Here is a 72,089-nt window from a genome sequence, read left to right as displayed (position 1 = left end):
AATACATAAAAAGTCCAACCAGCCAACAAAGTCACGGTCTCATTCACCCTTCAGCGTGGCTGCAGCTTTAGACATCTGTTAAAAATCTGGGTGGAAGTAGAAACATTAAAGAAATCGTTTTGAAGACTGAGTGCTCCTCTAGGAGAGGTGGAATTACCACCGGGCAAAGAAAGGGAAATCAGTGGCTTTGGAGCACGATGGCTTCTGCCCCTCTATAAACCTGAGACGTTACTTTGGAAACATCCTAAGGGGAGGCTCTGTTGGTTGGCGGGGCGGGGGGAAACCGAGATTGATTTGCTAAGTCCCTTTTCGACAATTCACGGGATTGATAGGTTTCGGGCATCCCCCCTGAGAGCCGCAGACACGCTCCTTTCAACCCTTCTGCTTCCCAGCTACGTGCTTAGCCCAGCTGCCTGGCAATGTGAATTGCAGTGGAAATCTTTATATTAGAATGTTAAAGGAGCTAGGAAAACTCTCCATGCCTCCTTATTTAATAAGTTCTGTCGCCAAACTTCCCTTGTTTTTAATAATGATCATCTACATGTGCAAGCCACACTTCTGTCTCTTCTTTCTCAACAGCTCACCACAAGCTTTTGCTATGGAGCAGTTGAGTTCAAGACTGACGCAAAATTTATTTTTTTTATTCTTTACAGCTTTTGTTCTACTAATTAAGGGGAAACTAAACCAGCCAGAGACCTATTGTTCTTAGAATTAGTTAAATCAAGGTAACATTTGACAAGATTATGAAGATTTTTCTCACTACTTTTCAGATCTCCTCTGTACAATTTGATTTAGCTTTTACCTCAATTTTTTATATCTTGGAATCACGGTTTTCTGATTCTGAAACAAGCTGGAATCACTGGCAATACACAATAAATACTTAACCGAGAGTAATGAGCAACAGTAGCCACTGCTCTGCTGTATTGACTATTTTTAAAAAAAACAAGCTAACTCGGAGCAATGTATTTCAGTCAAGAGCACAGTTGCAGGAAAGATTCATGGTGGAGAATTTGGCTAAGATAGTAGAAAGCCCAAAGGAATAAACGCTGGAAATCACAAAGTGACCCCTAGGTTGTTACAGTAATAAAAGTCAAGGAGAATTTTATCAGCTTTCAGCAGAGCTATCCCTTATGCTACAATATTGATGAAAAATGAAAAGAAATTGCATTCAAGCACAGAAAGAAATCAACCATCTGCTTAGAAACTGCTGTACCAGACAGTCCACAGTCTGCACCTGAGGCAGGCAGAGGGCAGTGCTGTTCACATCAAAGCTCAAAAAAATGAAGCTATGACTCAAAAAAAGTGAAGAGAGATCTGAAGAATCCACCCCATACTGATCTATCGGGTACATGACGTGAGGGACCATCCCACTTGATCGAGCAGATGTTAATATTCCTGTGTGCTCTGAAGCATTCGTTTCTGTTTCACACTGAAGATTAAACATACTGAAGAGAAAGCTAAATTTAATGACAGATGTAGAGGTCACTCAGGGCAAGGAGTCACCAGGGACAACTGTATCCAGGGGCACTTTTAGCAGGGTGTGAATTAAGTTTAGTGCTGTAAAAGGCAACGATGTGTACAGATGGGGCCCCTCAGAACACGAGGAAGCGCAGCTAAAGCAGGAAATCTTTCCAGAGCATGTCAAACATCATTTCTTTCTAACAATCAGTATCTAGCTCCCAGGCTCACTCCTGTGCTCCTGTACCACTAGCAGCCCACTCCAAATCTCCGACACAGAGGAATCCAACTGAAGATTGGCGGAGAAATAGTCCACGTTCTGAATCCAGCCCCACAAGAATCATTAAAAACACCTCATTTTAGCCATCGCTGGGCTGCCTGGCCCTACTAGTCCTGAATTTGCATCACGCCAGCTCCTGTGGCTGTAGAGACCAAGTGCTGATTAAAAATAATGTTTTATTTAGTGTAGTAGAGGACAGATGGCAGCAGCAGCTGGACCCTTTGCAAAATATACATTTTGTAATTATCAGAAAAAAAAAAAAAAATCCAAAAAACCCCACCCACAACCAAAACCCTCAAGCATACACAGGAAAATAGAGCCGAATGACCAGCCTGGAGAGCATAAAATGTTCAAGGACACCCTCCAAAGCCTGTCAGGGGTCTGTGAGTAAAATTGTTTCTCTGCAGAACACAGGACCTGGCGTTGGTCACACAGAAGGGTTGTTTAAAGCCAGCAACATACTTGTTCTGAAGGCAACAAGACATATCTGGGTACTTTAAATAACCAAGAGTATCGTCTCTTTGGCAGGGATAATGAGCAGTTTATAAATGTAAGCATACAAACAGCTCGAGGTTCGGTTTTTTTTGTAATTCCATGCCTCCTTCCAACCTAATTTTACAATAAAAAAAACCTGGGTCAACTTTTATGAAGGACTAAATGCTTTCCCAGTTCTCACACATACTCACAATGCTCCTCAAAATTTAAAGTCTAAACTACCTCATCATACAGCTGCAGGCTTCTCTTTTCACTTTTCCTCTCCTTTCAAAGCACTTCTCAATCTCACTAACCTACTTGGCTTGATTGCTTGTGGGAGAAAACACACACCCCAGATCCATTAGAGGTTCCGTAAAGGAGCATCACAACCTTTCGTGGCATATTTTTATTAGGAAGCATTTCCTAACGAGAGGGATAGGAGTTGGACTGTCATCTGCAGACACAACTAAGAATAGCAAAGGTTAAATTTATATGGAAGATTATGCCAAAAATTGGTGATAGAGTCACCAAGGGGTTTAGAACTGTTATGTCAAAATATCAGTTTCTCTTCTTCTGTGCCTCAAGATGAGCAGAACAGAAACCAACCTCTGATTCCGCCGGGTACAAGGCCAGGCCCACGGTTCCCACGGTTCTTGACATACACACAAGCTCTACAAATATTTTGGCAGGCATATAGTTTCTTTTCTAGAGTTTTCTTGCTGTGCTGATTACTGACTTTCCACAAGCACCAAGTCTCCCTCTGAGACCAAAACCAGAGGAATCAGCAATTTAATGACTCCGTTATCTGCATTTCAACATATATTTAAAATTAAAAAGCCCCCTAAACTAGTTGGTTACAACACAGAGTGCATGAGTATTCAGTAAAGCACATATACTGGATTTTTGAACAAATAGCAAGCAAGGCCTGACCAAACTGACTGCTGTTCAATCTCCTTTCCCACACTGATTTTCTTAAATGTGGCAACTAACACGTTTCAGGCAGTGTAGCACAACCTCAGCTGGCCATAAGGAGTCTGTCCTTGCACAACAAATTCCAACCATGACTAGGCTGTCACTTCCAAGAAATCATACTTCCAAGACGGTGCTGAACACAGAAGTGATGGGGAATGCCTTAAGGGAACGGTGCAGGGTAAATTCCATCTTCCCCCACCAGCTGAGATGCACGGGGGTCTTCACAACTTGACTGCCCTACCTTAAGACGAACAAGGTGTGCAAGCATGCAAACTAATCCCTGTTAAACAGTACTTCTACTGCTAAGGAGATCAGTTTGGGTTTTCTGCTAAGAATTTGCAATTGTAAAAGCCATCACGTCGGAAAACACGCACCAGCTTCAGGCTGGGAATTTGGGATCTCTTAGGGAGGAAATTCATGGTGTTTGCTTCAGATGGCTTTGAGCCATACTTTCCAATATTCATACTCCTCCAGCTTCTCAAACCTGAAAACTAATACAATATTTCCTGCAAATAGCTCAGAGATCTCAGGCACTTAGATTAAGGTGTGAACTTCATGTTCTCCTGCAACCAAATTACAGTGACACAATTTATCCGCATGTGTTAAGTACCTACAGGATCGGAACCTGGTCCACAACTACTTTACTCTCACAGCCAGAGTGCAAAACATGACTGATGCAGCATCAATTCATTCCTAACTTTCATTTCTGAAGTCTTCCAGAGAGCACCAGAAACCTAATTCTGTAATAGAGAAAGAAAAATTATGCACAGTATTCTGGAAATTAACATATTACCAAAACCTCATGAGTATGACTTTCAGCTACCCTCAGATAATCGTTCCTACCTTAGATGAAAAGAGTAATGAGAGGGAGATGGAAGAAATGAAGGAAGGAGAAATTTTAAAAAAATTATCAGCATTTTCCACCACCTTCAACTCTTGTTGACTTGGCCCCTTTTTCTTACAGTACTCTGTTCCTTTGAATTATAATTATCGGGTCTGTAGGAGTTTGTTATTTACTTAAGCGTTGCCATGCTCAGCCTTACAATGCACGGGGCTGGTAAACTCTTTCATTTATGGTTGTAAATGGATAAAATAGAACCCAACCACCACATTGTTAAGTGCAACTTTAATAGAGGGAGGTTTGCTTAATTCACTTCAGTATTCACCTCAAAGTAAACATTCATTTTCTGGTACCAGAAAACATTTGTAGTAAGGAGTGCCTACTTATTGCTTCTCTATTTTGTACCAGTTGTACAGTGCTCTCAGGAGCTCTTGAATTTTTATACCTGGTTTGATTTACAATGTTATTTGACAGCGAAGAGAGTGCCTGCTTGAGGTAAGAGCGGAGCCATCATTCAAATCCATTCATAGAATTTAGTCAGGAATGTGGTACAAAAATAAACACGTCGCCTCTTACCCAAGAACAAATACCCAGCCTCCACTTGACAGCTCGAGCAAAGGACACCAGTTCTTTGGATGTCACCCCCGCAGTGCTGCGCCACCGTGTTGCAACCGAGTGAGGGACTCGTGCAGATTGTGCGCTAAACCCTCTGGCAGGTAGGCAGATTGCTGCTAACAGCCAACGCGCTTTTTGGGGATGTGAGGAAAGTGGCTTTTTGCTGAGGTTGATAAAGCTCACGTGGCTTGTGACGCTGCTACAGCTGAAGAACGTCCCTGAATTTTAAATACCGAAGCAGATTTCTCTGCATCACAGGAGCCTCTTGAGCTACACGCAATGACATCGGGAGGGGGATTGCTGAGGACTGTGTCAAGGACTGCCTAGAAAGGAACTGTAATTTCACTGCCTCAAGAACTCTTGTAATTCCCCTCACAGTAACATCTAAGCACCACAAAGCCTTTATTTTGTTCACTTATATTCAGAACCTCCTTGGAATAACTGGGAAAGATGGGGAAGCAAAGTAGAATAAGGCTGCTCTTAATTTGCTCATGTGCTTAGAAGTACCTGTGGACATCTGAGATGTATTTCACTCAAGGTCACACTAAAGACCTTTGGTAGAATGAGAAATTGAAGCTGGGTAGTATAAATCCAGCTTTGCCTTCTAGCAGTCACCCATCTCTCTGAAAAGAAAAACCACCATAAACCAGAGATTCAAATAATGGTCCAGATGCAAAAACAGAAAAAAAAAAGAGTGGCAATAACGGACTTATACAGAAACACAGGATCACACCGGCTTTCTACCTCAACTTCTTCCACCAAATTGTGTTCATGAAGAAACCACACAGGGCAAACTACACAAAAAGAACTGAAAAATGCATCAGAATTTTGCTTTGTCGTATATGAGGCTTTAATGTGACAAGCAAAGTAAATATATTTAGCTCTCAACACAAAAAATGTAAAAAATCCCCTGCCTTTAAACTCATAAAATACACTACCGCAGATTCAAATGGAGCCCACGCCTCAGGAACGCGTGGCAGGCTTTTGGCAAAAGCACTGTGCCCCCAAACCTAGGCCACTAAGGATCCGGTCCAGGTGTCACGCGAGTTGGCAAGAAATTCCTATCAACACGAATGGCACAACAGGAATCTTTAAAATTGCAAAGGCTCAACCTCAGGCTGCGGTCAAATATTTAAATGTGAGAATGGAAGGTACAACTAAAAACAGGATCTAGACCTAAATACTGCTTCTTGGAACTATCCTGCAACGTGTTTTAATCTTATTTCCCACTTAGCTACAAACTACTTAACTACAACGACCATCTTGCTCTGTGGTCCTTCCACATGGGTCAGACAATACAATAACTATCTAATGTTGGCATTTTAATCTGGGCTATGTGAAAGAGGTCATAATTTAAACAACTTCTGTTGATTCAAGAGGAGTCTAGAGGACTCAAACTGAGCAGATGCCTCTATTCTGGAGAGCCAAAGCGAGGCCGTCGTTCATACTGGTGGGGATATTTCAGTTTTTCACAAACACTCTCACACTAACAAGGCAAAGAGCTTCAACACATTTTCACAAAAAACATTCAGGGTCGGTTTGTGAAGGACTGGAACAACACATAAATAGATGAATAAGGGCTCCATTATACAGAGATATACATTCCACCTATAAAAGGTTAACACAACAATCTGCTATTTCATACTGCCACTGCTGTTTCCCTCCTTGTACTGAATATTTATTCCACAGGCACACTATGAACAGCACAACTCATAAATTATTTGAATACCAATAGATTTAGAGTAAGACAAGAGGGTTACTAAATCTGCATTTAATTTTGTATATATCCATATACCAGTTGGCACAGCCATTAACAAACAGTAGCCTAAATTATTTAAAGCAATCGCTCTCTGAGTCACGAACGTTTAAAACTTATTAGCATGTATTAGAACTTTAAATTAATGCAAAGTTTGCCTATTTGCATAGCCTTTAAGAAATGTTTTGTTCTGTGCTCTCTTATACGAAATTCACTTCAATTTGCTTCTGAGAGCAGTGCTGCCAGCTCTCATTCATTTTAAATGCCAAAGATTTTACTTGAATAAATGATAAGCGAGGAATAGAAATTAACTTAAACCTGCCTATGTTAGAGTTCTTGGTCTCTCCTTGTCTTACTGTTACAGCTATAAAATCAAAAGAACATGGACGTGCTCCGTTGTTCATTAAACACCCTGTTCAGGCACAGAGATCTGTGTCCTATAATACCAGGGAAATACCACTCAAAATTCAGGCTACGATGCCCAAAAGCAGAACGTTGCTCTTCACAAAACACTGGAGCAAACGATTTCAAAAGAACGACGATGACAGTGGTATCATTGGTTTTCACCGACTGAAATAACTCCCTGTCAAAGCAAATCGCAGGGAACAGTTCTCACAAAGCACTCCACCTCTTTTCCAGAGGGATAAGCTGTAAGCACCAAGCACCGCTTAGAAATGGCAGCAGTGGGGTTAAAGGATTCCTGCCTAGTTCCTTGCAGACAAGTTTTAATTCATCCTACTGAGCATCTGAGTAATAGCAGCAATGCACTTTAATAATTTATGTGCTTGCGTGTGGCTCCATGCAACCCTGTTTTAGCTCAGTTCCTTGCTCCTAAAAATACGCAGTTGTCTCCTGTTTAGTATTCGACTTATCCCCTGAATGATTATGTTTATTTTTGTCCTGAAAAATTAGAATGTGCTCTTCTTTTCTTTTTTTTTTTTTTTTTGGACGAATTCTTTTAAACTTTGCTCTTCCAGAAACATAATCCAACAAGAGAGTTTTGTACATCTGTATCATGCTCATCTTTTAGTTCTCCAGACTCAGTGTTTGACAGCTGGATCACTCTTATCCAGAGAAACACTCTGAAAATGCAGGCGCTGTCTGGCGCCAGGTGCACTGCGGTTACTGAATCCCGGAATCACTGGGGTGGCACGCAGGACGTTTAATTATTCTAATGTCATCTCGTGCTGCTCTTGGATTCCAACTGGAAAAGTCCTGCAGGCTTGTTTGAGCAAAGCTCACACGCTGCGTTCTTACTTAAAGCATCTTTCTTTTTCCTGGTCCTTGAAAAAGCTGGAAAAATCCATCACGTGCAATTATTAACAATTAATTAAGCCAGGAACTGTGGGCTTACGGTCTGTATTGCGAAAAAAAAATTAAAGATGTTTCTAGTTTGAAGATCTTTTAAATTAATTACAGTACAGAATAACAGACCATGTCACTGGCAGGTGATCACCCAGTTTTTGTTCTTTTTATCTTGCCAGCACCTTAACTCTTTATTTACAGGTAACACCCAAAAAGTGGTTGTCTAGGAAGAGCCAACCAGTTCTTAATTGGAGCTGCTGTGCTTTCTGGTTCATCACATACTTAGAATTCAGCCTTTTAAAGAGAAAGCGTAAGTAAAATATGTCCCACTGAATGTTTGCTCATTCTGCTGATCGCTGAACTGCTAGCTCATACCTCTTGAAAATTCAGTGTACTTCAGGAGATGGCCTTTATGAATATATTCCAAAAGGAATATGCTTCCATGAAATAAACATCAGAATTCATGAAGGTAGAAAGCTCAAATGTCTGAAAAGTTTGACGTACCCCTATCATCTCCACTTAGGGATGCACCACAACCATCACCAGTTTCTCAGGCAAAACAAAACAAAACAAAACCAAAAGCAAGCTGCTCATCTTTACTGCTGTAGAATTCAGTAGAGTAGGTTGCCAAGCGGTGACCTCTCGTGCATCTTCAGAGATGAGCTGTCTGCAAAAGGATAAATTCTTCCAGTCTAAGTTAACTGCATCCTCAGCCTCGCCTCCTACTGCTTAGTTCTGGAGTCCTTCCCACAAAACCAGTGGCACATGGAAGCTCAGAATTAGGAGCAGAAGTAATGAATTCTCCGGGTTTTAAATGGAAACTATACGTGGTGCTAACAGACAGGCAGACATCACTGACTTGCTGTAAAAATGCTTCCACAGAGCAAAGGCCGTTGCTTTATCAAAGAGACCTTTCTTTCCACGGCAGCGCCTTCTGCACAGAGCTCAGCATTCTTACTGACTAATATTGCTACTACTGCTACCGCTACAGCTGGGGGAAAAGCTCACAGAGGACTCTCGTCCTGGAGTAGCTGTGGTGAAGCCAGAGGGTAATTTGGACCAGGGAATTTCTGCAAACAGATTATTTCCTTCTGTCATAAACTGTTTAGTTGCTTCCCTTTACTTAAAGAAAACAAAAACAGATGAAAAAATAAAATAAATTGCAACTTCTGTTATTTTTGGCATATGAATAAACTTAGAAATACTCAATTGGAGTTGAGTACTCAACAGGAGAGAGACAGCAGACCTGTTAAATTCATGCCTTTGATAGAAGGTAAGTAGCGACGACGTATTGCTTCTTCCACAACCCCACAAAATTACACTCTGGGTCTCTTCAGGGACCCCTTCAGTCCTCACACGCTTCAGACGTGGGGTTGCCACTGAGCACGACACAGTTGGAGATGCCAACTGCCCTAGAAACACCTAATTCCACATGAGGACTGAGCAGTCCCCAGTGATGGGGCTGGATTCCCACGCTCAAAAGGGTCATCATTTAGCGGCTTGTTGCCAGAGATTTTGTTCGTTAACTAACAGTCGATTTGTTTGTTGCCGCTTTTTAATAGGAACAGGCTTTTCACCTGAGAAAGTGAAGTGTATGCAAAGGTCTGGAAAAATCAGCTTTTGCCCAGAGAACAATTTAAGCCTATGCAGCTGTTCTCCTGGACCAATTTCAAATGTGTTCAACGAACCTTACAGACCTGCTACAGAGTGGTGACAGAATTATTTTGCAGAGAAGGTAAAGCAAAAAAGATGAATGAATACATTTTCTTGATACCACAATCCTTTTCAGCTTAGTTTAAACCCATCTTCCTGACTTTCCGTCATGTTCCTCCCAAAACAGTTTCTAGATGTTTTCAATTAATTTATCGTACGTTGTTGCTGAATAAGGTTGGATTTGGAGATGGTTTTGAAAAGCTTTTGGTGAATTGCAGCCTTAATTTCATTTATTCCAGTATAGAAATATGTAGTCCAAGCTTTCTATTTAATTGTGGCTCTCACATTTCTATTAGTAACCACCACCAGCCATTGGATTCTACCTGCTTCGTCGCCTCCTTCCAAAACATAAACCTTCAGTTTACTCCTGAAGAATATCACCTAGCAGGAGATTTACAAAAAAAATCAAACAGAAGCATTTATTTTAAACATTTTTTTAACTTGATGCCTTGGGTCTCATCTGAACTCTTGAACATCTCGGCCGCTCACAGTGAAGGGCGTGCGGTGACAAAGGAGCTTCCAAAACCACCCCTTTAACTCTGGAGAGAACAGTTTTGACATTCCTGTGCCTTTTACCATAAAGAAATGAAACCTTCTCATCTTCAAGTATCTATAAGCTTTCTCAACTGGAAAATAGCAGCAAAATTTATGTCCTAGCACAATTGACTGGTGGCAATACAGGCTGAACGCCCTACTTTTGGACTAGTCTGATGGCAAGTGCTGATTTTCACAAGCATCCTTAACTGCAGGAACATTTCACTAATGATAGTTTGATATCCAAGTTATCTACCTGGTAATTCCTACACTGGAAGATGCCGCTATTCCACAATCGGAGACTGGAGAATGGTTTCACAAGACGTCGATAACCAAAGAGCAGGAATTCCAATGATAAAATGCAGCTGGTCTCAATAAGCTTAGAGCTCAAAAAATAATCACAGCAAAGTACTAGGGAACACAGAGGTATGTTCAGCTCAAAAACTGACCACAGATAAGCCCCACTAATCTCTTCGCTCATTCCCAGAAAAGAACAGTGCCTCTCTTGTGATTTTTCCCTTAAAAGAGAATCGTTGCGTCTGTTTTGCAGCATCCTCTGAAAGAGTCCACTCCACACCAAATGCACATGGAAGATGAAACGGTTCTGGCAAACAAAGAGGAGCAAAATTTTCCAGATGGTGACTTGATCAAAGCCGTTCACCACTTTGCAATGTGTTTAATCAAAAAAATAAAAACAATTAAGAAAGCATTCCGACTGAAATAACTAGATTACTTGTAAAACAGTACTTTGCATTTAAAGGTATTCAGTTCTCTACATGTATTTGGAATACTTCTAAATTTTAAACCACATCACAATTCTAAATTACGTGACCACACTTCTGGACATGAAAAATGTTTTAATCTCCCCTCCCAAACACCCTTCTTTTTCATTTCACTGGAACGACTTTGGGTTAGGATGAGTTGCCCTCTAGATGTTCCCCTTTCTTTACTGCCCTTTGGAGGGATGAATCATCCAAGTTAGACATGATCTCAAGACACATATACAACATCAATAGGAAGAGAATTAAAAGAAAAAAAAAAGCATTTCTTTTCTCTTACACGATTCTCATTTCTCTAAACGGAATTACAATCTTGTTTCTCTACAGCAGAACAGTGAGTTCTTGGCACAGGATTCAATCGCATCGCTTGAAAACTTTGCGGTTAAACAAGATTTCATCCGGCGATACAGGAAGGCTTACTCTGAACGCTGAGCTCTGCTTCTAGCGTGTTCCGACCGAAAGAAGAACTCCCAAAACAAAGAGCTGAACACTGGGGAGAGCAATTTTTCAGCCATCAGAAGCTGGAATCTACTGATGACACAACATCACTGACCACTGAGTGGCACTGTAAGGAAAACAAAGCCAAAAATAAACATAGAGAAAAAAATCCGCGTGGTCTTTCTCTGAATCCGTATCACCACAGAAACTACCTGAACATTCCAAGAAAATATTCCCATTAGCAGAAAAACATTTTATCAGAGAACCCTCACCAATGTAGCATAACCTGGCTATGTCATCTCTTCACAGCATTTCATACATGAAGCGTTTAGTAAGGATTCTGCCTCTGTATGTCAAATATGTCCTGTGTTTAAGAGAGGATCAGAAAATCCTTAGGCTTCTTTAAAAAAATGCAGAGAAAGATTGTGGTTTTCTGTTAGATTATATAAGGCTGTGCCCTAAAAGCAGAAGTACTATAAATCAGTTTGTCAGTAAGATGGATACTGTTAAAACAAAATGAAAACAAACCCCATTGCATTCAATTTCAAGTGAATATTCAGAAAACAATGAAAATAGAACCTTCCTGAGGAAGGGTCTGGAACTGAGGAAAACCTACAAAATATATTGTGACCTACACAGCTCTAATTAGAATTAAAAAAACCCACAAACAAACAAAAAATTAAACCAACAAGCTTTCCGAAACAGACAACTCTATAAATACCTGAAACCCAGAGTGAACCTCAAATGAAAATTTCAAAAGAAAGCTTCAACCAAGCTAATATGTAAGAACTTGCCCTAAAATTGACTTTTGAGACGTCAAACTAGACATAAGGGGCTACCACTCATAATCTAGTATCAGTTGTCTACCTACCTGATGAGATCAAGAGAAGTCAAAAAAGAAAACCAAACCAGGCTGGGAGGAAATACTGGTGTTACCAAAAGGATTTCACATGCAATCTCCTGCTCCCTCAGCTAGTGCACTTCCCTCCGCTCAGTCAATACTCCACTGTTTTGAGGAATATAGAATAAGCAGCACGAGAGGAAGCTTTAAGAATTGCACATGAAAACTGAGAAACCTTTCCTTATTTGCAGATAGCTACCTCAGGAGAAAAGAACTAAATACAAGTAAGCAAAATGGGAAAGGGAGAAGGAGAAGTTGCGCTGCATTGCTCTGCCTGCAGGAAGGCGGAAAGGGACCTGAGGGTGTTGGTGGACAACCGGCTGAACATGAGCCAGCAGTGTGCCCAGGTGGCCAAGAAGGCCAACGGCATCCTGGCCCGTATCAGAAATGGTGTGACCAGCAGGAGGAGGGAGGTGATCATGGCTCTGTACTCGGCACTCGTGAGACCTCACCTCGAGTCCTGTGTCCAGTTTTGGTCACCACAGTACAAGAAGGACATCGAGGTGCTGGAGCGGGTGCAGAGAAGGGCAACAAGGCTTGTGAGAGGTCTGGAAAACATGACCTGTGAAGAGCGGCCGAGGGAACTGGGTTTGTTTAGTCTGGAGAAGAGGAGGCTGAGAGGAGACCTTATTGCCCTCTACAACTACCTAAAAGGAGGCTGGAGTGAGGCTGGTGCTGGTCTCTTCTCTCTAATTACTAACGACAGGACAAGGGGAAATGGCCTCAAGTTGCGTCAGGGTAAGTTTAGATTGGGAAGTTCTTTCCTGAACGAGTGGTGAGGCACTGGAACAGGCTGCCCGGGGAGGTGGTGGAGTCACCAACCCTGGAGGTGTTTAAAAAAAAAGCAGATCTAGCACTTGAGGCTCTGGTGTAGTGGTTGGGTGTGCTGGGATGAAGGTTGGACTAGATGATCTTCAGAGGTCCCTTCCAACCCCTGACATTCTGTGATTCTGGTACCAGATGGGTGGCTGCAGCAGTCCATAGGCTCAGAAGATGAAAGCAACACAGAAGTCCCTTTCAGGATGCAGTATATCTGCACAAAAGCTGAATGCTTCCTCCAGTTATGTTGCCGCTTAACATGTGGTTTCATCTTCAATTTAAACCCATCTGAAGCCATGCTCGTGTCCGTATGCTCCTGCCTTTTTTTGTGTCACCGCCAGCAATCATCCATATACAGCAAGTCAGACCAACTTGCTGATACAGCTGAAAGTTAATTTGTTTTCTTCTTCTTCTGTTGCCTGCATGGCCACACAACCGCTAGCACCAACGCAGGGAAGGCAGGGCACCACCCCTTTTCTGTGGTCAAGAGGGAAAGATTGGATTGTCCTTTTCAGCAGCAGCTGCAGGCTCTTTGAGTGATTCATGACAGAAAACCTCGGAAAGGAAGATGATGAAATAACCACGTTTTTCTAGTCTTTCCTATTACTCCAAATTATAAGAAACCTGAAACACCCAGCTAGAAGAGCTGCAGCAAAGCACACCACAAGCCACCTCACATCGGGAGGCAATCTCCCCAGACAGGCAGCTCAGCGCAGAGAAACTTGCTGCGCAGAGCGCCGAATACATGCTGTACTTGACACTTTGCGGTTCATTAAGCCACAGACATAACAGGACATGAATCATGAGGTCATCATTTATGAATAGGGTGTTGTAAAACGTGAAGCCAAATGCAGAATATTGACGCAATTAGGCAAAAGTTAGTAACACGCAATTACCATAGCAAAGCCTCTTAAGTGATGTTGGAAAACGACACCATGAGGAAAAGCAAAAAATAAAACACAAGAAGAAAAACCAAAATATTTGTCAGTCTGCCCGAGTGGGCTGTGCTATTAGAATTGCTGACAGCTGATGCAGAGCATCTCCCCTCTGCAGTAACCCAAAAGCCTGTGGCCTCCTGCCATATCATGCGATCTCTTCGGGTCTTACACACTAAAATGGATCAATCTGAATAAGGGTTGAATTATTTAACAGCAACTCATGATTTCATTCAGGAAAAAAAGCTTGAAGATGACACCATCGGCCACAATCCAAGCTGGATTCTTGCTATGTGTACCTACAAACGTGCCAGAAAAATCAGCAGTAACACAAAGTACACCAGAACCACTGCCCCATTTCCCACTCCCCTACAATGCCAGAACAAACCACAGGACAAAGCAGAAACTTTAAGACAGAAAATACAGACGTATTTTCTAAGCTTAGCCCCAAAGAATTGAAGAACGGTCTCTTTAAGAGGGAGTAAGGACAATGACAGCCCTTTGCTTGGTTTTGCATTTCCTGGTCTATTTTTACACAGTGGTTATACCTGACAGGAAATTAAATTAAATCATAACATCGGAGTGCTAATACAGAAGGGCACGGAGCAATCAGGATGGTTCAGAGCCAAGCCTACCCGGAGCTGCTGCGACCACAAGCCCACCTCGGCCTCCTCCTGCCTCCCGCCGCCGCAGCAGGGGCGAGAGATCAGCAGCCCACCGAGCGTCACCCCCGAGCCCTCCCTCGCCGCCTGCGCCGAGCCAAACTTCACCTGGCCAAGCAGATTTGTAATCTGCGCTGCTCGCAAAGCAGCAGGTAGCCCTGCTAAAGGTGCTAAAATGTGTAACCTTCCTTCCTCAACAGCCACGTGCGAGGCTGCCAAGCTGCAAGGAATAGGTATCTCCTGAGAAGCCGTGTTCACAGAAGTCAGTCGTAGTATCCTACCAGTAAACTCACATAGTATCTTGAGACAGTGCCATTACTATAAATCCATTAGCATGGTAGGATCGGCCTCTGTAGGAACAAGAAACTGATGCTTAATGGAAACTATCCCAGCAGTGCTTTGTAACCTCAGGTACCCCATTATCACATTCATCAACCATCCTTTTATCTTTCCAAGTACTTCTGGTGCAGCTTTCAGAAAAACTATTTTCACCTATTAATTCCTTGGAAATAGTGATTGTGTGTAAACACCTCAATCAAGGTACAGGCTTGAGGCAGGCCCAAAACGTCTGTGGCAAAACTAGAAAATGAACTTACTTCACTGTGGATTTAGCAAGTGATTGTATTTTCTTTACAACATGTATGCGCTGCTTTTAAGTTCAGCACTCTGTGTTTTGAAGCAACCACTTGTAAAGCATTAACCCTTTACAACCATCCTTCCATCCTCTACAGATGTGGTAAGACATGAGAAAGATGGGACAAAATTAGAGCACTAATGTTAGCTTTCTAGTGTAGCTCTTGTAAATATATTCATGAAATAAAGTCAGAATTATGGCACCCACAGTAAAGTGCACATTCAGTGGATAAGCAGTGGCTACTCCCAACTCCTGGAGAGGTTCTCCACAGGCGTTCATGACTATAAAAAGTTTGGTGCTCTTTGAAGTTTTCTTGCCAGTTTGGTTGCAACTATGACATCGTGGTTTATCAAACTTACAGACTATAAAAAGGACTGATGGGGTGATAGATAATAAGGGAGAACAGGGCAGTTGTACAGAAAAATTTGGGTCACTTCAAGAATGGGCCCCATTCAGACACAACGCTGATGAAAAAGGCAAACAAAGTCAGGTATCAAAGGACAAGACATGAGGTTTTAATTAAGAGAAGAGAAACCATTTCAGGAAGTGGCAGCTATAAAAACACGAGGGTCACAATAAACATGCAATTAAACATGAGCTTTCAAAGCAATGCCACAGCGAATGAAACAAAGAAGGAAAGTGAGCGAAGGAGAAAAAGGATAGTTTCTCATATCAATAACAAAGTGGGGGACAGGGCCAGAGACAGAATTTTTTTAGTTGGCTGCAGACCACTGACTGAGGAAAAAGTTTTAAGAAAAAGTAGAATCTGGCACAACAGAAGGAGACATGTCCTTTATCAAAAGTTAGAGAAGTTTCCTTATAATTTGACCATATGGTTGGATCACCAAAAATCAAGTCATGGCTCATTTACAATGTGTATGCATCAGCCTGGTAAGACAACATGGAGTGCTACACCATTCTTTAATTTCATATAAAAAGAACCACCGTGGCTAGCAGCTCAAGGTAGATAATTTTAGGTGGGTGAAAAACCCCTTTAATGCTCAGCATTAATTGTTGTTGTTTTCATGCACAACTACAAAAACCTATAATAAGAAATGGTGAATGAGAAACACATTTATTGTCTACTAGTTAAGCGTTAGTCCACTAGAAAGGTTTTGACTTAAAGTGAGATGTTACAACCTTCTGTATAAAACTACCAGATTAAATGAGCCAACAGTTTCTTCTAGACTTAAAAATCTGTGAAAACCTCTGATTTCTTTCCCAATTCTATTCCCACGTGGGTGCTGTGGAAAAAACCTGCTCTCGAGAAAACCTTCCTTCATCATTTGCCTTCCCTCCACCAGGAAGGGCCAGCAGCACAGCTTGCCAAAGAAACACAGATTTTCTTCGCATTGCTTAACGTGTATTGCAGATAACGATGTTCTGGGACCTCCTTGCTCTGCTTGTGCTGCAGAGACAAACATCTGGCACAGGGACCTTGGGAGAGCTACAGGTGGCCAAGAGCAGCTTCGCTCGCTTAGAATTTCTCGAGTTCGGAACCACTGAGGGCTGAAAATCTGCTTTGAGTTTGACAGAGGAGCTCAGAGATTTGTGCCGGAGCTGTGTTTCCCATGCATTGCTTAGCAATTCCTGTTAAGAGGGAATTTGAACTTCTGATCCAACTCAGCCTGCCAAGACACGTAGGTTTTGTGAGTTGAAGAACCTACCTCTGCAATTTATAAATCCAGCTTATTTGCATTTTCCTTACAATTCCACACCTCTTCTGCTAACAGAGGGAGGGGCACTTCCAGGTAAGCCTGGAGGCAACAGTTTTGTACTCCTCTCTTGCACAAAAGGATTAAAGCAAAGGAGCTTCTCCAGAACAAAAGAAAACAACTAATTGTGAAATAGTTTATAAATTCCAGGAATGGTAAGAGAGGAACACAGAGGGCACATTTCTGTGCCAGGAGACGCAGTTTCTGATTAAAAGTGAAGATGATGGATAAAGAAAGGAGGAAAAAAAAAATAATTCTGCTTTGATATGAAAATGTCAGGGCATCCTAAACACTCCAGCCTAAAATAATTAAAAAGAAACGCTATCCACAGTTGATGATGGGAAGGAAAGTAAGGCCTGGAAACACAGCTAAGTATTCATTTGTTTTGTTTATCTCTACACTACTCTTGTGCTACCCAAAGTGAGGAGCAGCTTTTTAGAAACCTGTGCTCACCTCCGGGAAAAGCAGCTTTCGGTACTGCACATCCTAATGAACAACTATAAATCTAGAAGCACCTCCCAGATAACTTCAGGATCAGCTTCCGGAGACTTCACGGAGTTTGAAGCCACCTCCAGGGGCACGGAGCTGCAGGCTGAGGGCTCCCGTCTCCATCGCAGACCAACAGAGAAGAGCTTTTGGCCAAGAACCAGTCACAGGCTGATGGTGTTGGCCTACACATGCCAAGGGAGGCCAAGACTTCAGGATATGCTCTAGCAGGAACAAGACTGACTGCTATGTAGAAAAGTGCCTTTAAGCACCTGGTTTTTAATCCGTGGGCAAACCAGGTTGCTGCGTGACAAGCAAACTGGGAGTGTTTGGATGAGCTGGCTGGCAGAACAGAAAATAAAACGATTGCACTCAAATTGCACGTTCACTATTCGCCTTCCAGCTGGTAAAACCAGAAGAGGATCGATTTTGCTTTGGCTGCTTTTTCCTCCTCTCTACTGTATTTAGAGGAGAACTTTGGAAATATTTTTTCTTCTTTTTATTCCATTATAGAAATTCATAGTAAGCTCCTACCACGTTTTTTCTAGGAGAGCAGAGTATGCGTAGGCCTAGGAGAACATTCAAAGGGGAGCTCTGTGCAAACAGTCGAGACTTTGAATTCTCAGAACTCATTTATCTTTGCTTTCTTTAAACAGGAGAATCGTGAAAGGGAAAGATCTTGATTAAATATACGACATCTGCTCTTTTTAGCTATCCTCCACGCAGAAGTGATGGCATGAATTTAGGCAAGATTATTGCAGGATATAAAGAGAAGCAAATATACAAAGATAATATCTTTAATGAGGCTAATGCCGTACTCCAAAAACCAAACCCGCCTTCAGAACATGCAGGCCGAAGCTTTGATCCTCAAATTAAAATGCAACTTGAAACTAGTGATACAAGTTTAACTTTGGCAACATCAAAGAAGCTTGTACCTGCAACTACACGGCAGGAAGAATATTAAAAAGAAGACACTCAGTAAGTCATTAATTAGTTGATATTATTGATGGGGAAGGTGGCTTCATCAGAAAACAGGAACTGCTGGTGATTCCGGAATACGAAGAATTATAATAGGGCACAGAAGCAATATATTTATTGACTCTAAAAGTTCACTGCAGCAGAATCAAGTTTTAACAGTTCTTAATATGAATTTAACTTTGAAAATTGTCATTTGAATTTCAGTGAATGAGAAATTCTGTCTCTGAAAGAGTCTCTTCTTTTCCATTTCAATCAGTTGGTCTCTACAAGTAAATTCCCAAACCAGAAAACAAAACTTTAAAGCCTTAATTAAAAATCAAAGACATAAAAAGAGGGCACGATCTAATGTGTCCTTCCTTTTTCCAAGTCACAGAATGACAGAATCAAACAGAATCACAGAATGTCAGGGGTTGGAAGGGACCTCAAAGGATCATCCGGTCCAACCATCCCAACAGAGCAGGATCACCCAGCGTAGGTCACACAGGAAGCGAGCACTGCAAAATTATTATGAGCATCTTCTTCGCTCAACAAGTTGCACATTTAGAAGGTACATGTTTAGGAGACCTTTCCGAAGAGATAAAGTTTTTGAAAAAAATTAAAAAATGAAAATCACTCCTTTCAGCTTTTGATGCAAACACCACAACATCCTAGGAGGGGTTTCTATCCCTGCCGTCCATTTATCACCTGTCATTTGACAACTGAAAAAAATTTCTTCTCACTTCTGAGAGGGACAGAAATACCAAGTAACGTAAGAAATCAAGCTCTCCAGATCTCTGTTTTCCAGCTGAGATTCAGCAGAAGCTGGAGATATGGATCTCACCGGGTTCATCTCTGAAGGAACAGTTGAAATCCCAAGAAAGAAAAAAAAAATAAGGGCAGGACGAGGAGGGGGGCATTTAGGTTGATGTGTTATTGTCTATTTCTCATGGCTCTCTGTCTACAGAAAACATTTCCCAAGGAGGAAGGGGGGGTTTTTTGGTGTCTTTCTGAATCAAGCAAACAAAGGATTTCCACTTCGTGACCACCAGACATTCTCCTGTGAGATAAACAGGAATGGATAAAGATCCTACATTCCTTTAAGTATACAGAATAAAAACCACGGCGGGATTTTAAAGGTTTATAAACTATAAAGCTTCTGAAAATCATCACCACGGAGCCAAAAAGTCTAGCTTCCCCTTTGAGTATCGCTCTCAGCCTCAACGAGACGCATTTTTCGTTCAACTTTCTCACGGCGTTTACCTAACTGCACTTGCCAGCGCGTTCTGCCAAATTAGAGAAACTGCTGCAGAAACCATCTGCTCGACATTGCTCGCACAGAATAAAGCATCGCTCCACACAGTGTATTGGAAATGTTTGGAGATCTTTACATGGGAACCAGAAGCAGCAGCGCTGACTCAGGCAAATCTCCTGCTGAGGTCAGTGGGAACCGTACCTGAGCGAGCGCTGCTGGATCCGACGCGAGGCGCGCTGCGTCACGATTGCTGCCGCCTGACGGGAGAACAGATGGTTCTAGTTTAATGATACCAACTGCAATGGAGACGAGAAAAGAAATTTTATAGCATTTCTGGCTTGCTGCTCTTTTATAACTATCAGAAACAGGCCGATGGTTTCTACCCGTTTGCTTGCGAAACAGTTTTTTCCCAGCTTCAAGTGAACACTGAGGAACTTGCAAAGTCAGATCCTACCTCAGCAGCAACAGTTTGAGCCAATCTGTTGAGATAGCAACTCAAACACCAGCAAGACTACATGTGAGGTCTAAACCAAGACTTCACAATTTGTCTAACAGGTTGCGTTATGTTACCTCTGGATGCGAATGCAGACACTTCAGTACATTTCCCTTGGTCCAATCTGAAGCAGAACTAAAGCCTTCGCAGCGCCGACCTGGCCAGCCCAGCAGCAGGGACACGTGTGTGACAGCTGCTACACCAGAGCACAACGGATTCTCAGATTTGAACCTGAATTTTGGTGTTAGAAAATCACAGCTGCAGTAAGTCTGAGAGGTCAGAGTGTCACTGACATCACAGCTCTTGCAGGATTTATCTTGTGGATAAATGAAGCCACCTCCCTCACAGAAGTTACAGCAGGGTGAAGAACAGCAACACTGGGGAAAGAACAAAGAGAAACTCTGAGGCACGTATGCACAAGGCTTAATCACTTTCTAGGAAGGGGCCGTGTTAGAGATTAAAATCCCAAAGAGGAGGTGAAATACTTTCTAAGAAGCACGTGCCCGTCACAAAGATTGCAACTTGGATGCAGCTCCCAGGCACGGGCCCTTCTTTAAATACTGCAATAAGGATTCATGCGTTTCCCTTTAAAGAGTTTCTATTAGCCTTAAATTTACCAGCCATGGGAACACTTCCAGATCATATCTAGCAAAGCTACATTCCCTTTGCCCAGACACAGGCACACAAAAGCTAAAAATCATCACATCTTTTGCCTACATTTCTGTGTGTGACGAAAGTCAAAAGTGGCAGTAAATTAAAAATACAGAGAGATCTCACTGGGGCCTAATCCCACGCGAAGGGGTGGATCTGCCATCCAGAGCATCACAACATGCAATTAGGGACCAATACAAGAATGAAACCATCATTCCCCTAAAACCAGCACTCCTGGAAGACAGCTAAGTCTTAGAACAAATGTTTTCAAGTTACAGTAATGATGTTTGGTTTAGAGGAATCGTCATAGAAGGCACGTCAACTGAAATTCCAATCCAACTGGAAAATAATCAAGTTAATGAACATATGGAGGCACCATTAATTTGTCTCATGATATCAGTTCCCACTTTACTGTCACACTGAAAAAGCTGTCAGCCTGGGTCAAGTGAAAGAGCAGGGAAGACAACACGTAACAGTTGTGTCCCTGCAGTTCTTCAGAGGAAGATGAAGCCTAGTTACACGCAGCAGAACACTGATTTTAGGCAACGCTTACCTTCGCTGGTGGAAAAATAAGGTCTGCCAGGATTACTCTGCCCTTCCTGAACAGCTGCTTAGCTCCGTTATGAAGGATCGCTTGACACGGCTATTTTTTCCCTTTGAGAGAGTTATTACACCTTTGTATCTCCTTCTTGCTCCGCATCTACCGAGACAAAAGGCCCAAATTAAACAACACACGGCTATTTTTTCCCTTTGAGAGAGTTATCACACCTTTATATCTCCTTCTTGCTCCGCATCTATCGAGGCAAAAGGTCCAAATTAAACAAAGGGACTGGGAAGAGGAAGAAGTACAGATCACGGCTGTAATTTCTGCCCCTTCGCAAGACTGAAGTAAGGAACACAGCACGTACCTCTCACACTAAGTGCGAGCACGTCCGCAAGGACCTTCATGCTGGAGCCGGCACCACCTTAGCACAGTTGAGCCCAGGCAGGCAAACACCTGTTATACAGATTTTTGACTATTCCAAAAAAGTGCTGAACAGGAACGTTTGCAAAGCTGCAGGAGGAACCGAACATGGACTCTGTACGCAGCGCTCCGTTATCGAACACTTCATCAAAAGGCACGCCAGCTTTATTTTGGACAGTAGACTTTATTAGAAATTTTCTCCTCGTTCATCAGTAAATTCACATTCAAATATGCTGGAGGCAGCTCAGTCTAAACATGTGACGACCTGCCATAACTTCCAGTTTAAAAACTAGAGAACTGATCAGGCAGATAACATGAAACATGTAAGAAACGCAAATAGAAAGCAGCATCTTTAAAAAATCGGATGAGCCTGAAAACTTAATACATTTCAGGTTGAGGTGGGGAAAAAAAATATCAAAAACAGTCACCCCAAGATGGGAAACAGTTAAATGAGAACTCCACAGACTCTAACAGATAAATAAACATTATAACCACACATACATTAAAAACAGAACCAAGTACTTAAAGAGTTCATACCACATAAAAATTATAAATTTGTTCAAATAAAAAAGTGACAAGCTTTCTAAAATACAAATACCCTAAATTCTTGGGATAATGAACACTTTGTTACAAACTGCAGAACTTTGGTGGGACTAGATTTGGTCTTGAAAACAACAGACTGCATCCTACTGTCACCACATCCAAAAAATTACCTTTCTGACACATATGCCATGTTTTTTCCTCTTCCTCCACACTCTTGTTTTAGCCAATAATCTCCTTTTTTAAGTGTTAGAACTTTTAGGTATCACAGGCCTGATTACATTCGGTGCGCTGAACACTCAGAGCACTCAACAACTCCAGATACCAAAGGCAAAGTTTAGATATTTTTCAAAAGTTGCTGTCAAAATTTTTCCTTTGCTAATTTATTTGTACCTCTGGGGTGAGGTGTAGGAGAGAGAAAGAAAAAAAAAAAAAATCCCATTGCTGAAGAATGTTCTGTCCTGCATCACAGTGGATCCTGCAGGTCAGATTTTTCCATTGGCATTTACCAGAGGCAACAAAGATAAACCAGTATATGAGAAATGAGAATAACGGCCTTCAGGACTGTAAACACAACAGGCAACACAAACACATGAATCTTGATCAAATCAACATTTTCACATTCTTTAGTAGTCCCCCACAGTGATCTGCTTTCACTGGTTCAGAAAAAAATATATATTAAAAATTAAATAACACTCAAGTGTCCATCACAAAGATTTACATTTTGCTGTAAACAATTTTCTGCCATTTGCATTGATGTAGTCCAACATGAGGCCAGAGGGTTCTAGGTTCTAGACGTCTTATTGGTACTGTAAATAATTTTTGAGCGATAGAGGCAAAGGTAGAATTTCTATGTCATGCAGGCGGTCTCTGCCAAGAGCAAAACGAATTGATCTTCGGCACAAGTCCATTAAAGGCAGGGGTTCCGCTGAAAAAAACAGAAGGAAGAAAAGCAAGAGTTAATCTTTCAGCATCTCCATTTACAGGCAATGTTTTATTTATTAACATTGGTTGTACTAAGCAGCCATAAAGCTAGCAACAGTATTGGGAAAAACCTGACAACCGTGAGGCAACGAAGTTAATCAACAGCAGCAAAGACGGAATTCTGCGCCTTCCACCCACGATAAGCGACTGCAAAGTGTCAGAGATTCCTTATCCGTGAGGCTTAAAATAATCATCCCAAAGCACTCTTCGGGCTTCCCCAATTGCAGCGTAAGGAGCCAGGACGTTTCCAGATTTCTAAGAAGAGCCCCTGCTCTGTTTAGAACACAACGCTCGTCACAGCACGTTAACGTGAGCTCCGCCAGCGACTTCCGACCTTCACGTACCCGTCCCTTCCGCGTCTTAGGAACTGGAAGTGGGTCTTGTTTAACCCAACTTCTCAGCAAACACTGCTTTTCCTGCAGCACTCTCTTAGCCTCTCTCTAGGAAGTTCATTGGAAGCAAAAAAACTAAACACGCTCTAAAATCTAGAGGAAATCTCACCCTTTCCTCCATGCATGAAACAGGGGAGGAGGACTCAGCTGACTAGAAGGCAAGGCGGGTGTTCTCATACGTATATACACACACACTCCAAATACACAAAAAACATCTGTAGATGCTCTTCACTTAATTTAAGTATCTGTCAGAACTGCCTGGTTGAGAGCACTTGAGATTGAAGACCCCAACGCAGCGACCTGCAGCATCTCGAACCACCTCATGCCCGTATCCCACCCCGGTGCGCAAGAGCTACGGGAACATCGCAGAATTTCCACCCAACAGCAGCACGGACAACCTCTGTGCTTGCAGAATTTGGAATGGAAGTCTTTTTTTTTTGCAGCAGCAGCAGGAACCAGAATAAAGCCAGTCTTTAACCAGCTACGGCAATCTTCAAGAACAAGTTGAACCAGATGGATTTGGTTGCACATGTTGGTTTAAAAGAGGAAGAGCTTTAAAGACTACATGAAACTCTTCCGCTTTACATGACGAAAAAGTAGCAGCCTTTCAAATCTTCCTAGTACCTTTAAATAAATTTAAAAAAATGACATGTGCCTATACTACAGTGATAACCTTTTATAAACTTGACAGATTACAAGTGCTCGACACTGTACAGCACTCGGCGGTGGTACCGAGAGTTCTTTCATGTGCCACATGTCGATTTACATGAACTACATCAACCTAGCTGATATTATTTTTAAACCTACTTGAAAAGCAAAAAGAAAAAACATTACGAAGCACAATATACCTGATTTAAGAGTTGGCTTTATGTGCTATAATTGTCTGCTCTGGTGACACATCAAGGGTTTAATGGATTTTCCATCCTTTATCCCAGCACCACACTTGGTTTGTGTAAGTCCACAGTTAGGCTTTTCCTACAAGTGTCTCGGGAAAAAGCTTAAAAGCATTCTCCTGTACACTGAAAGACTAAATAGCTTATTTAACTTTATAACCACTTCAGTGACTCGGATACAGAGGCTACTTCATTATAAACCCGACTTCATTGTACAATTTTAGCTGTTAAAAGATTAAAAAATAAGAGGCCTCACATTCCATTAATAACGTAACATTTTTTTTTTCATTTTTCAGTGATTTTAGTTTTTAGTTCTATGAACCTTGAAAGCTGTAAAATTCATTAACCAGGATTTATAAGTAGGAATAAAAACAGCTCCTGCGTTCCAGGACGGAGAATACAACGCATTTTACAAGTCTTCCACAATAAACAACAATCTTCTGGGTATCTGCCCAGAATCTCTGAGGTCCCATTAAGAGGATGTAAAATAACGACTAAGAGTGTTTAAAGCCATTAGTTGACCATGTGGTCTCTCTTTTTCTTTTGTATTTTTTTTTTTGGCTCCTAGACAAAGGAATATGTAAAATGTAGCCATCTGTGCAGCCAGGCACAGAGGTAATCCTGAACTTCAAAAGACAGTTTAAGGAAAGGTTAAAACATTTTTTCAAGCCTGAAATGCTAAATGAATGTCTCCTGTCTCACTTCTACAGGGAATTTTCCAAATGCTAAAGAAAATAGCCCAAGCGTTTGCAACAGCAGCTAAATCACACAGACTGAATGTGGATTTGCAACTTGAAAATTTAACTGTACTTGTTTTATTCTCCTTTCTATCCACTGGCAGTTCCAACCTTTGACAAAATTAGACCAGGTTTGTCCTATGATACTAAATAAAAGTCACTTTTTTTGGAGTGCTGGCTGTAAGAACGTGAGGAAAAAAGCGTAATAAAAGCATTTTAAGCAAAACCACTGTGAATAGTCCTAAATGATCAAAAATTAAACTCAGAAATTAAAGGAATTAAAGGAAACATTTGGCCATGTAGAGGCTGTATTGCCGTGCACCCCACCTCAAACACACACAAGACTTGATGTATTTGAAACCCTCAACAGCACGTTCAAGCGTTCAAAACAGCATTTCCAAAACGCTATTTCCACCTGAGTCCCTACAAATAATGCTGAGAAGAGAATATTCTAATAACGCAAATCATGGCAAGCTGAATATTCTAAAGCCATGTGGCTCGTTCTACGTTTGGCCGCTGAAAAAGTCTTTCTCTCCTGACGTTAAAATGCTTACCTTCAAAAAATGTTTAAATTCAGGGATAGTAACTGATTGTCAGAACACCTCACTACTTCATCCACCTAACATGCCTTGGGAATGCTGTATTTTTCTCTTTTTAGAAGAACCCACAACGCAACGGAACTCAAGCTCCCCCAGAAGAATACAAGCCAGCCTTTTTGCTGAAGTTCCGCGAGCCCCAGTTAACGTTCCTGCCATCAGACGAAAGGGGAATGAACTGCTGAGCTGGAATGCAAAATTGTAAAGAAAACACGATTCACAAGAATGGCTCTTTGTATTAAATTCCTGAGCAGGCTAAGAAATTCCAAAGCGAGACGCTCCAGGGCAAGGTAGTGAGTTTTGCACAGGAAACCCAGCGCTTCCTCTCTGGCTCCAGAACTCCAAAAAAAAAACAAAAAACCACCCCCCCAAAAAGGTGGAGCCACAGGTGGTTGGGTCACACACGTGCCGAGCCGTGGGCCAGCTCCTGCCACCTTCCCAGCCGTAATTTAAGGAATTGCCTTCTCATTCCTAGCTTACTGCGAAATCTCTTCACCCAAAGGCAAGATACTTCAACTGTCACATCATAGAAAACTATTTCTCAAAAGGAGGTAAAAAAAAAAAAAAAGTGAGAAACTAATACTGCTTAATTTACATGTCAGAGTTAAATTTCTATGTCTTCTGATTTCCTTTTTTACCAGTACTTTACAAGGAGTCCCATTAAAAAAAAAATAAATAACATTACAGCTAATATCTTAAAAACAGCGTAAATAGCTCTTTGGCGAAATTCAATTAAATATAGCTATTCAGCTATTAATAACACAAAATAGCTGTGGTTATGCATCCAGATATATTCATTTTAATGGTATTGCTGACGGTTTGAGGACAAAGGCAAAGAATCATTTGTAACTGGAAACAACCACGTGCTTGTGAGGGTTTCTCCATGGAACCGTCTCTGGGAGAGCAATTTGCACGTCGTTACCAACGGAAAAATTCATTTAGTTTTGGCAACCTGGAGTTATTTAACAATCTGGCACGCCAACAAGACGGCCTCATCTTGGTAAATAGGCTTTTAGAGTTGAGATACTAAAGTCTTTCGCATCCAATACCGCTAAATGTTATTAACTGCAACGTTACATAAGGCTCGTACAAAAGATCAGCTTTTAGCATACAACAGCTATTTGCCAAATGACAATTTTTTTAAAGGAATTCCTAAAGCCCTAGCAGCACGTCATGTTCATGGTTTTCATTAATTTATGGAGGATGCATTTTTATCTCATTTTATATGATCAAGTTGTATGGGGCAAAAAAAACCCCAACCCCAAACAGCAAAATTAAAGCTGGTTGAAAAAATAAAGTAAGTTATTGCGAGATTGTCATCAAAAATTACGACTCTTTTATAATTATATCATAGGTCTAAGATACCAGATTATATTATATTTTGATATTTTTGGCCCTAAACTTTTCAATAAGCACTTCTATTCCATGATTCATGCTACTGTTTCCAGCTCCTGTAAGGCAGCTTTAAAGTCAGATTCTTGAATTTTCCTCCAAGTATTAAAACACCTGCTCAGCGGTAACATGGCCTGAACGTTTCCGTTGGGGTGATTTAGAAATTTCTAACTACCATCTAATTATCACGTGCAATAAACCTAAAAATATACGTAGAAAGCCAGGAGTTTTCCTTCCAACCTTTCTGCCAAAGCTTAATTATTGTTTTAATTTTACATAGCACAGGCCAAATTCTTTCCCCCACATAAAGCAGTACATAAATACACCCCCCGTGACATATTTATGGCTTCCCTGACGCAACTGATGGAAAATCTTGAGTCGTGTTCCTCAAATGGTACGATCCAGAGAAAGGAAATTGCAAATAATATATTAAAGAAAGCTACGACCAGTCACCAAAAATGCTAATCAATCTCCCAACAGCAATGAAAATTCCAAGGGTAACAGGATAAAAGAAACGACTTATCTGTTTTCCCCCCACGTGCCTACAAGCCCCACAGCCTCACCCAGCAAATGGGTACGAACGAAGCCCCTTGCAACGCTCCGTTTTAATTACGGGTTTTAAGAACGGGTGGCAGATGGCGAGATTTATTTATTTTTCTTGTTATCAGATGATAAACAGCCGCCGTCTCCAGCAGTTGTCGACGAGGACAAATAGAGCTTTTACGGCGGATCCCCTCAGCTCCTTGCTTTTCAGCAGGCGGGGTGGGCAAGTAAAAACACCACAAAATAACATAAAATACCCTCTTGGACCTGAGCTAACCCAACAAGCCACAAAAAATCAGTACCTGGAATTAAAGGGAGGAAGGAATGCAAGAAAGCTTGAACAGAGGAAGGACTCAAGGGTAAATCTCCCTCCTCCTCCTCCTCCTCCGCATGGCTTGTGCTGGGCAGGGGGGAATTTACAGATTTTTACAGATCTGTTTTACAGATACCTTTGGCTTTTAAGTGTTAAAGGCAGTTAAGCGCAGCTGAAAACTTCCATCGGGCAGCCTTTAACAGAATGAAGCTGAAAAAGCAGCAATGATCAAGCAGATATTCTGCAGCGTCATTTGTTTTCAGTTAACGCTCTCCAGCTGGGCTTTCTTGAGAGGGGAAGAGCTGAAAAGCAGAACAGAACGAAAACAAACCAAAAACCAGTCCCCAAAGCCAGTGGCCTCGTTCGGGGCTCAATGAGGAATCTGCCATTTGAGCACAAGCACTTATCTCCTTCCCACTTTTCCGCATTCCAGTGTTCGCCATCTCCCGTGACAAGGACAGAAGACTTGGACAACTGGGTCTGACTCTGAAGCAGCAGAGCACAAGCCGAAATTCAACAAACTCAAATTTGCTCCTAAAGATTTCAATTTAGTAGACTTAAGTGTGTGCTTAAACGCCTTTTTTTGAGTCACGTTGCTTATAAAAGTGTTCTTCCTAGAAAGGGAATTTGCCTGTACATTCATAGGAAGGCTGCATGTAGAGTCACGCACACAGAAATAAATCTGCAGAAAACTTCTTCTGAGAGGCTCAGTGTGCTCCAGAATTCTTATCCCCTAAGTGTGTTTATGATCCAGAACAAAGGGTTCTAGCTCAAGCACATGGAATATGTAGAACAGGAGCAGGACAATGCCTGGCCGAGGCCAAATCTACCAGCTAAATTTACTGCGGGAACTTTCCCCAAAACCTTGACTGTCTGAATCAACGACAGCTAATTTAAATGCATATATACATTTAATATTCAACTTCCAGTAAGAAGACAAAGATAATAAACCGCAGGTATGATTCATAGTTGAAAACGGTTTAACACGCCATTTCCCCAGTTTACTGAATTGTGCCGCTTTGCCTAATTCAGAAGGTGCAAACCAAGAGCCAGATACTAACGAATTTTACCAGCAAACAAGGGGCTTTTTCAGAAAGGAGCAAAGTCCTTTAATAAGCTGGGTTTGTTCCAACTTGATAGATTTGCCTCCTCGCGGTGAGCGAGAGCGGCGGCCGCTTCCCTGCTGAAAGAGGACGCGCCTGTCTGATCTCATTCCCGGGGTGCGCCCGGAAAACCCACGTAGGGAGGATCGGCCGCCAAGATTTGTTTTCTGGCCTTGATTTGTTTGTTCTTCTCCCCTCAAAGGCGTCCACCAAAAAACTCCTCGCTTTGCTCTCTCACAAACTGAGACAGTTGTGCTGGTGACGATCGAAATGTTCTGCAGTGGAGAAGGCACCCAACGTAAATACACGCTGCTGAAAACCAACAATAGAAAACTAAAATGAAAATAAAACAAAGTGCTTGACTTCAGAAATGAGCTTAAGCTATGAGCGTTGCCTCCCCAGCTCCTCCACGCTCAAACCTCCCCAAGTTTAACATGTCGAGAACGAGGATTTGGCTTAGATTAATCTGTAATGTATACTTTATAGCTCCTACTCTTAGAAACACATTTATCACCATTAAATTCCGTGTGTGTGCCAGGCCATAAAGTGGGAAGTCCAAATATATCAAGGTGAGGCAAGATTAAAGCTTGGATGAGGATTTTACCGAGTAGCCGCATCGGGGTTCAAAGACAACGATTCAAGGATTTATAGGCAAAGCAATAAGGGAGAAAGTTGAAGGAAAGTTCAGGTTTCAAGGACAAACCACCGTCGACAACTCTTGCAACCAGAGGTCACTGCAACCCAGAGGAACAATTCTTTGGCTTTTTATCTCTCCACAAAACGTGCTTCATAAACGGGCATATAAAACGTCCACAAACAGGCACACACCTGTAACAACCTTTACGGCCGTGAGCGAGTCGTCACTGTTCGGGAGGGGAGGAGGGGGAATCAGAGGTTTTAGGTGAGTTTTCTCTTACCCCTCAATTCATTGGCACATTTCTCTGTCAATAAAATTACAACAGACGATGAGATTTTGTGGTGGGAAACCTAATCGTACTGATCAAAATAGTCTAAAATTCCAGGTTGTGAGTTCTCAGAGCTGTTCTTAAGCACATTTCTTTTTGGTTTGGGTTAAGCTAATCAACAGACAGAGAGAGAGAATATGAATATGAATGAGAAAAAAAGCTGGATCCAGTGCTGAACCAGGTGGGTACCCAGCTGCCCAACTGCCCCATCTTCTCTCACCTGCCTATTTTATCTACCTGTTGCATTTTTATCACATATTCCACGTGGGGGATGATGAAATACACCCTGTCATCTTCTCTTGTTCTGTGCCCCGCACACTGGAGCCTCACAAGGATTTCTAAATATGAGCATAACTAAAATAACACATGCTCCTTCAACTCTTCCATGGATTGCTTACAACTCACATATTCTCAGCTGGAACCTCTCACAGTAGCTTTCTGTATGGATGTTTAGTATTATCCTAAATAATAAATATTCTGCTTAGTAATTAAACTGATTCAAAACATCTTCTGCACCACACTGCAGCTTTCTTCAAAGTTTCACCATACTCACAGGGCAACAGAACTGATGACTCTCCTGCTTAAATTAATATAAATTATGCTGAGCTCTTTAAGACAATAAATACTTGACTGCATTCTTCGTATCGTTATTACACGACATTTCCTCAACCGCTTCAATTTCAATTGCCCAGAGGCTCCAACATATGCAGATTTCTTCAAACCAAGCGAAAAAATGGCTGCAGCATGTCATTTAAATTTTAATGCCATCGTACACAAGCTAACGATCTCCAGGGGAGATGCGCCAACAGCCAACCTGACTCATTCTGTTACTCTAGTTTTGGTATTAGTAATATTACACTGGAGTAGATCTGGAGCGACGAATATAATTAATTCAATCCCATTCTATTAGTATCGTTTACATTTTCAATTTCTTAAAAGTGATTTTTTTCTTTTTTTCTTGAGTGCCGTAATCTTTATCAGCAAAAAATAGGTGCTGGAGACGAGCTGAATTATTTTCATGCCGAATTTAGGATTCGTCAGCGTTCCTGGCACGCCAACACTACTGATACTCTCTGAAGATATTTCTCACGCATTCATTTCGGACACAAACATGCTCTCGTAGCGCAGGCAGAGCATGTGGGGCTGCCTTTGCTCGCCCCGTTGCTCAGCTTTTCTCCTCACAAGCTCCTGTTAGCAGCTTTCAGCCTTGGCAAAACCCTCTGAAATTCCACGTCACTGTGCCACCACCTCCAAGCAGCACTCCTGGCACGTCGTCCTAACAGCGGTCTGGTCATTTTGTGAGAAATAAAGACTGTGGAAAGATGATTTCTGTTTCGTGCACTCCACGTCCTACCCCCAGCTCCTGAAGCACCAGCACAAAACCCACCGATGGGAAGGGGCTGGTGAGGGGGCAGGTGGGTCACGGACACTGGTTTGTCGCTAAAGTGACTTTTCCGTTCCTGCGCGTGTGGGGATGATCTAACCCAACAACAAACATTGAAACACACCAAAAAAACCCAACCCTGGAATTTCACATGAGATTACTAGAATCTGACAGGTAACTCGAGTTTTGTTCACAGGAAATTTCTTCACCTTTGGGGCAGCATCACTGGGCAAAAGTTTCCTGGACTTTGTCCTACTGGACACATGGACAGCAGAAGCCCTCTCTAAGCTGTCTTTTTTGGCCAGAACGGCTGAAAGAAGATGTGGCAGTTGTGGTGGAACCTGCTGCCATTCTCCATCCATCCATCCATCCCTCCATCCCTCCATCCATCCCTCCCTCCATCCTACCACTCCCCCCAGCGCTGCCTGACGGATTTGGAGAACCTGGCCTGCAGCAGCATCGTGGCTTCTTCCCCACCCTCCTCAAGCTCACTAGATGCAGCTCACACATCTTCTTCGGAGCCCTGAAATAGCGACTCTTCCCCCATCGGCGCTCACTTGCTGTTCCAATCAATTCGGACATAAATACGCTTTGTCCATCAAAAGGTTTTTCCAGCTCTCTCTGGCCCCAGCCACCAGCTGGCTAATGCAACTGCACAGGTGTAAACGAAAGCACCATTTGGCCTGCAGAAAAGCTGTTAGGAACCAAGATTTATCTAGATTTTCAGATGCCAGAGTCAGCCCGTAAGGCTGGTAATTAAACAAAAATGGCATCTGGGAACCACAGAGCGAAGCTGAGCAATTCACTTGCCTCTTATCGAGATACATCGGTACTCGCACGCCTGACTTCTGTGGGAAAGGGAAACCCATCGCCCCACTAATGCAGTTAATTTCAAATAAAAAAAAACAGAATGAAAGAAGTTGAATACATACAAAAATCGTTGTGCCAATTTCTGCGTGTTTGTGTCCTCAGATTCAGGCAGTAGCTTGAGGCACTCGGCTCACGACTACGCACGGGTGTGCATACACACGTGCACAGATAAAATACACTTATACACACGTGTACAGATAAAATACACTCATACACACGTGCACGAGAACATAAAAAGGTATGAACACAAAGGGCAACGTGTGAACCACCCTCTCCTCCTTCCTACACACATACTTGTTTATTTTAGTGTCAAAATTACATACTAAGTTCTTCCGTGGGAAGAACTGTGGGGTCGGTTTGTTTGTTTTAATTAGCAGGATATCAGTCAGATGCGAAATTTCCATTACAATTGAATGGATTCTGGAGGGACTACTATCAGCCCCATATTTTGAACATTGGTTTTTCTCTTAATGTGGACTCGATGATCTTAGAGGTCTTTTTCAACCTTACTGATTCTGTACAAAAAAATAAAGGAAAAAGCGAGAGACAAATATACGTGCCACCCAAGCATAAAATGCGATTGATGAGTATTTATATATAAATAAAAGTAACACAGAATGCCACTATGGCTGATTTCTTTTCAACCAAAACTTCACACCTATTAAACCATTTAAGTGCGTCTTATTTTCTCCTCTTATCAGCTGTCTCCTTCCCTTTCTTCTGTGCTCCTACTCTCACAGCAGCGTCACTCAGTGAACTGAGGTTTAAAAACGAAAATCCTTTCTACCTGCAGGGCTGTAAACATCAGGCACACTGTACTTTGTTGGGTTTTTTAAAGTGACGTTGGTGCAACAGATTAAATGCTACATTATCCAAACAAAATCTTTTAACTCAGCACTTAATCCAAAGCACAACCCCCCAAAATATTAAAAGCACATTCAGAATTACACACGGCGCAAAAGAATGTTTCCCACCGAATTCCTTCTGCTCCCTGTCGACTCAGCCCTTTCCCTTTCCACCAGCATTTGCAGCGAAGCCAAAGGGACTTTTGCCAGGGTAAATACCATTAAACGAGGTCCCCCATCCACAGGTATTTGGCTTTTCCCCTGTTGCCAAGTTAGAGATCTCTGATGTCAAGATGAAATGGTTGTTTTGCTGTGGTTTTTTTTTTCAAAGTACTCACAGTTTTGAGATAAGCGCTGATCCCTCAGGCATTAAAATATGCTCATGCCGTTTTGAGGTCTTGGACACTTCTTAATTAAGTTAATCACGTCAGCAATGACTTGAGTAAAAAAGCTACAGACAGCTTTCCAAAAATCCTCCGGAACAGCCGCCCCAGCCAGGACTCCTGGGGAGGCTTCGGTCTAACCTGTCCTCTAACCCCATCGCACCAGTTTGGTGTTTCCTTTGGTTCTGGTTTTCCTCCCCTGCCCAGGAGGAGAGATCACGACCTCGTCTCTGTTTTCAGTCTTGTTTAACCACACACAGAATCAAAACCGCAAACCCAGAGCCGCCCGGAGCCAAGGACCAGGGGCAAGAAATTTTAAGGGGTTGAGGGTAACCTGATCCCCTCGCGTATCCCCGTTTCCCAAAGTGCTGACACTCGTTGCGCACCTGATTCTTGTCCTTTCAAAAAGTCCCAGGACTGGGGACTGGGAACACTGGGAGATCAGGAGAGCAAGGAAAACGTCTCTGGGCAAAGACAAAGGAGCTTGGGGAGTGGTCAGCACTATGTTGAGATCACTGGAAAAACAAAGGGAAAAAAAACATAATAAAGGTTTCTTTCCTTTCTCTGTGCTTGTTTTCAATGCAAACCTTATACTTGACATCATCTCTGCTACTAATGACCCACGTGTATGCTGACGTCATACACTCCACATTCTGAATTAAATTTTTATAACATATACTTCAATTTTATTGACCGGTGCACAATGAGAATTCTGGGGTTTGTATATCTGGGATCCTGGTATCAACTGAAATACAAGTTTCACTGTCTCTAAGGTAACTTTCCAGCTTAGTAAAGCTTTCGTATGATTTGCTTTATTGCTATACCTTCCAAAGACAAAGGCAGGACTATATATTATTCATCGCTGCCTTGCCCTTGTTAGGTAATAGTGATTAAATCTGACCTTCCAGGACATTCTTCCCTTTAAAAATAAATAAATAAATTGAAAAATATAATCCATGTCAGATGACAACTGCTCAAAACTCCTGGACCTCTCTCCCACGCGGCTTTGAACAAGAACTTCTTGAGCAACAGCAAACATCATAGAGAGTAGCTTGAAGATCTTCTTGTGGAAAATGAGACCCCAGCCCTAGCGTTCTGATTTCCAGTATGGACTGGGACTTGGCACACCGCGCTTGTAACCTTCGAGCACAACCTGAGGGCATTCCCAATAACAAACATTTCATCTACTCATCTGCTGGATGCGTTGCATTTTGTTGGAGCTGGATGAGCATAATCTCATTTAATCGAATTCGTGCTTGGGACGATCCATATGGATTTAGCGATTACCATTAACAGAAAAGGTCACAAAATCTTGCCAGTTCCAACTCCGGCTGTTCCTCTTCTACGCTCAGCAGCTACAGCAGCACTGAAGCCTTGTGTTCAAATATGTAAAGCTCAATTAATTTTATGTCCATTTTCCCATATGGGCTTTGGCCAATTTCGATGAAAGATTCAGCCTGGTCCACTCAAACATGGATGTCTCACAAAAAAACCCCAATTTCCTTTGAGGCTATTTAGAATATCTGGATGAAATCTCTCTTATTTTTGGGAAGTGCTTTATGGACATACGCTGGTTACAGAATCCTGTTAATGTAGGAGTCCTGAACTGAAAACATGTTCCCAAATAATAGCGCATGGACTGAAAAAAAAAAAACCAGCCCACAAATCTATAAAGTTCAAAAGGTTGAGTTGCCTGTTAAATTATGAAAGAAGAACAGAGGGCTCGGCAGCAATGACACAGCCCCTCGGAGTTAAACCTCGTCAGAACTCAGACCAAGCCCAGGATTTGCGGTTCCTCTTAGGACAAATGCACCAGAGGGGGAAGGAAGAGGGACACACCAGCAGATTTAGCATTAGTCACAAAATACTTAAAGGAAAAAGACTTTAGAGCAAGACTTCTGCGTTTTAACGCTCTTCTTCCAACAGCTACCAACTGTCTCATTCCTGAAAACTCATTTCAGAGTCAAAGTTCTGGAGCCTGGCGTTTCTTTTCCACTGCCTATCCAGGCCAGAGCTGAGCTTCAGAGAAAACGAAGGGAAACCTCACCACAGAGAAAGCCCTTCGAGGGCAACATCAAATTTATTTTCAGTTGTCGAAGCAGCCACCCTGACACCTGCCACCACGCTTTGACTTTCCTGTTTTTCCAAACCACACCTCCTGGGCAACGTGGTGCATTAGACATTGACTAATTACGACGACGAGAGACACAAATACAACGCTACTATCCAGCTAACCCCACTGCCGTGCAGCTGAAACACACCCCACGATACATTTCCGGTCCCTAAAACCTTTCTCTTCATGTCCAAACTAATTGTATTCGCATGCACAAAGCACCGTTATCAGAAATTCAAATGATAATGAATCCCCCAAGTGCCACAAGCAATCCACGCTGCTGGAAACCCATCGAATTCTCTGAAAAGGTAACAACTACGATGTCCTTCGGCGTCTACTATTTGCGAGAATTGAAAAACTTCAAAATCCTGAAGTTCGCCGGGTGAAACAGTTTTTGCCATGCCAGAACCCTTGGAATCTTAAGCAAGTCTTTGACCTTGGCTTACAGAAACAAGTTTCCAGTTGCACCTCAGTGACTCGCACAGGGAAAGGCTCTTTCTCACGGCTCAACTACGAGTTTTCCACCGCACGGGGAGCCCCGTGAGGCAGCAGTGCCAGCCGCGTTTGTCTGACCGCTGCAGCTCCAGTCCCAAAAGCACCAGCCAACCCCAGCAGGTTAAGAGCCCCCGGAGCATTTTTCCCGGGGATGTGATGGAAATGAGGTTGCTCTTCAAGCCTGCCTTCAGAAAAGCACTCTCAGGAACCCAGAGCAGCCATTTCCTCCTTGAAATTCCCAGAAGGAGGGAAAAAAAAAACCCCAAACTAAGCTTTCCTAGCAGTACGCATCTGCCAAGAAATTTTAAGCGTTCCCATCCAAACTTGCCTCCCTCTTCTTAAGCTTTTCATTTCTTGCTGTTTCATAAATCGCTCTGGGGAAATACCATGGACTCTGAACGTTTAAATTATGTTCCTAAGTGGTAAACCATCAAGTGTTACTAGATTCTTTAAACCCAAATAGCGTGGTTTATCTGCAGAAGCAAATTATACATTGTTTTTTTCTATATTAATTACATTACATGAATTAACAGCCATGAAAACAGAAGTTAAAATGCCCTTATTATGGAAAACTGCCGTATCTGAAACAGAACGAGTATCGCAGGGGTTGAAAACAAAGCTTTGAGAAACGCATTAAAACACTACACAAAGAGTTGTTCACTTGGCTCCCAAACGGCTTGTCAAATATTTTTAAAAAATTTGAATTTAAGAGCATTTGACCTGTGGTCATTTTCCAATTTTGGCCCTTTCACTCCTTCACTAACAACCTCCTAATCAAATCTTTTGTTCCAGGGAGGTCACTGTAGATTAAGAGTAACGCATTAAAAATGCTTTTAAAGTATTTATAGGAAGATGCTGTAGGAAGGAAGGAACAGCCGAGGCTGAGCATTGGTAATGACAGTTCCTGCCCAAGCTGAGCATTTTGACAGGACCTCAGCGTGGGAGCCCAGTTCCTGAACCAGCAGAGACACAAAGAAATACAAGTGGTGGCCAGCGGGAAACGCTTTCACGTGGTACTGGCTGATGGACTGGTTTTATTTACACTAAAGGTCGATTTACACAGCTGAGAGGCATTTTAGTTTCCCATAAGTGGTGAGAGAAACTGGGAAAATAAAGCAAAAGGCTGGGGAGAGAGCAGGGCACGCTCGCTCAGGTCCAGCGATTGGTTTATCTGCGCATCGGCACATTTTCATGGATATTAGATGTCTAATGAAAAAGCACCGAGAAGCTATTCCTCACACCTGTAAGGAGAACAAAATACGGCGCCACTAACTTAAAAACTATACATCTAACTACTAAAAACCAACCTCAGAGAGAGAAATTCTCATCCTGCAGCACGTCAAGCCTGAAGTTCAAGCTGGGTTCGTCACAGCACGGGAACGCGGAGCCACTTCTGAAATGACAGATCCCTGTTTCACTTAGACCCGACATGTCCCTGGGGAACCTTCTGCTTTGGAATCTGGAGGAGAGCTACATCGTAAAAGTGTTTTGTGAGAGAACAGGGAGATGGAGGCTTCTGCCCGTGCCCTCCGTTGAAGCTGAAGCAGCAAAGATGCAGCTCGAGAGGCTGAGCTGGGTGCAGCGTCCTCCGTGCCATCGCTCATCTTTGGATGGTGCTGGACAGGAGACGCGGTAAAGGCTGGCAGACAGCCCTGCCGAATATCGCCCGTGTACACGATGGGCTTGAAGAAATCCCCCGGTGGGAAGGCAGGGCCACAAGCCCATCCTACCACAATAAACTCAACTGGCCTGAAACGGGTCCAGAGCCTTGTCCAGAAGCACAGACCTCCATGGAACCACGCAGGGAGCTCGGCAGATACTTCGCACCAGAGAAGCCACTCCAGTCCTAAAGGAAACGGGCCATCTCCTTTAAATTGTATTATTCTACCTTAAAGGCTTGGGCTAGATTAGCTCAGTGGTTTGAGCTTGGTGCTGTGCTAGCAACACCAAGGTCACGGGTTCGATTCCCAATAGGTTCCCCTGTGTTGCCTGGTCTAGTCGAGGGGTGGTGTCCCTGCCCACAACAGGAAGGTTGGACTAGATGATCTCTAAGGTCCCTTCCAGCCTAGGCCATTCTAGGATTCTATGATTCTAGATGGTCCTGGAGGTCTCTTCCAACCCGATAATCTAGGATTCTATGAAACAGGTATCTGCTTTTAGCACTGGTGACCTCTTTTTTTTTCCTTCCCCCCACCCCAAAAATTCTGGCAAGAGATAAGCACAGCTCGGAGAGGACTTTTATCCTGTTGGCAACATTTGATAAGGCATCGCCACTATCTGCCTTCCTCACCAGAGAAAAACCACCGCAACATTTTTTTTTTTTTCCAGGCACAGGGGTTAAAGACCAATATCCAGAGACTTTCAGGTTCTCTTATTGCCACCACCGAGAGAGGAAAGGGAAAAGCAAGCCATTACGAGGAGGTGACCTTTCTGCCAGGCTGGCTTCCATTACCGCCGTCTTCACACAGCGAGGAAAATCTCTAACGGTATTAACACAACGAGCACTTGCAGCACCTCCTCCACGAAACGAAGTTTGCACAGTTAAAAACAATCCCAAAGAAAAAAAAAAATCTGAAACGAGCTGTGCCACTTGGGAAAAACAGGGAGGGAGGCACTTGCCAACAAAAATGAGTGACCGAGACCCAAATACTTCTATATTTTTGGAGAATACAGAAGAGATGCTACAACTGTAACATCTGGCTGCCTCTTGGAACTGCTACAGGATTTCTTAGATGTTTATCCTGGGCTCACCTAAACGCCGGCAGATCCTGCAAGTAAGCCCAGACACAAGGCTGCTCACTTGCCAGCACCATGAGCTAGCCTGAGCGCTGCCGGCAACGCTTTCAGCGCTAACTTAGTAGCAAAAAATGCCTGTCAAATTAATTTTTCGCACGATGAATGCTGTCTCCCTTAGCTTGGTTTATCATGACAAGCTGGAAAGAATCATAGAGGCTGTTCCTGCAGGCAGGAACGACATTGGAGCGCTCCTCTTTGGATGTGCCCAGCCTAATTCCATTATTAAACCATTCAGTCTTGAGGAGCGAAGCGAGACCTCCGTTATTCCACTTAGTCAGGCTAAAGTGCCTGGGAAAAGGAAAATAAAAAAATCTCTTTCTTCAGCGGCTTTCAGCATATTTGAATAAAAGTGACTGTGGAAAACAGATGGCTTGTTCTGAACACAGGCAGCAAAACATGCCTGCCAAGGGGATGGACACAGAAAGTGTCTTTCAGCAGCGAATTATGGAGCGTGAGTCAAAAGGCAAAGCTCAGTCAGAGCCCTAGCTCCTTCCTGTTTGTAACAAGAAGGAAAAACAGCCTTCAGTTTCTCAGATTCGGTGTACAATGAAGTCCCTAATCCACTTTCCCGGCGCAGAATCATTAAAACGCTGCATAACGTACATGAATAGATTACACGAGAACACTTCCAGTGTTCTAACACTTGTATGTGATAATTTAACATTTGAGCCTGATTAAAGATTGACAAAATTACGCTTGGAAGGGGAGATTAAAAGAATTCACAGCACAGAACTTGTTGAAATGCAAGCAGCAACGACATGATGGGACAGACACACAAAAATCAGCTTCATGACCTCTTCTCCCCCTGGCTCCTGAGCTCATGGCTAAGGGACTACCTCCCAAAATAAAATTTGCCACTACCTCATTCTAGAGAGAAACGTCATTGAAAGAAGGCAGGCCTTGAGGTATACACTGTTCTTCTTGGGAACCTTTAATCCTCCTCTGGTTTAATTGTCTCACATATTACCCACCTTCAGACCACTCCTTTCCCTGCGCAGGGGTGCTGTGCCACACTGGACGCTGGCGCATCGCGGGCTACAGACCCACGTCCTAACCCCATCGTGAGACCGCGGCTGCAAACAAAAAACAACCAAGTGTGGGAAGAGCACTATCAGGAGACTTTTCATCCTCCTGGAAATGTTTTATGCAGGAAAAAAAGAAAGAGGAGAAAGCCCCTGTGCTCTGCACACACATACGTGCACGCCCGGAGCCAGCTCGGTGGCTGCAGTAACCGGTAATTACAGCGTTTCAGAAATTACTTGATTTCAAGTTGATAATAGGCTTATAACTATTAGCTTCTCCCATTAACAGATGGGCTGTGTAATGTGAACAAATAAATTACGAAAACACTTCCCAGGGTTGCTTAAATGACTGATTTGTAGCTGCAGGCATCCAGCAAGTTGTGAATGATCACTGATGTAAAAGAGCAGCTCTGCTGGCGATGGTGCTAATTAGTCTTTAGAAAATTCAGAGCAACACCGGCAGGGAGAAGAAAAGCATCTAATTTATGCACCACAATGAAATAATTGTTAGAACTTGCAAAAATTCTAACCAGATAAATACAGTATATAAGGCACAGCACCTGGGCATTTATAATCTCGCCTAACAATGCTGTTTCTCTTCTGTAAGAAAATAGCAATCGAGCCAAGCGGAGGATTGGATGCAACCGATGGTCTGACTACATGACACCAACGCTTTAGTCTTACTTCTTAAGCTTTTGTTGGAGCAATAGGATCGAGCCAAACCTGGGCTGTCACACACCTGCAGAAAATCCATCCCTCCACCTCTGGCCTGCCAGGAACAGTAATAAAGACGAGTCGATGCAATATAGTACATAATTAATAAAAACTAAGATCCAGCATTGAGCTCTTAGCATGTTACACCTTAAACCTTACCCATTCTCAGCTACTTGAGGACTGTATGTAAATGTCACGAGATACTACACGAGAATTTTAATGTTCCAGTCCGGCTACAGCTTTTCAGGGATCAAAAATCATTTTGCTAGGGTTCAGTTATTCTTTACGGGGTCAGCAAATCAAGTTAACTAGCTTGAAAAATTGTTAAATATAGCACCTTGAGAAAAAGCGCGACGTGTCACGACCTGGCTCTACCTCCCGCTGTCCAGCAAGGCTGAGGCTTACTCGGCTATCACCACACACTTCATAGCCTGCCAACTCAAGTATTTCCTTTTAAAACAAACATTCGAATTACAGATTATAAAGAGCAGTCTGTTCTAGCAGGTGCACTGTCAATCCCTGCCATTCTCAAGTTTTCCCTTCCCTACTCAATGTCAAGAGAGAATATGCTGCTAAAATTAAGAGCGCGTGCAAAGAAATCTCTCAGCGGCTCTGCTGAGTAAAGCGGAGGAGAACAGATTTAAGCTTTAATTGAGACGTTCAAAAGGATATTCCATCCCCATAAACAAAGAAAGGCAGGTCTCTGTTCCCCAGCCATCCAAGGAAGGGTGCATTAGGGGTTCGACGCAGTCTTCCGACCTTCAAAAAAGAGCACCGAGCCCACAAAATGCAAATATACAAGAAGGACTGTGAACACGGCGACCCTCCCTCACACAGCAGCCCCTGGGGGATTCCCCAAAAGCCAATAAAGCTCCGCAGACATAATTATCTGGGTATCGGTACAGCGATGATGTCCAGGGCACAAGAGAGGCGTTTAGTCAAGTCTAGAGAGACTGGTCTCTGCTGAAGAATTTGAACACTGGAGCTGCTGTATCCGTAATTGCCTCCTAAATCCACCAGCGGTTGTAGACCTGCGGTTAGTTGGTTCCCTTCAAACAGGATGGCAGCTAAGTCATAACGAGGAGAGAAATAAAACCCCAAACCTTAAAGGCCAAGAGAATTAACAGTATCTTACTAAAGCCAGAAAAGTCATGCATTATTCACACACGGAGGACACGAGTACACTCAGCAGCCTAGAGGGCTACGGGGAACTCTGAATGAGCAGCTCTCGGAATTTGTAGCCATTAAAAAAAAAAAAAAAAAAGCCAGCTGCATTATTTTATCTGAAAGCAAACGGCAGTTAAACTGCAACATCTCTCACGGAGCCAGGTGTGGGCAACTGGTTCCAGTCCTCACGGGCGCTGTCGAGCTACCACGAGAACTCGAGTGCTCTCCCCGGGACGCGGAGGAATATTTCAGCCAACCAGCATTCCTAAAAGTGAGAAAGAGTTCTTGTGTTGCCAGAAGATGTCAGAGCACGTGGCCACTAGACAGCACGCCTTCACGGGCCCTAGAGGAGAGCGTCAGCATTTAGTGCCAATACACAATCTTTTAAATTAATAAAACCACAGAAAATAGCTACTTTGTGCTAAAAGTAGCCCTTTTCACTCCAACTACCTACATCCGCTACGAAGTGCCAGTCCAGCCTAATACTGTGAGTTTGCTTTCTAAAAATACACCTTTATAGTACAGTAGCTATTATTGCTCTACAGCATAATCGCGGAAACTGCAGGACTGCATCACTTCCAGCCCACGTGTGTTAAATGAGTGAGCTCATTTTGTAGAAAATTTCACGCCCGTGTCTTGAAATCTGTCTGTTCTAACAGAGCATTTACTTTTCACCTGGGCTGTAAACTATTAAAACCACAAGGCCAGACCATGCGTCAAAACTCACATTCACCACAATCCGAACTGAAAACCGCAGAATTCTGAGCGACGCAGATGCAGACGGTGCTGGTGAAGAACAGACGAAGAACTTCGAAGAATTATTTCATGTTTATCAACAATTTCTCTTTAAGGGGGTGCCTTCCCCTAAACCAGGCTTTGCAAGCTGACTGTCCTTAATTTCTGCTGCTCCTTTATTCTTTATCTTGACGTGAGCTGTTACATGATGTGCTCCAGGTAAAACACGGAACACCAACAGTGACTCTTGTTAACCGGGAAAAAAAAAGAGCTTGGCTGCATAGCACAGTTATGGGACATGTTACTACCAATAATATAGGCATATTAACAACAACGAGCAACAAACTTGACATTTAGAGTTTGCGTTTCCAAAACATCTCCCCTCCTCCAGTTCTGCGAAAGTTTTAAGAGCTCATGTTATTATGAATCATCTACTCGACATATTAGTTCCTACCTGGAAGAGCATTTGACTTACTGTTCTTGCAAATTTATATGTGACTGCTCCAGACCTGTTACTGCCAAATAATTTAATCAGAACCTGTCTCCTGAATGGGATAACTGAATGCAAAAAACAGTTGTTGAATCATAAGCTACCAGAGATGAGAGGCAGAAAGAGATCAACGTCATCAGCCCTATTCCTATAGTCTGCCCAAATCCCAACTCCCACTCATTTCGGAGACCACAAACAGCTCCAGAGAATTATTTCTTCCACGTGGTTTAACTTGAATTGTGAAAAATTGCTCATGGTTTCCTTAGCGGGCAACAACCCGCCTCAGCAGCATCGACCAAAGGGTGACGGGAAACAGGCAAACAGACGAGCTACCACCCCAAACCACCTTTCACACAGCCACCTCCTCCTCCTTCTCTCCCCAGATCCTTAATGCAACAAAAGCCTCATTGTCATGGCTCCAAGCCAAAGCAGCAGATGCTCACCACGCGCTGCCAGACTGGGGAGGGAGGTAGAAAACGAAGCTTCAGCTGTTCCGAATGTGCCGGGGCTCGATCTGCTGCTACTGAAGTTGGCAGAAGAACGTCACGACAGTAGATGCCTACTGACAAAGGCTTGTCCTCTGCAGTCAAATATCCAGAACACCCTAAAAAAAGCTCTCTGAAAAGCAGCCTCACCTTTCTATCACTTCTCAGACTCCAGAGCTGTATCGCCCAGCTTAACCTTGCTCTGTCCAACATGAGGTGTCCTCTCTGTCAAGGCCAAGTGTTCTTGTGCTGGGCAGCATGAGGGACACAGATCGTTCCTGAAAGACTGCATAACGAGGACTTCATTTTCTGCATTTTATTTCATTTTCTGAATTTTATTTCATTTTCTGAATTTTATTTCACCTTCTGATGATATAATAATCCAAGCTTTGCCTACAATCATCCATCTATACTCATTCCAAAGCGTATTGTTTCAATCACGGGAGCTAATGACACTCGAATATAATTATTTTATCCTGAAAAACTAACCAACACGTTACATCCCAAGTCACAGAAACACCGCGGTTCACCAGAACATCTGAATGGAAAGCACAAATGTCTTCAACAAGAAGTTGCACAACCTCTGCAAGGGTAACCGCGTCTTCAAAATGTCATCTTCAGGCACTTTAAGGGGATGAAAAAACAATATGGCAAAACCCGTGACTCACTGCAGAAGCGTGCTTCCCCATGGTCCCGCAGAAATAACTCCACGATTTTATGAGCTTTTATAAAAGCACAAAACATTGTGGGTTTGGGTTTCTCCTCGTTTTACGCAATCGTTCTGCAAACAGAACAGCCATTGGGCCAGCACAAAAAGAAAGATGGAAAAACGAGCCCAAAAGCCCGCGGTGCCACACGTCGTGCTCCGGCCGATGCTCCTCGTCCCGACCAGCAGCTGCTCCAGGATTATCCATGAAGACCAACATGCGCTCATTTGTATAAAGGAGATTTATCCTCCGAGACCTTCTTCTGAGGGCCATTATCCACAGATACACACGTGGCCTGGATTGGATTCCCAGGATTTGAAGGGGAAAAATAAAAATAAAAATCTGTTTGCCCGCAACCATTTGCCAAAGGGCTTTCACCACCTCAGATGGCGACGAGCCGCAGATGGACCTGGTCTGCAAGAACACGATCCTCGTTGGAAACCAGCACGTCTTTCTCTGCACCTGCTTCTTCATCTGCTGCATTTCGTTGACTTTCTTTCTTTCCTCAAACTTGCTGCAAAAGTCTCCTGATTCTTTATCAGGACACAAATTGTGCAAAACCCCTGTCGTTCTGCATCACGCATCTATACAAGAGCATTTTGTGGGGCGTAGCTCTACTGTGAAAGCAAACATTATTTCGCAATACTAAAAATCCAAATCCAGTACTAAATATATACCACCTACGCTGCACGCACACGGCTGCACGCCAACGTCACATTAAACAGGAGGCATTTTAATTTAAAAGTTCAAAATGCAAAGTTATCACTAAAAATCCTACGGTGACAACTTGGGTTTTTAATAAAGATGAAATCAAGCTGAAAGAAACGGGTTTCAAAAAAATATCCTGTAAACCCTAGTCTGATCATTTCTCTTTTTTAAATCGAAGGGTGACACAATTTCAAGTTTCTGAACTGGTGTCCTTGCCTATCAGAAGGATGAAAGCTCCCCACAGTTACGGTAACACACCCGGAGAGCCAGACTCTGACCACTCCTCCAAATACATGAGGCCATACTCCATCAGCTGAAACTAAAAAGTTGAGGTGCTGGAAACATTAAGCAAAAGGACAACGTGCCCTCGAGGAAGAGGAGACGCCCAGAGCTGGTGAAGTAACTCATGGAAGAAGCTTTCAAACAAGCCCACGGGACTTACTGCAAATCCTGCTGACCCCAGAGAGAGCAGAATTCCCTCCCACGTGACAATGCCAGGAATCAAAACCACATTAATTTTGGCTGGAAGTCATAGCCAGGTTTTTAAAACAACCACTAGACCACAACAGAGCAAAACAGTCCTCTCAGCACAGAAAAGAATCAGAATAGAAAAATAACGGAATGTTCCAAGCTGCGTACAAGAATTCGCAACTATTGTTTTTGCATATTCTCCGCTATCTTCAACAAACGTAGCAGCATTCAAGTCAAAGCTTTTTTCCAAAATAAAACGATACAAGAATACCAATTCTATCACCAACCATAGGAAACACAGGACACCCCTTGTGCTAACAGCTCAAGCTAACGTATGAATTACTGGAAAACACACAGAAATCCCAAGCTCTCGATCTCTACCCCGTTATGACCAGTATGAGCAGTAACTCTCACCACATGTCCCACTGAAATTCCCTAGTTGCAAGTATATCAAGGCTACTTCTATTCTGTTTGATTTTACACGAAGAAGCGAGGCCACCGCTCTCGAAAAATGATTCCACGCTGGCTTCGCGGACTCCACCCCACAAACGTTGCATTAATTCATTCCGGCCAGTCCCCACAGACACAGCTATCTCTGCAGCAGAGAGCGAGAACACTATCAGCTTGTTCTGAATCAGAGAGAAGCTGGCAGCCTTTCAAGTCATCCGAAAAGAAAAAAAAAGAAAATAGGTAGTTGCACAAAGAGGGAACTTCAAAGCGCTCGTCCAGAGTTCCCTCTGGGAAAGAACATGTATTTTACACACGCTATTTCCAACAATTAGCCAGGAGGTGCTGCTTATTTAGAAACTTCTAAAGAAACGTCAAAAAGCAAGTAATAAAATTCACGTTAGATGCTAAGTCCTTACAGAAAGATACCGTGTTTACACTGTTCTGCACACAAAAGGTCTGTTCGCTTCTTTTCAGCCACATCCAAGGTCAGAGGATCCCCGCGAGGGTGACTCAGCAGTCAACACGCATCGTGCACTATTGAACGGGTGAATCTTCTTCTTCTTTCCCCAGCCTCCTCCTATTTTTAAACCCCTACTCGATGTTGAATATTCGCCCAGAAGAGGAAACTTCTCCTTGTTTGTACTTTCTGTACGAGAGAGGACTGATTCGAGTCCTTTTCTTCATTAACAGCATCGCACTGGCTGCAGCCACCTGGGCTTTGTCCCCAGCAACAGCGAGCACGGCGGGGCTGCTTCAGGAAAGGAGGAACGCAGGGGTTAAAATATCTAAAATTTACATTTCATAATGTCAGATTCCAAAAGCTTGAAGAAAAAAACCAACACAGTAGCACTGATTAAGTCATATATCCTCCCATAGGCGCATGAATCATTTCCAGGACTTTAAGCATCTTTAAACCCCATCCCAGCACCTTCCTCTGGAACCACACGCGGCAGCACTTGGAACCCAGGACTGTTGGTCCTCGTACGCTGAATTCAAGGGCTCATGAAGGCAAAGGAGTCTTGGGAGCAACAAGTCAGGCAGGATTTTCAGGCTACCCACTCCCAGACCACGTGTGTCGATCCTGCTGCGCCAGCATTCGACGTGCACATTTCAAATGTTTAGTGGGAATTATAGATAGAATTGCAGAACCACAGAATCACAGAACCAGAGAATCAGAGAACAGTTTCAGCTGGAAGAGATCTTCGAGTCCAACCTTTGTCCTAGCCCTACCAACACCACTAAACCTTGTCCCTAAATTTTATGTTAATCTGAGAAGTTTCTGTCAGCGGCAACAACTCTTTGAACACGGACTACACAGAGCTAGGCTGAAAGGAAAGAAGAGGATTTGGTGGTTTTGTTATTTTAATATCTCACACTTCACCCTGCCTCCCGTAGCAGCACGAGTAAGACTATGAGAGACCCATAAAAAAGCAACATCTTTGTTTTGCAACTGATTTCCATTTCAAAGTGGCAAATCCCGGCGTCACTGTTTGAACGGTTTCTTAAATCTCATTTCCATGTGCCAAGCAAAGAAGTCACCTGCTGCTTCGCTTCTGTACCGTGAAAGCTTCCAACCTACAGATCCATTTGATAAAGGCATGAAAAACAAGTATACATACACTCCCCGGGGCTTTTTGCTAAAGAGTTGATTTGCATGAGGGTGTTATAAATTGGGGTTTTTTTCAACTGAATGCAAAATCCCTAATTTACTCTGTACACATATTTAGCAGATTAGGAAATTTCTAATATTGGGGAAAAAGAAAATCCATCAGCTCTATGCACTGTTTTGGACAGGGTTATTAGGGAGTGATCCTCTAACCACACTGGGAGGTGCAGAAAGAAAAAGAGGCTCTAATAAACACTCATACTGCTAAAATACCACCCCTGAAAGAAGCTGCAGCCAGCCATAGGTATATTGAGAGTGTGAGATCTCTCCCTCCCTCGCTCTGTCCTGAATACCTGTTGTCTGTACGGCCAGAGAGAAAATAACGTCAAACCTTCACGCTATTCCTCCCTTTTGGCACCTGCCTTTAGAAGCAGGGAAATTGCTTCAACGCCTTGATGGGCTTAATCACTCCAAATAAACCACACGAGGTACGTGGGGGGAAAGAGGTTCCCTTCACACACCTCCACTTATTCCAGAGTTAGCACAGAGGCGTGGAATTCATAAGGCTTTAGCCACAGAAACAGAAAAGCCACGGTCGTGAAAATTAAATGCGCAGCTTATTTCGGCCACATCCTTTCCCGATATTCCTGCAAGCTAAATTCAAGATTTCAACCCAAGTTGTCTACAATTAAGAAATTCACTACGAGAAATCCAGTCCCCGTATCACGGGTTTTAGCCCCAGGCACAGAAACCGCCATACCCTCACGCTCAAATTATTCTTCTACTATTATTACTATTTTTTCAAAGAAAGCCAGATTAAGATATTAGCCCAGAGCAAGAGTCTACAAGTTAATTGTTTCCATGTAGTTTGTGAAGGCAACACACCCCACAGGGACACGTACGCCAGCAGGAACATCGCCCTTTGCTATTTTGGCACCACTAACCCCTTCTCTCTCCCCACCGGCTTGTTTTGGGTTTTTTCCCCCAGCGACACGGGCTCAGCGTTACTCCGTGTGATGTCAGTGGTTATTTTGTGCTGATTACTGGAATCAAATCTCCAGACAGGATATATTTACAGCTGTCTACACCGTCTTACAACAAGCTGAAGGATGACTCACGTTTCTCCCCGCTCCTTCAGCTGAAATGGCCTAAAAAAAAGACCGAGAGCAAGCGAGGGGCCCTTCCCGCCTGCACAGACCTTGCTCTGTGTTTAAAATACACTGGGACGTAAGGTTTTACCTGTGTATGCCGCGACGAAAAAAATAATCCTAGGAAATGTCATCAGTTTTAAGCTAAACGGGCATTTATTTCCAAGATCCAGTGTCTCCGCGCTGGCAAGTCAGATCCCAATGTCCCCTCGCTGCGCCCATCAAACAGAAGAAATTAAAAATCAGTGTTCATAGACGTACATATGTCACAGGGAGATGAAGCGTCAGCAGAAACGGCAGCCGGACTTTTCCCATTAACCATCTCGATGGCGCAGACTTGCGAGCAGAATAGAGACGAGCCAACGCCGGGCCGGCGGCACGGGCCGAGTGACAGGGAGTAACTTCTGTGTAAACGCACGAGTAGTTTCTGTAGGAGCTTCTCGTGCAACACAAGCAAGTCCCAGAGAGCCCGGTAGCGTAACGCAGAACTGGAATCCTTCACACCAGACAAAATACAGCACCGTGTGCTCTGTCAAAGGCATCCCACGCACTCGTACCCATGCACGGTTCCTCACTTTCGCTTGTTTATGGCACGAGGCCTTGTCTGAGTCAAAACGGAGCTGCTGAGCTACTCCACCAAGACACAGGAGGTAGCCTACCAGAACAGCTTCTCTTGAAATGAAGGATAAAGGTGGGAGGACTTTCAGCACCACAATGGCTCTCCTCTTTTCTCAGTACCCCCATCTGACAGCTCAAGGAATTGCTTGGAAACCACTAGAAAACACGGCAGGGAAATCTCACTGACCTTGGTCACCTTGCCATATAACACAAAAAAAGGCATTTAATCTGGAAATGCTACCTGGAGCACACCTTCCTTTAACGACACACGTACTCAGCCATCGCACCTTCTTTCATGTGTTCCACAATCATAGAATCATACAACAATTCAGGTTGGAAAAGACTCTTGGGATCATCAAGTCCAGCCATTAACCCTGCACTACAAGGTCACCCCTAAACCATCTCACCCAACAATGACCTGCTGGGCAGAACAACAGGCTCAGCCTTTTTCCCAACGTCCTATCCCCTTGGCCCTCTGCTTTGCTGGACAAAGCTACACTTGTGTTTCACCACTTGTAGGAATTCTACTAAATGATAGGTGTAGATTTGACAAATGCATGTTGCCTTAGTTAACCTAGAAGCCTAAAATAAAAGATTTCACAAATGTGTTCCTTTCCTTCATCGCAAAAGGACCTGAAATGTCAAGGGAAAAACCCTAATCTTGAGTTAGAAAAAAATAATTTGATCAAAATTAATACACTGAAGAGAACAAAGGGCTCCTCTTCAGCAGCTGTAGGTGAAGACCACACCTATAAATACACATTCGTTATGTACAAGCCAGTAGCCAATTTATGTTAGGAATACCGACATCTACGTCAATCTGTATTAGAACTGTGGATTAAGCATAATGGCAGCAACCCGTTTGAAGTATTTGCTACACAGGAATGCCGCACCTCGATCAGAAAGCTTCCAGCACCAGAGAGCTGAAATATGTATTTAAAAAAAAAGAAGCTATTATATGTTAAAAACTCCAGTTCTAGCACATCATCTCCCCAAATGCGTGTTTGCTACAAATGTCAGAATACACATTTACACTGTGCCAAAGGAAAAAAAGAATCAAATTACAGAAACAAACACATCAGTGCTGGTTTTTCAGTACTTAATACCTAGGGTAAACAAAACCAAGCAGGTGTACGTCAACTCACGCATACAAAACTCAGACTTCTGGAACTCTGAACACTGAATTAAATGCTTCCTGTCAGCCTGCAGGGGGAAAGAAGGGTGTCAACCAAACTGCAGCTTATGAAGTCTATTCCCCGCTTATCTACAAGTGGCAAACGCTCCCAAGGCTTTCTGGACACCATGGAAGTGCCGTCTTCTTCTGAACACGCTCCTGACTTCGTTCATTTCTGCAATTCCTCACCATCTGCAAAGGCACAGGCAAGCCAAGGTCATTCCTCCTCTCCGAAGGCAGCTTCGAGGACTCCACTGATCCCCTCAAAGGACGCAGCAAACCTGGCACCGGCAAACAAAAGCGCTGATTTTCTCTCGCTGAAGGAGAACAGGCGTGGAAATAGCACGCAGAAGAATTAACAATTCTTCCCACAGGCTACTCCAGGGAGGGGAAAAGGAAAAAAACACACACAAAAAACCCCACATCTCAAAAAAACCAACAAAACCAACCCAAATAACAAACCACCAAAACCAGCCCAACAGTTTTGAGACACAATAAAATACCGATATTACAACCTATTTAGCGTAACCATACAACCAGTATAATCCTAAGCACTAGGCTGGCTGTGCAGCTACAACTCGTTTTGCTCCAGGGAATATTGATTTTATTGCAAGGCTATAATTTAGGGAGGCATCCAAAGTAATTATAAAATTTTACTCATTAGCCTCCTTGCTTCTAGATGTGACTTCAAGGTCGCAACTAGAGTCTACATCGAAGTGGAATTACTAAAGAAATTTCTTACTGCCAAGAGTTAAATTATCTTTCTGCTCCCCTTCCCAAACAAAACAAACAAAAATCAATTCTTTATGTAGTTCATATTGCACTATTGATGTGGAGATGACATAAAATATCCATAAATCCATTAGCCACTGTCTAAAAGAAATGTTGGTAGGTATGCGGTATTTAATGACAAAAAGACAAGGGTCCAATTTTATCAACGTAGCTAAACTTCAATTTCCAAAAAAATTGAAAAACCACATAACTAGGGGAATTTACTGTATATCCCCCAATAAAGTGTTCCAAAGGATAATAAATGACCCTCCCTGTTAAAATATACAACCTAGTCCCAGGTTAGTTTTCCTTCTAACCAGCAGCTCCTCCCGGGCCCTGCGCACATTCGCTGAAAGGGCTCTTTCTCAACATTTTGCTCCTTGAACTCAAAACTCCTAAACCATGATGCCGGGTCCCAGCTGAAGGAGCATTCAGCAAAAAATTGAAGCCGGCACGGCAGGGAGCAAGGCAGTCGGGAGCTGGAGTGCAACTTCCTCTGATAGCCTGAGACAGAAGACGGCTCTTCCAAGAACATTAAGGGTTTTCATTTATACCCGCAGAGATATACTGACATATGGAGAGAGGAACCTGATACAGGGGCTGACGTGGAGTTTTCTGAATAACAAACGCTTCTGACCTGTTCTAAACAAAAGCAAACAAGCAAACAAGGCCTGAGCATCAGCGGAAGAAAAACATGCGTTGATAATTTCAACTCAAACCTAACATCGAAGTCTGCAACCCCTCAACTGCAATGGAGAACCGTGTGGATTCACCCAGGCGTTTTTTCCACACCTTCCCTCATGGAAAACGGTCGTCACTCACCGATGGGAACTGTTTGTCAAGGGAAACGCAGTAAAATTCCGCTTCAAGAAGCCAAAGAGTAGAAATTTTATTTCTCCCCAGCCACGCACTCCACGGATTTGTTCTACGCGCTCGCGGGACCCGTGGTACCTGCAGGGAGCCCCCAAGTGACGACACGAATCCCAAGGAGCCCCAAGGGCTGAGGAGAGGGATGCAAGTCCTGAACCCGGAGAGGCACTGCTGTTGCCTTTGGCCTCGGCCCAACACAAGCTTTGCAGCTAAACAGGCGCCAAGCTTTTTTCCTTGCCTTCCGAACTTTCGAGGAGCGCGCGGCCACGTTAATTCTGCAGGAACCGTCGCTACCTCCAGGACCGTTTTTCCTCACAAGAAGTTTCTTTGTGATAACGCAACGCCGAGCAGGAAGCGAAATAACGGAGCCTGTGTTTCTAACGCAGGAGTACCCTGGGCAAAAGAGTTGTGTAATAAAATTTAACTGCAAGAAAAATTCCACACTAGGAGCTTATGCAACAAACAAACATTTAAAAAAAAAAATTACATAAATGCACACCAAGAGAAAATTAGCATCTGATCAATCTGATTCTTATACAAAAGCCTCTTATGTCCATTTTCCATGTCTTCCAGGACTTATTTTTTAACAGAGGTCAACCCCAACACAATGAAAACACGGTTATAAAGCCTATTCCACAAATCATCTTGTATCCTAAGGTGACACTATCAAGTTACCACTCTCCTCTCTTTTCAGTCCAGGATTCAACACAGTTTGGATAAAATATTATATATGACGCCACACTAACAAGAGCATTACAAATAAGGCCAAGAATGATCCTTGCAGCTCCCCTCCGTACGCTCAACACAGTCACCAAACTTCGCTCCTGTGCCCCATAAGCCACCCAAGTCAAGTATTAAATGTCGTTGGACAACACCGACCCAGAAAGTCTCTGCTTATCTTGCGTCTGCGAGTCCAAGTCTGCTTGCTTTCAGTACTGTCATTTTTCCAAGGGAAAGCAAATCCTGCACTTGGGAAGGATGAAAAATGCAAACTATGACCAAAACACCAAAACCGTCCCCAAAGTACATGTAAGCACGAGGCGGGGAAGAGAGAAAAAAGATGATCACCCTTTCCTGCAGATGACCCCTTCTGAGCTTATTGACCACGACTACTAAAGATGATCAAGACAACGGATAACAAACCCCAAACATCAACATTAAGCTACATTCTCACGGCCAAGTCCTTCATGTGATGTGCACAACGTGTTATCAGTTCCCTTCCGTGGTATTTTGGGCAATTTAACATCATCACAGCACTGTGAACTTACAATTTTTGAAGACTGCTCTCAGTAAGACAGCAGCAGCGAGCACAGAGGGAGGATTGTGCAAGAACGTACTGTCAAGTTACAGTCCATGTTTACAATAATAATTGGGAGAAAAGAGCGTTTAAGAGACATGAAAAAAATAAAAGACAAGGTATGGAGTTCAGGCAATTCCCTAGAAGAACACAGACTTAGCTCCAAACAAGAGCGTTTAAGAGACATGAAAAAAATAAAACAGACAAGGTATGGAGTTCAGGCAATTCCCCAGAAGAACAGAGACTTAGCTCCAAATAGATCTGGTGGTGGTGTCATTCTGAGCTGGGAGAAGACTTGGTTACTGAATATCCAGGGAATAATGACAAAGTGACCTTCTTTAATGGGCTGGATCAATGCACGTCAAACAGATTAAGCTTACTGGCAAATAAGTCAATCTGCAAAGGAACTACTCCGAGGATGTTCAAGGATTCAAGGTATTCGTAATTAACTTTTCTTAAAGCTCAGGATCTTTTTTTGTTTAATAAACTTCCCAGGCTTAAAAAAGAGAGAAGTTTAAAAAATGCTTTTTTCCTTCTTACAACCCATCTTTTTTAGATCGCAAAGTGTTGCTGACAGACAGCTTGACTGGGACATTATTTCAGCGACGAATTTGTTAGGGGTGTTTTGGGGGAGATGAAGACTGGCAACAAAGAGAAAGCCACACAGACTGGAGGCACTGGTGATGGGTTTGAGTCACAGCTGGATTTTTAGGCCAGACCTAACAAGGTCCTTCCCTTGAAATAGAACATTTTTCTTCTTCACAGGCTGAGCTGCACCTACTTTCTGTAGAGAAAGAGAAGGCAAAATAATTGCTGCTTTTCCCCAGCAGGGAGGTTTTTACATTTACGATGTGTTTGTGACGACGGGTTCTGAGCGCAGGGAACAACAACCTGCAGACAACATGTACGGCTTCCTTTCAGGTTTAAAGGTTACCTAAATAAGAACAGACGCCCCTACTCGGCTCCAGAAAAAAAAGTGGGATAATCTCCACCACTGAGCAACATCAGGAATTCTGCCGTGGTCTAATCTTTATTGAGGGCAGTTTTTAGGCTTACCTATAATAATCCATTTTAAGCCGTTTCCATTTTAAGCTGTTGAAACTATTTTATAAACTGTGTCTGACAAAAACTTGGGTTTAGTCTCCTGGAACTATTTTAAGCATTTAGTCGGGAATGGAAAACACATGTGAGAAACAGGGTATCAAATAATTCTAAGAGGACTATTTCCATACTTTATTTTCATCTTATTCATAGAGGCAAAGTGAAAATGAAATTCACCTTACACGACCAGACAAACCAGTCCTGCAATCTCTGCTGCAACTCACGTAACAGCTTCAGTGCTCTTCAAAATTACTTGACATTTTACTAAAAATCAAGTTTCGTTCTCTCCTTCCAATCCCAGATCATTACACGTCGAGCCACAAACTCGCGTCTGTTCGCTTTCGGTCTTTCCGTTTCCATAACCATACAGCTAAACCTTGTATTTATTTTAATAGACAAGGAAGCACCGTATGAAATTTCAACTTCATGTAATGAGCACAAGATTTCATTATAGTTTACCTACTGCAATTTTGTTTTCCATTTGCTGACATTTCGTGTGCTGAAGGATGTAACTGGTCTGCAATGTTCAACCGGGATCAGTAGATCTTCTGACTATAGGACTCTCTCTCTATATGACTATATATATGTGTGTGTGTGTGTATATATGTGTGTATATATATATATGACTATATATGACTATATTTAAACTCTTCTCAAACCCATTTATACTTTTGATTTTCACATCATCTCACTGCAACGATTTACAGGACTGCTTTTTGTCAACGTATGAAATTTTGTGGGTTCATTTTTTAAAATAAGGGACCTGACATTTCACCAGAATGAGATTTTCACACAAGACCTTCCACTGCCACTTTTTCTGTACCACTTATGAATGCACAGACAACTTCTTAAAATTCTCCGCAGTTATTTCTTTTTTAGGATGAAGAGCTGAGCCGAAACAAACCAAAGGAGGTGGTTTGTCACATAACACACGTGTAAGCAGCCACAACGCGCTCTGGATACAAAAGCTCACATGAACAAGACTAGAGAGTTTAGGAAACCAACTCTTAAGGGTTACTGAACCCCTACACATCTGGCTAAGGCAGTCACTGAAATCCAGATGATTAGAGGCTAAGGGTAAAATAAGATAAAATAAGCTTCACAGGAATCGGGGAAAGAAAAAAAGGTTCCCCAGCTCTATTAATTGTCATTATTGCAGACTGGATTACTGAGCCAGGTGGACCACTTGGTCAGAATCAGGTTTATTTAGCCTGCCTTGTGCAGAAGTCACACTTTCCTGCTTACCCAGCCTATTAAGTTTCAGTATTTATTTAGTTCAGTATTTATTTACTTGCCTTTATAGCTGAGGAGAAAGAGTAGAGGAGGACAGGTATGGACAAGAGCACACAGTGAGCAAGATACAATTCACCACTGCCCTTACTCCTACGTGTGTTATCCCCTCTAGAGAACTCTGACAAAGCATTACACTAACTCCCTTCCATGAAACCGTCACAATTGTCATCACATATATTCACCTGCCTAATAATTCTACTCTTTATTACATTTTCTAACAGCAGAAGCCCAAATTCTTCTTAATTTTTTAATTTAATCTTTACCTGAACACCAGATCTCCAGCGAGGATCAACACGAAACAAGAACTACATGAGCTTCCCTCTCATGGAATCTCTTGTACATAATGTTGATGAGATAACTGAAAATACATTTGTTTTCTCAGCTGGAACATCTAGATATATTGAAAAGCACCACAGAAGTAGGTCTGAGGCCTCTATGGGAACACCATGGAAATTCCTGTAGCGAGTACAAAGGTGCCATCTGAAGTGCTGCAGAGTCACTGCTGCAGTTACTTCCATACCCTTGCTATTAAAAAAAGGACTGAACTCAATTGCAGCGGCTGAAGAGACACCTAAATCCCTCTGTATGAAGAGTCTAAACAGGCATGCCTCGAGGCCACCACTGCTGCCAGTTATTTGGTCCAGAATACTCACTGAGAACCAATTTTAGCAGCAAATACGCAATTAAAAAAATTAATCCCTGGTCTCTCAATAGCCTGGACCCACACAGCTGCAAGGGACGCCCAGGGGACGCCTCTGGGGACGCCGAGCTTCACGACTACAACTCCTAATGCACTCCGGGGCACGCAGCCTTGTCAGCCTAATTAAAACCAGAAATCACTTACTTACTCTCCTGCTGGTTTTCCTGTGAGGCAGGAAACAGCCGGAGAGCGACGGCAGGAGAGGTGTCCCAGAGGGCGCCGAATTCCCTGCGACAATTACCAAACAAAAAAGGGCAGTAACATCTTCGGAGGCTGCTGTCTGCACCACACAACCGCGTTTTCAACCAAGCAGCTGTCTTCTCTTCTTCAAAAGCAGCTGGATGTGTTACAGGAGAATTTCAAGACAGGCCCTAAAATGGGTTAAGAATGAGACGTGGGTGTTCATTCACCACGGGGTACGGGAAATTTGGCTCTGCCTGCAGAAGCCGATTTGTAAAATTAAAACGCAAACGTGGAAGTCGTTACCTAAAACGCAGGTAAAGACCTGGAAAAATTACAGGTCTAATCCTGTAGGAAGCAAAACATGCCCTTCCCAGCATCAGCCAGCTGCAAACCCATCTTCCCGGTGCTGACTTATTCTGCAAAGCTAAGGTTAAAGCAGCATCAGCTTGAGTGGGATTTGCCACGTTCAACTAGTGACTTCTTGACAGTCGAGGAAAATTGTTCTTTAAAAATAGCAGAAAAGTTTTAGAGTTTATTCAGGGGATGAACTAAAATTTAGATGTGTTCAAGGCCCATTCAGACAGCTTTGTGCAACCGCATTTTTGTGACTCGAGCGGCTCGCCTCCATTTCTTCAAAGGTTGTTCCTCGCTTTTTTACCTCAGAAGACTATTTTTACAGATTGTTTCTGCAAAACAACAGGCAGAATCAGCCCAACAGAACCCATCTTTCCAATCTGTAGCAATAGAGACAGTATCATTTAAAGATTAAGGAAATAAGAATTGAGTAAAAGATGGCTTGCAGCCGTCCCCTCAGAAAAGGACGACGCAGCACTGCTCCTCCCTGCTTACTGAAAAAACCAGTATTTTATGATACTCACTGCAGAGAAATCAGAGAACCAGCACTACCCATAGCTGCTCGCTAGCAGGAGGCACTTCTCCCTCACCAGCTAAACCAACGGAGAAGACTTTTTGCAGGAGGAGATGCCGTTTGCCGGCAGCCCCTGGATTTCAGGCAAGCACACAGCTCTACAGAGGATCGGAACGTTACCGTCCCATTAGCATCGGGAAATGGATTCACCATCTGCCTTTTCAGCTCAAAATTGTATTCCTAAATGCATGAGAAAACGGTTTGTTGTTGGGTGGGTTTTTTTAGGCTTTATGTGTGTTCTCGCACCGGTTATATTAAGGTGGTTTTCTTCTCTGCTTAGTGCTGAACAACTTCAGAGTGGAGAGGACACTCGATGACCATTTTCACCTGCTGTAAGAGCAGGTCGGTTCCTACCAAACACTTACTTTCACGTATTACTTTGAATATTAAAACCACACCAAGTTAAGCAAAAGCTTCAGTTTTTTAAAAAATGAACACTGCAAAAGCATAGTGAATGTCCCTGAAGGATGTTACAGGGTTTGGATCTACAGCTTATCCTGTTGACAAGGGTGACAAAACACAGAGCAGGGTAAAAATAGCAGATAATGACATTTGTTATTGCCAAGTAATTGTCAACGATGGAAAACCAAACAATTGTACAACACACTAATTCAACTCCCTCCTGCCCAGCAACGATTAGTACGCTTTTTTATTTTTATAATAGCTTTTCTCCACCTGTAAAGGACTTCATGACACCATCAAAAATCGTTACCATCAGTTAGGATTAGGGAAAATAAATTGCACGTATGTAAATAACACCTAATGGTAGAGCTCCTACCGAGTTCTGAATATTTACATTTGCAAGGTGTTCTCTTCAGACCATATGAAGGAAAACTGACATTGTTACCAGACACAGGATTTTGTTGTTTTCTCCCTGCCAAAGCAAACTTTCTTCCCTACTTAATGTAACATGCTTCCTGCAGCAGTTTATTAAGAAGTCTTACAGATTAAACGAGTACGCTCCAAGTGAATTTCCACTATGCTAAAGTCACAATAACTCTACGGCAAAAGTGACATTCAGATTTTATGCTCACTCACGTTTCATACACAAAACGCTTCTCGACACTGGCATTTTAGGGAAGTTTCTCTCAACCTGGGGAACAGAAAGCAGAGAGCGGGTTCCAGCCGACTAGTCTGACGAGAAGTTACTCAGCGCTCTGGGACTTCTTGATTTTTCAGGTGCTTTGCTGAGAAAAACCATCCGCCGCAACAGCAAAACATTGCCGGGGATGCCCCAAAAGGCACATTTTTTTAGACTTTTCAGGCAAAAATTCCTCATATACACCCTCCCCCTCAAGCAGGTAGGTTCTCACACCTGGTTCTGGAGAACCGGAGCAGCCACCTGCGGGTTCCATCTCTGTCCCATCTTAAAGGCAAACTTTTTTTCATTCATACTTGAAGATTGCTTATATATGCATAATGGATATAGATATATATTATATTCGCCAATTTATCAATGTTTCATTTCAGAAATGTTGCCTGGGATGATGATAAAAGGCTATAACCCGGTGTTTCAAGTATATCACATTAAATGCCGGATTTTGATGTTGGCATCATAGACAATTTGGCTTCTGCTTTACTCTTGGTCACTGAAATTATAAAATGCCTTAAACTTCTTACTGGTGATCGGTTATACATGGAACAACACAATTCTTTTAGAGGATACAAGATCTGTTACGCAGAGCACATTCAAATTTTAATAAGTCTTCAGAAAACGAAAAAAAAATGCAGCATTTTAGAAAGAGTCCATCAGAAATAAATTAAGGATATCTCAGAAAAATCTGCAGGGCATCTGGGAGGCAGAAATATTAACAGTTCACTCACTTCTACTCAAACCGAGTTGCAAAGTCACGAATGGCAAAAGCCCCTGTGAGATGCCAAAGAGCATCACAGCGGTTCCTGTGAAGTTCATACCGAGAACACAAACTTTCGCCAAGTTCTTTGACTTCCACGGGCTCTGACTTTGACTTCCAAACCCAAGCAGTTACCAGGAGCCCGCAGAGCCCCGCGGGGCTGTGCCAACACCCGCAGGAGCCGGTGGAGTTCTCCCTCCCTTCCCACCGTGCGCAGGGCTGGAACCTGAGCTTCCCTGCTCCTGCCAGAAAATCTGCTGCTGAAAATACAGCAAGCAAAGGAGGGACACGCTTGGGCATCCAGGATCTTGGGTAGTCCTGACCTTTCTGTTCCGTGTGCCACCCAGCTTACTCCAGCAGGGCTTATTTCCTCCTGTCAAAGCGTCTCTCCTTTTTTAACCGCGTTTCTCCGCCTTCTCTTTTCCTTTCAAGGCACCGGTGCCTTCCTGACATTTGCTCTTTCAAACATATCTTGCCGGCACGTCCCACTTCACCTCTCACTTCTCGCCGTCCCTTGGCACACACAGCTCTTCTCCTGCCTCCGGGGCACCTGTCGCTCACGACACAGTTCATCCTGTGCGCAGCCTGTCCCCACAACTTTAACATTTAAATCCTGACCTCAATGACAAGTCAAGCACATGCTGCCATTACTTCCCCTCCCAAGACAAGGAAATCCCACCGCGGCTGGTTCCTTAACACGAGGCAAAAGCACTGAAATCCCCAGGGGAAGGTATCCTCCGCGTCACGGACAAATTATTTAGAAGCACAAAAGGACTGGCTGTAACCAAACGCTAACGTGCGCTTAATGCACTGCAGATTTTGCAGGATGTTTAAAGTTTCCCCCTCTGATCTCTCTGCACTTTGCCCTTCATTTGTTTATACAGGCAGAGGCCACCGGGTCACACCACTAAAACCAGCAAACTGTTGACACATATGGCAGGCACGCATGGAGCGGTGACGTAGCCATGGCTACAACCGTACACAGCACACTAAAGCCACGGCTTTAGTTAAAAAAAACAACATACAGTGAGTCTGCTTACGTGATGAGACCTTCCAGCACAGGGAAACTCGGTATGAACTAAGAAATTAATTGGCCTTTCTTCAGGAGCCCAGCCTAACCCAAGTCACTCACCGTAACGGCGCTTGTTTCACAAAAATCGGCCGCTTTCGCCACCATCGGTGGCAAAATTGTAAAAATTTTTAAGTGCAAAGGCTGATTCAGCACTGTGGTGGTTAATCGGGCAAAGAATACAGAAGTTTATAAAGTGAGGCTGGAAGAAAAGGCACAGGAATTCCCAGCACGCTGCTGGGCTGGTTCAACGCCTGATTGCGATACGGTGCCCGTGGCTGGATGATGCATTTCAGCAGTAACTTATTGCAGAAAAGTTCTTTGCTCAGTGAAAATACATTATTTTCATAATATTTTCAGCTACCTTTCAAATTAAAATTTGCTCTTCAGGGAAAAAAAATCAGTGCTTAAAAAAAATCCTAATTCCTAAGCCTCTAAAAATTTTTTTAACCTTTACAGAAACTTCTTTTTAAAAGCCTCCCCAAACAGCAAATCTCTTGGAAACAAGGCATTTTCAGAAGCGTGAACGGGGCACTAATACAACCCAACGCTCTGTTTTGTTTTGATGGACAGAGGAATGGGGTTTTGAGCCCAATTACAGGCTCTCTGATCCAAAGAATGCCAAGAAATAAAAGTTAAACACTACAAGAAAGGAGGAAAAGCACCAGGATCTAGGAGAAACTAATCACTTTGTCTTGGCTAAATAAACACACTGTAGCTGTCAAGCTTGCCGAAACTGCAGAGAAGAGGAAGTAATGTTTTTTTCACCTTCGAGATGCTGTTTCAAGGCTTTGTGGCCTATTCCCATGGCATTTGGAATAGGCATACAGAAGAAGAATATTATTAAGCATTTCCAGTTCCTTTTTACTGCAAAGCAGTAGCACGTTGCCTTTAAATTTCCCATCCAAACAATGCGTGCCGACACGAATTCCCACTCGCGGTGAAGACGCGGCGTGCTGTAGAAAGGAAAGTGTCTTCTCCTGGTAAAATACAAATGAAAACTTTTTTATCTTTTGTAGTTCACCATCGACATTGCAAAGTAATGCCTGGAAATCAAGTGTATGTCCTTCCTATAACCTGAAGACTGCTACTTAAATTGCACCGCAATACATCCAGGCAGATCAAGGTCTTCTCATGTTTTTCTTTTTAAAGTGGAATTTGCTCTGAGTCCAAACTAGAAATGAGGTTGCTACCTGCCTCCCCTGCTTGTCCGTAAGGGATGAAGAGGAGGCCATCCTGCAGAAAGAGGGCATGATTAGAGAAGGGAAGTTTTCCACGGCTCAAGATGCAAATGAAATAGTATCTTAAGGAGAAGGAGAACTAAGAAGGAAACTTGTATGAAACCACAGTCAAAATGGACAAAGCGTACACACTTTTTGGCAACAGAGTAAATATATCGCTAGATAATGTGCTGCAAAAACCTCTTCATTTGCCCTGAAGCTTGGATTTACGCTCTGCAAAGCCCAACGGCAATACTGTCAGGGCAAACCCCAAACCAAACACTCTTTACCCATTTGCACCTCTAACACAAACCCGTGAGCGTTAGCTCATGTTGCTGAGCAACTCCAGCGCTGTAGCTCGAGCAAATACAGAAAAGACCTAAGCAAGGCTATCAAATGTCTAATTGTGATTTTAGAGTAATAAATACGACATTCAAAGCGTAACCCTGGGTTACAACGTTCAGTTCAGTTTTGAGAACAGAGGTGCAGCCTTTGCTCTTCGAGGTTCTTAATTCCTAAAACCAGTGGAAACATGATCAGAACACACTAACATGCCTTTTTTTCCCCTTAAAACTGTCAGCTTTGGCAGTTGCCACAGCCTCTTTATGAACTAGAGCAGGAAGAAAAAGCACAGGTACGTCGGGATGCAAATAAACCGTGACTAAATAATAAACCTACTAAAGCCTGTTCTTCACCTTAGGAGCTACTGAACTTAGAAACTCAGCAGGTGAACATCTTATGTTTTAGGCCAAAGACAACTGGATTCCCTGGTAAATAAACAAACCAGATAAGATTGGAAACAAAAAAACCACAAAAACAAAAACAATCAAACTCTCTTTTCTGTAAAGCTAATGATTGCTTGGGGAGTCTCTATCACTGGAGGTCTTAATAGGTCTTACTATAAAACAAGACCAGGCTAATTTAAAAAGCACAGGAGTCTCAGAAGCTCTTTGTTGCCACGTACTTTCATCAGCGACTGTTTGCCACCAGCTTGATGCAATGAGATGATTCTCTTCCTGATTACAATTAATGTATACGAATGAAAAAAAGATAATTATTCAATCATTATAAAGACCATTCACCGTAACAGATAAAGTCACACCCTTAAGTCTGAAGTGTCCTTCCCCTGGAAAAGGGACATCCCACCCGAGGTCCTGCTGTTACCAGAAGCAAAGACTGCCCTACCCGAAGTTAGGGATGAGAAGAAAAAAAACAAACAGGTGAGCATCTATTATTAGTAACTGTGGCAACATGAAAGAAAAGAGAAACCCAGCAAGGGGAGAGAGGAAAGAAGTGGGAGGGTTGAAAAAAAGAGGAGTATCTTTGGTGGGAGACATAACACAGAGATCACCAGGAAGGGGCAGGAGGTGGCCAAGGCAAAAAGCCAGTTAACCAAGCGGCATTTTTCATTTTTCTAGTGACAATGCTGTGGTTTCAACCTGCTGAGAAAAGGATGAGAATCAATTTAGAAAGTGTCAACAAATTAGGCTTAAAGGACAAGAAATGCGCTTAACCAGGGGAAGGGGGGTGCATGTGGGAAGAAAACAAACAAAAAAAACCACCCCAGCAATGAGCTACAGCATTCCTGAAGCAGGAACCGAAAATGCTGCTTCCTGTTAAATTATCTCAAAAGCTAAAGACGGCTCGTTCACAGCGTTAGCTGCTTAATTACTACCGCTTCATCTTCTGATTGCATGTCTGTAGGGAGAATTCTTCCTATGGTTTAGTAATACTGCATTTTTAGCATGTATTACTTCCAGTGCAATCTCCAGACCAATGTGTTGTATGAACATCATGTAAGACAAACAGGTTTAAATAAACAAAAAAGAATATCATTTGAATTTTTTAATTGAAAACCATTTGGGGGGAAAACTTAGAGTCTGTAGTTAACAAGAAGAGGAATACAAGGAAGAAATACAGGCATAAAGAGCAGCCAGCATCCCAAATGTCTCATAAATGTAATTCTTGGATCTAAGAAAACATCAGTTTAAGACAACATGGCTAAATTCTGAATGAAAGAGAATAAAGAAGTTAATGGGATGCTTTTGCTTATCTTAAAAAGTCTTACAGCCTATTTTCAATCGAAACAGGAGTTTCTCATTTTGGAGCTTTCCAAGAGTAAAACACGGCCGTGCTGGACAGCAGACATTGTTACCAAAAAGCTGGCTGGGCAGCATTACCCCAAAATCTTGCCAAACTTACTCATCTGCAAGATAGAGCTTTGGGATTTGTAACTAGCAACGTATAAATCGGTGGTATGACTTTTTTAATCTTGAGTTACCGTAGTCGACTCAGCACGTCGTAACACAGAATTCAGAGTTTGCTCCTTTCACATTTCAAGCTTTTCAGAGCCCATTGAAACGTTGACTCAGCCTTTCTTCACGCAAATGCCCAACAGTCAAGTTTGGCACGTTGGAGCTGTTCTGGAAATTGTCACGAGTCCACAGAGACAGCGGCCCTAATGAGTACACAACACATCCCAACCAGGTGCTTCACTCCAAGGCAGCAATTTTGTACCTGTGAATTGCGTTATTAAACTCTATGTCTTTGGATCACCTATGATTATGATTAATATACACAGAATACAGAACAGCTGCTTTATTCTTCCACATCAATTCAGGACAGGGCAGAGCCAGACCTGTGATGCACCCTTATAAAAAACATTCTGACTTCTAGAAGTCAAAATCACTGGCTATTCTATCAGGTATTTTTAAGGATCAAAATACATCGACTGTATTCAACTCACCCACTCAACAACTAGGTTTTCCACCGTGGCCCTGCTATATCGTCCTCCCGCTGCTTTGTTTAAGTACTACTAACGTATCGCTCACGATCCGCGATGTACCTTTATGCAAAAGCACTTCACTGGTTCTCTGTTCTAGTCTATAAATAGAAATAGTCTTCAGGAGTTCGCATCCGACACTGGATATAAACAGCTTCCCTTTTTTGAAACATACCCTGATGAAGAGCATCTGAAAAAGAACATACACTGCATTTATGTTATCTGGGGGTTTTAGTTATTGCAACAGGCAACGAGTCAGCAGTGTGACGTAAAGCTCTGTACAACTCAGGCACTGGGCAAGCATCAGCACGTCAAATGCCGACAGCATCTGATCAAAGAAGTTTATCCTGGGAAGAACTCGATGTACTTTGAATGAGCACTCTCGGTCCCATCCCACCGTCCTCGCTCCCAAACCCTGACAGAAAGATTTACATCTCCGAGTCTCTCAAACGTCAGTGAAAAACCATTTCGTGAAAGTCTCAGCACATCTTTGTGATGCTCCAAGCAGCTTCTGGGGCAGAATACTCTGGGCATCAGATGCGGCTGGAAGAACGACGACGGATTTTAACTCTAGGAGCAATATGCAGAGGGCACACAAGTTCTTGATCTTTGACCTGCAGCCTTACCCTTCTACAATTGTGCCATCCACGCAGTAATTAACATACTTCAAAGTCTCTGTACCACTACGACATATGTTGAAGCTCGTTGCAGCTGCACAGGGCCACCGTTTGATCCTTTCACTCCTCCGGTCCTGCGAGCCTTTCGCCCTTTGCCAGGCAACTGAAATGCACGGGCCTTTCAAGTATTCAGAAGTCTTCTCTTTAACCAGCAAGCACTGAAAACACCAGAAAACCCGGCAGCCGAGGGCTCCGCTTGCTCTGTGAGAAACCACGGAAACACCCACCGCAAGCTGTGGGCTGCGTCCCCAGCAGTAACGATCAATCACTAAATAGCAACTTAAAAGGCACTGCCTGACAGCACAGCTTCAAGAATGGCCGAGTTACTTATGCCAGATCTACGAAAAGCTCCAATCGGCCATACGAAATGCACTCAGGAAAGCAGGGGGAAAGAAAAAAAAGAGAATTTGAAAGGTTAAAAAGCAACTGAACAACAAAACCGGCAACAAGAAAGTATATAAGTATGTTGAACTGTATTTAAATCTGTGAACATCTCTCTGTTCTGAAAGACCTACTCTGATTTTCACAAGAACAAATAATTATTCAAACCTGAGGCACTAAGTGCTAGGGAACATTTAGGGAACACGAGAAGAGCCACGGCCAGACTCGCAGCGCTAGGCAAGGGCTGGCTGGAAACACTTTCTAGCAGAGAAAAAAAGGCATTTGCTTCACAGCCCCAGCCAAACAAGCTACTTTGGTTTCTTGAATGCTGTTTTTGTTGCAGGACAGTAATGGATCAGCGAACACGTGGTAACAAATGCTGTGATCCCTGGATGTCGAGCTGCCCCACGGCAAAGTGACTTTAAACTTCCTCTTCGTGTGAGCAGGTCAGTGTTTGGCCCCACACAAAAGTTTAATTTACAAATTTACTTTTAGCCATGGGTTCATGCTTAAAAAAAAAAAGAATAAATAAAGATTCCTTTGACTTTCTCAGGGATAGTTTAGGAAGCTATCCTGCCTCTCCCAGCAAAATTATCCCACGAGAAACCGGATGGGAATTTCTCTCTCTCCCACCTCGCAGAGCACAGCCATCCCTCTCTACTCAGCCCCTTTCATTTCACGATTTCTACCAAACTCCTTCGCATCCTCCTCCCGCGTTTTCATTTGTTTTCCAGAGCTCCCTCGAGCAGCCCTGTCTGTGTAGGCAAACCGAGGGAACGCGGAACGATTCCCAGTGTGGACGTGGTGGACCAAGCCGAGCTGTGCTTTGCTTAGTTTGGCAGACAGTCCTGGTATTCTAAAAACTGCTTTCGTGCACAAATACTCAAGTTTGCAAAAGTATCTCTCCCTCCGGGCGGAAAAAAAAAAAAAATAAAAGCTGTCAGCACACCAATCTTTGCAATGTCGAGTAACTGTAAAATACTTACAATCCTCTGATATTCCCCTCCAGGAAGGCACTCAGGAAGCTGCCATTTAGCATCTGGCTGCAATAACCTGTGGGGCTTCTGGGGCTAAAGATTCTTTCCCCCAGTGCTTATATTACAGATGTTTAGAAAAAGGTAGTCTTAAACAGGGTCAATTTATTTAATTATGCTCCTACTCTGTATGGCAGACGCACAGCTAATGAGCAGAGAGGTAATTTTCAACGGAAGAAAAAAAAAAAAATCAGACCACCCCATCCTAACTGAACAGAACAGTAAATCCCTTTGGAAACCACGAACTGAAAGGCAGGTGTGTACACTTGCTACTATTCTGTTTTTACAAGACCAAGTCCCCTCCATAAAGCCCCAAAACCACGAGAACTTCATTCAGTCCCCTATTTTTGCTGCATCTATGTATTTCTACTCACATGTATTCATTCATATTTATATACCAGGAACACTTTCCATTTCTCCCTGGCTCAGACAACTCGCACCGTTCCATCCCTCCAGCGGCTCACGGTCTTGAACAAAGTCCCACGTACTACCCCGCTGAGCCTTCCGCTCGCCACCCCACGGCAGCCGAGCACTGACCGCAGGTGAGCCGACCTGGTGGAGCACACCTCTGCCCCACCAGTGAGAACTGGACAAGCCCCAGTTCTGCACCTCGTCTTCTGCTGGGCTCCTGCTTCGAGGTCACGGCAGCAACACGCTGGTCCTTACAGAAGTGGAGAATCACAGAGCAGATGTAATGATTTAACCTGGTATTAGCCCTTATATCTGAAAGGACTTAACCAAAAACCTCTGTTTGTGGAGAAGAAATTACCCCGCGAGAGCACCTTCCAAAAGGAATAAGTAAGGAACAGAGCCTCTTTCAGAAAAACTGCTCAACACAGTTTTTGACCCGAACTCCCAGATTCTTGGGGATCCACAGCTGCTTCTGAGGGTCCTGGAAAGGCAACCACAGAACGAGGAGAGCCCACCAGCCTGAACTCAAGCACGTTTATCCACACCGTGTACGAGTTCCTGCTACTACAGGAAATTTCTACAGGTTCCACAAATCCTATCTGAAAACCACAGATTTGAAACACATCCTCCAATAAACACAAGTTTAACTGTTAAATATACCCAGCATGTTTTGCAGGATCTTTTTATCTCGCTTTCTTCGGACATGGATTCCTCAGCGCTCCGCTTTCCAATATTTTGACACAACCCATCCCACCGTTACAAAACACGAGCACTAGGTTTTAGTTGTGGGCAGCAACTATGGGATGGAATCTACTCAGGGTGGACAGTCTGCTGCCCCCCAGCGTGCTCCGTTTCAGAAAAAGGATAAAGAAAAAAAATCCTACGTAAGGAAAGGCTGGAAGTCAGCGCAACGAAGAAATACTTAACACTTACGGTCGAGCCCGTTGATGTATCTCATTGTAATTTCACAGTGCCCCCAAACGGCACTGACTATGGGGTAAAGTTTTTTCCCTTTTAGTCCCCTGAAGGCCACTCCAAGATACTGTCCGTCCACCATGAAGCTAAGCGTCCCTTCATCCATATCCAAAACCACCAGCAAGGAGTCCGGGAGTACAAAAGACTCGTCGGGTTCCAGAAAGACGGGATACGTGACTCCGGGCTGGTTTTTACAGTTGTGGTAGAGTTTGTTGCGCCCCAGATCCCAGCCCCACGACTCGCTGTTGCTACCAACCAAGGACGTGTATCCCACCGAGTGCAGCGGCGCTTCGGCCGTGGAGACGCCCACCACGGCGTGAGTTCCCCGTTGCCTCGTGGGCCAGTGGATCTGCCAGACGTGCAAGCCCCTGGTGTAGCCCACTTTGCCCCGGATGCAATCCGTGCTTTGGGCAACGGGATGCCTGTGGAAAGTCAGCTTGTCGTCTTCCTTTACGAAGATGTTTAAGGAGCGATCTTCGTTGTTCCAAGCGTGTTTATACTGCACCTCCAGCTTGGCAGGGGGCATATCCAGCAGCATGTCCAGTCGCGCCGGCTTGCAAAAATCCGGGCCTCTCAGCTCTCGTTTAACAGGTCTATAAGGGGGCTCCCTCACATCCACAGACTTTATGCTCCCTGAGATTTTCTGGCCCATTGCTTGGCTGCAGAATTACGAAGGAGAAAGAGAAGTTGACTTTGGCCCGATGTCACCTCATGAAAGCGCTTTTACGCCGAGCCAGTCACTGGAGAAGCTGACTGGATTTACTCCTCCCGTCAGAAGCTTTTTAGCAGCGACGTTCTCAGAGCGAGAAGGCTCCTGAAAGAAAGCAGAAAGTTTCCAAGTTAGTTTAAGGAAGCCAACTGCGAACCCGCAGCGTGTTTCTTTTAAAAGAACTTTCGCCTCGTGCCCAGCAGTTATTTCAAACGCCACAGCTGACAATCCACCACTTGTTGTTCGGCATCCGACGGCGCTGACCGGCAGGACACGGAGCCCGCCGGAGCAGACAGACACTTCCTCCAATTCACCATCGGACGCAGACGCTCCCCACCTCCTGCCCTTCCACCTATTTAGTCTGGCCAAGTTCACCTCAAAGAAGGCGTAAACCCTCTTCGCCAGCATCTGCGATAAACTCGACATTCGAGCGGCAGCTTCGCTTTCACTTACGCTTTTGTTTCACAGCGTTAGAAACACACGCGGCATTGGAATCTCCTTTTATTTCTCACTGAACCCAGGGGACGGAAGGTTTCGGCTTCTGCGCCGTTATGAAAACAAACGCAGCCAACAGCAAACAGTCACAAAAGGAACGGGTTTCCTTTTAACATGCCCTTAAAAAAAAATAAAATATTCACGCCTTTTATAAAGGAGCTTTGGAAAAAAAAAAAAACGGGGGCAACGAGGGAAGAGGAGCCATGAAAGGACAAATGCAGAATGGCAGTTTCAGCTCTTGGGTATGTTTCTTTATGCTACTGGACAACAGACTAATCCACGTTTCCCATATTTCAGACAAAAAGGACTGAAGCACAGCAAGACACATAATTCTGAAACGTATATACTTCTCCGTTTCCACACACAAACGTGGTAATTTAGGTGGTGGTCAAAAAGCACCCCAGCCTGGCTAAATTAGATACAGTCACATTTTTGAGCTCAGGTAGAGCGCAAAGGGAAGCCAAGAACCTCTCGAAGCACTAAAGGAATAAAAATGAAGACCTATCACCAAAAGTAGATGATTGACATTGGATCAAACACAGTATCTGCACCAGCAGGCATCCTTCTGTCTTCTAGCAAAAGAAGTGACAAGGCTGGGAATGCTCAAACACAGACGAACAGAGCCCGCGCCGCTCATCTCCTGACAGAGCGACGAAGTGTTCCAAAAAAGAAGTAAAAAAGCCACCAGACTCTCAAAAGCCTGAAGAGCCGCCGTGAGAGCTGGTTTTCACGAAGCACCGAAGAGCAGGCGGGGCATGAACGTCTTGCAAGACTTGACAAGTCTCAAGCCCATGTTTATCCTGCTAAAGGACTTCTGCCCTCTCCCACTGCAAAGATCACTTCTGAAAGAAGACGAGTAAGGAACGTGTACCCACAATGGAAGGAAATAAAAAGAGAAGTCTAGGAAAAGAACACCTGTAAAATTTACCATCCCACCATAGATCCTAAGAAGTCCTTACATTATTTACTATGGCCAATACCATGTAAAGTGGTTTTCTGCATGTATTAAATGCAAAAATGAAACAACGCCTGTGTTACGTGAAAGTTTTCTTTCCAAAAAAAAGAAAATAAAAGGAAAGTTAAAAGTTGATTTTCAAATCCACGTGACAGTTACGTTATAATAAAAATATTATTTTCTGGTGGCTGGTCCCATGGGGGAATATGTGCATATCAGAGCACAAAATCTCTCTGCCCCTAATTTTAACCTTTAAAATTCAAAATTAAATATAAGCCCTCAAGACCCTCACGTCACGCTTGCAGGAGTGATTCACAGGAGCTTCCCACGTGAGACCAGCTTGAACAACCACCTTCCCCTCTTCCCAAACCATATGTAAGAGGAACATGAAAGCTTAAGCAATTGTTGACACTTGCCATTTCCACTATCGCAGAAGCGCTCATCAGTTGTTTCGAAGGTACGACGGCAAATTTGGCCCATTAAAGCAAATTCAGTGCTTTATTCCACGCTAATAATGCTGGTGGGAGTGAGATCGTGACACAAATATACACACAGGGAGGCAACAGGAGGTAAAAGTCAGCGAGCTTTCCTTGGGAGGCGCTGGGCACTTCCCTTAAAAAAGGTGCTTGATTATCTGAGCTTGAAAGAAGGATATGAAAAGGGGAAACATCAGATGTTCAAAGGGAACCTCAGCAATTTCTGTTTGAGATTTAGCTTCGCGTGCCTTCGAAAATTTCCTCTTTGAAGCGGAAAACAGGGGGCACATTCCCATCGGGGTGCTGCGGGGAACGGCCAGGGAAGTCCTCCGCACATCCTCCCGGCTCGCTTCCCCATCGCACGGGAAACTCAGCTTGGCTCGGAGGTTTTCCCTGGCAAATCCCCAAGAGATTATAAACACTGAAGTGACTCACTTGGCAAGCCACAGGCCTTCCTCCTAACGCACCCCGAGCTGGAACACAAATGGGCTGCTAACAGATCATTCGGAGGAGCAAAACCAGTTGTTACGAGCACCCCGATACGCACACAGCCGGGTCTTTACTCCAGGATGTGCTCAGTAAGTACTTCAGTCTGAAATCGGATCTTATAACGCCAGGTCCTTCTTCATACACCGATGTTACCACCTAATTTAATTACGCAACGCAGCATTTTGCCAAGGAGCTTTGTATGAATGACAGCGTAAAAATCTTACGGTCAGTGACGCTTTCAAGACACGGCGGTTCTTCAGCTCAGAAACCACCTTTCACCAAACACTTTCTCCCACACAACATTTTACACTCTCTTGCATCCTAGTCCTGCGCAGCTGTGCCCAGCTTTTAGTAGGAGGCCAACTATAGCCGTCCTGATCTCACTCAGCAGACCTGAACACAAATGCAGAAAAATAATGATGTCAGTAAAGAAACAGTTGTTTCGAAGGTACGACGGCAAATTTGGCCCATTAAAGCAAATTCAGTGCTTTATTCCACGCTAATAATGCTGGTGGGAGTGAGATCGTGACACAAATACACACACAGGGAGGCAAGAGGAGGTAAAAGTCAGCGAGCTTTCCTTGGGAGGCGCTGGGCAGTTCCCTTAAAAAAGGTGCTTGATTTTCTGAGCTTGAAAGAAGGATATGAAAAGGGGAAACATCAGATGAGAAAACAAAAGAAAGAAAGTCAGTAGAGAAACAAAGGCAGAGCCGTGTGCGGGCTGCAATCTAGCAGCTCTGACTGCTGGCACTTGGCAGCAGTTGACGTGCAAACTTTATACGAGGAGGCAGAAAGTCCTCCTGGCAGCTTACAGTGGTCCTGCTGGCTGCTTGCAGAAGCTTTGTCTTAAAGCCAAGACCATCTCTTCCCTTCTCCTTGTCCGCATCCCACCCGCTGACGCTGAGCAGATGGCCAAGACCCACGCCGAGGCGAGGAATCTGCACCAT

General features: G+C 43.3%; 1 protein-coding gene across 1 annotated transcript; it reads right to left on the bottom strand.

Moving 5' to 3' along the window:
* Nucleotides 1–22,974: 22,974 nt before the first annotated feature.
* LOC104266991 (SPRY domain-containing SOCS box protein 4-like) lies at nucleotides 22,975–68,670 on the bottom strand. The gene is made up of 2 exons (XM_009865417.1): nucleotides 67,977–68,670; nucleotides 22,975–23,102 (listed from the first exon to the last, which is right to left on the bottom strand). The coding sequence occupies exons 1-2, from the start codon at nucleotides 68,668–68,670 to the stop codon at nucleotides 22,975–22,977; spliced, it is 822 nt and encodes a 273-aa protein (XP_009863719.1).
* Between the last annotated feature and the right edge of the window lie 3,419 nt (nucleotides 68,671–72,089).

Source organism: Apaloderma vittatum, unplaced genomic scaffold (genome assembly GCF_000703405.1).
Source record: "Apaloderma vittatum isolate BGI_N311 unplaced genomic scaffold, ASM70340v1 scaffold6080, whole genome shotgun sequence".
NCBI classification, from domain to species: domain Eukaryota; kingdom Metazoa; phylum Chordata; class Aves; order Trogoniformes; family Trogonidae; genus Apaloderma; species Apaloderma vittatum.
This window is presented reverse-complemented; position numbering and strand designations above follow the sequence as displayed.

What these genes read in the sequence shown, in the direction of transcription:
- LOC104266991 (XM_009865417.1), bottom strand. Translation starts at nt 68,670, where the DNA reads ATGGGCCAGAAAATCTCAGGGAGCATAAAGTCTGTGGATGTGAGGGAG. An exon ending in ATACATCAACGGGCTCGACC is followed by an intron (nt 23,103 to 67,976) that starts GTAAGTGTTAAG and finishes TGTTTTTTTCAG; the next exon opens with CGGAACCCCTGCCTTTAATG.